This window comes from Barbus barbus, assembly GCF_936440315.1.
Source record: "Barbus barbus genome assembly, chromosome: 14".
NCBI classification, from domain to species: domain Eukaryota; kingdom Metazoa; phylum Chordata; class Actinopteri; order Cypriniformes; family Cyprinidae; genus Barbus; species Barbus barbus.
Genome location: NC_136742.1, coordinates 29,886,656 through 29,958,744, shown reverse-complemented (window position 1 = coordinate 29,958,744; position 72,089 = coordinate 29,886,656). Strand labels below are relative to the sequence as shown.

At 36.4% G+C, this 72,089-nt stretch overlaps 1 protein-coding gene across 1 annotated transcript; it reads right to left on the bottom strand.

Annotated features, from left to right (window-relative positions):
• Positions 1-16,028: 16,028 nt before the first annotated feature.
• Positions 16,029-60,372, bottom strand: LOC306880509 (alpha-(1,6)-fucosyltransferase-like). Its single transcript, XM_079434060.1, has 9 exons — positions 59,867-60,372; positions 45,708-45,823; positions 38,399-38,564; positions 34,087-34,201; positions 29,825-30,062; positions 21,786-22,032; positions 18,074-18,250; positions 17,153-17,303; positions 16,029-16,482 (listed from the first exon to the last, which is right to left on the bottom strand). Exons 1-9 carry the CDS (start codon positions 60,067-60,069, stop codon positions 16,153-16,155), a joined length of 1,743 nt encoding a protein of 580 aa, XP_079290186.1. The 5' UTR covers positions 60,070-60,372; the 3' UTR covers positions 16,029-16,152.
• Between the last annotated feature and the right edge of the window lie 11,717 nt (positions 60,373-72,089).

Sequence of the window (72,089 nt, the reverse complement as noted above, 5' to 3'; positions counted from 1 at the left end):
TTTATTCAATAATTTTATTTTAGTACTTTTTGGATGGGAAAATGCCATACAAGCCATTTGTAAATTTAATGTGTCTTCCGGGGCCATTTTATTTTAATGTATAATCTTAATTATGAAGACACTGGTAAACAGTTTTACCTTTTAACAGTATGTTGTTATTCTTCTCGTTATTTCCTTACAGGAAATACATTCACAGACCACGTTGAAAAATAAGGTGGAGGCCTTTTATAGGCCTATTAGACTTTTGTGGACTTAATTTCCCAGAATGCATTATCTACATTGAATATATTTGAATTGAAATTAGTCATTCAGGTAACCCACTGTCTAGTGCAAATGACTTATTTTCAAAATTGAAATCCCTAATTGCTAGTGTAGCTAGTAAAGTGTCATGCAGAAATGCTCCTCTCTGAGTTTGATCCTCTCCTCATCTATCGTGTGTGTCAGTCTCTCAGTTCGAGGTTGTGCTGTGATTACATTGTTCTTGTGCCGTGCCGCGCCCGGAGCCTTAATCAATGCTGTCGCCCTTCCAGAGCCTCCCAGCACGCTATCAATCCTCCATCTGTGATTGGAGATCGTTTGACGCTTCCTGCCGTTTGTCTGTGCTTGCGGCCGAGGCTCCATTCTCCGGGCCTCTGTCCGGTGGCGGTGCTTGTAATTGAGATTTATTAGACATAAATCAGAAATAATTTCTAATAGGAGATGGGAAGTCTCCCAGCAATCTCTCACAGCTCTGATTTTCCCATCCGCAGTGAGTGATGGTGATGGATCAGAGCATGGTTGATGGATGGATGGGAACAGGCGCTCCAAGGTGTCTGATCTCTGTGACCTGGAGCTCTGTGCTCTAATGCCTCTGACGTGACATCATTAAGGCTGGGAGAAACACTGAAGATTCCTTGGCAGTTCCTTTATAATACAATTTTGAATACGGAAGTTAAACATTTGAAGAATTATGAAGCTTTATTTTTTTAATTACTTGCTCTTTCATGTCAGTTGTAGGCCTGTGATTTTATATAACCGTAATCCATATATCTTCCCTCATGCAACAGACATTTCCTTGACATTTTGCGACTAAACTCATGTTTCTTTAATTTCTTTTAAGGGTTTTTGGAAAACTAATTTTTTTTCAATGCTTTTGATCTTTTAGAATACAAAATGTTTATTTACATTGACTAAATGCTTTATTAAATATAAAGTTTTACATACACTATGCCATTCAAAAGTTTGGGGTTGATAAGTTTTTAAAATGTTTGTAAAAGAAGTTTCTTTTGCTTACTAAGACTGCATTTATTTGATAAAAAATACAGTAAAAATGTGAAATATTATTACAATTGAATATAACTTTTCTATTTGAATAATTTTTTAAATGTAGTTTATTACTGTGATGCAAAGCTGTATTTTCAGCATCATTACTCCAGTCTTCAGTGTCACGTGATCCTTCAGAAATCATTCTAATATACTGATTTACTGCTCAAGAAACATTTCTGATTATCAATGATGAAAACACTGATTGTGCCGCCCAATATTTTTGTGGAAACTGTGACATATTTAGTTTTTCAGAATTCTTTGATGAATAGAAAGTTCAAAAGAAAAGTTTTAAATAGAGATCTTTTGAACATTACAAATATCTTTACTGTCACTTTTGATCAGTTTAATGCTTCCTTCCTATTTAAACTATTAATTTCTTTAAAAAAGCAAATACATAAACTTTTACTTACCCCAAAAGGTGTACATTTGAATAAATGACCAAACACAAAAACTTTTCTGACGTTGTCACTTTTGGTACAACATGCAGATTGTTCATATTTAATAAGAATTGCATATTTTAAAATCTCACGTTTCTCACGTTACACAACAAAGACTCATTTTGGCAGAATGTATTGACCGATGTACTGTTCTGTTTTATCTGTCACTCTCACGTTGATGCTTTTACTCGACCTCATTTTGAGCTCCAATAGCAAGTCATTCTGACTCAATTGGATCTAGAGCGATGAAGCTTTGATCTTCATGTCCACCTGCATCTGTCCTTTAATGTCAGAGGTAAGGAGAAATAATAATGCGATCTGTGATGTACTTCCTCCATAAATAGTGAGCGGCCAGAGCGTTTTATTTGCACTCAGTTTTGAGCTTGAGATTAGACTTTCTTCTGAGCATTATAACTCCATTCATCCTTCCTCACATGCTTCTCATTTTCAGTAGACCTCATCAGAACTTACAAAGTTACGAAACTCACGAAGACAATCCTGTCTGAAAATAATGCAACTCCATCCCAAATCCCTTCACGAGGAACTTAAAGATTATGTGCAAAACATTCTGAGCTTGGATCAAAAATTCACATCTTTTTTCAGCCTTTTGTTTCTGGCGGTCTGTTTCAGAAAAGAGGACAGCAGCGTACTGTCGAGTGATGATTCTTCAGGGCTGAATGTCTAAACTATGTCTTTATCCAGTTTGCGTACTTCTACTATTCACTCGATGCATGTACTTCACTGGGAAAGTTATACTTTTAAAGAACAAACAAAAATTGACTTGTTAACATAGCCATGCATCATATTTCCTGAATTAAATACTTGTTTCTTATTAACTACGGGCTGCTGATTCCAAAATTATTGCCTGTTTTGCTCAAGCATGTCATACTTTCTCATAAAATAAGATGGATTTTTTTTTTTTAGCATTTTGCTTTTAAACCATTTGTAAAGTGAAGAAGTCTTGTAATCTTTCTTAGTCAGCTTTAATGCAGTCAAATGTCAGAAGTTTAGGTTTTAAAATAGAATTAAATCGTTTTTCATATTTTGTGAAAAAACTGTACATGATGGAAAGTTTTTATTGCATAATCAAATTAGGTAATCTTAGAAGAAAAATCAGAGAAAAAAAAAGCAAGGCTGTGATATTATTTAACTTGTATGCAGCTGTGGCAATTTCTGTATAACTGAAAAGTTGGAAGCATGGAAGCTCATTTCTGCCACAGGATTAAAAAAAATCTGTTCTGACTTTTCCTCTCAGAACTGCACATTTATATCTTGCAATTCAAAATTTTATATATCATAATTCAGCCTTTTTGTCCTCAGTTCTGGGAAGAAAAGTAAAACTTCGCAATTAAAAAAAAATATATAAATAATAGAATTGCAAGAAAATAGTCCTGATCGTAAGATAAAAGGTAGCAATTACTTTTTCTTTTACCCTATGGTGGAAACAAGCGTTCACATGAAAGAGAGCTAATTGCTAATTAGTCACTGATGTTCATAGATATTCAAGGTTTGTTGCCCTTTCAGTTAATTTTAATGTACTTAGCAGCAAATAAGTAGATATCCAGGAGCAGAACTCTATATATTCCTAAATAATCAGTACTTTACTATTTTACCCAATGCTAAATGGCACATGAAAACTAAACAAACTGTGGATAGTCAAATAATTATAAAAAACAAAAAAAGCATTCCCTGTAAGTGTGTTATAGGATCAGGGTTACAAGAGTACATTTATAAAGTATTAAGGCTGACTAGTGAGTATGTGAGTTTACCTCTTTGTCGTGATGTTTAATTTCACAACAACCTCTGTAGTTCAACTTATTAGCAAGTAAAAAAATCGCAATGAGGTATTACTGATGTTTTTTTATGTTGTAGAATAAACCAAAAACCCATTCAAAACCGCTTTGACTTCTGGGCAATGGAAGTGAATTGCTAAAATGCAACTAATTTCTGGGTTTTGGCCAACAAAATTAAGTCATCCCTGAAGTGACTTGGCTCAAAAGTCTATTGTTTTACTGCCATGAAGGCCAAAATATGTTCAACATCTGTTCTTCCTTCAGCCAGAAGACCTCTAGATATCATTGTGCTTTCTTTCATGTGCATGGGCTCATTTGATAGTCAAGTCTGTTTGAGACACACATACGGCTGGATCTCTCACACACACCAGACACCAGTGGGATTGAGGAAACTCAGTAAAGTCAGCAGTTCACATAAGAGGAAGGCCTGTATCAGCACTTAAAGACACTCCGCCAGCTCAGCAGATATGAGCGTGACAGTAAAAACCTGATAAAATAAAAGAGCTAAAGAATGGGAGAGAGATTGGGCGAGCGAGCAGAGAGATATACAGGGAGAGAGAGGAACAAACAGTAAGATATATTCCGACAACTTCAGTAGGTTTTGTAAAGTGACAGATGGAGGCACATATGTTGGGAATGTTTTTCTATTGCTTCAAAAGAAATACTTGTTTGAGTCGTGAGTGCATGGAGCAGTCTAGCAGTCATTATTAAACAAACCCCAAACCCTAATCATCTTCACCTGGCAAACGATAAAACAAGCCAGAAAATCACTTACACTGAAGGAGCTGAGAAACTGAACAGACTTGCTCTGCATCTAAATACGCCTACTTACCTACTTTATAGTATGCCAAACAATATGTTAAATAGTACACTGTAAAAATTTCACATTTCTATGGAAGCCTTTTTCCACCACAGAAAAAAATAAAGGTAATTGTGACTTTTTATCTCATAATTCTATCTTTTTTCCCTCATGATTCTGAATTATGAGATATAAACTTGTAATTGCCAGAAAAAAATTACAGAACTGTTAGATATAAACTCGTAACTGCCAGAAAAAAGTCACAATTACCTTTTTTTATTTTTTATTCACAATTCTGTTTTCTGGAATACAAAACAAACAAAAAAAATCAAAACAAAACAAACCAAACCAAAACAAAACAAACCAAAACAAACCAAAGCAAAGCAAAACAAAACAAAACAAAACAAAACAAAACAAAACAAAACAAAACAAAACAAAACAAAACAAAACAAAACAAAACAAAACAAAACAAAACAAAACAAAACAAAACGATAGCAAGATATAAACTCAGAATTCTCAGAAGGAAAGTCAGAATTGCAAGAAGTAAATTCGGAATTACCAGAAAATTGAAGAAAAATAATCGCAACAATTTGGTGTAGAAACAATTTTTGCTCCGATATTACTTGTAAAATTCATCAATATTTACAAAGATGCAACACTTTGAATTAAACTCGAAATTTTGAAGTAGAAAGACTGAAAAAGTATCATCTTATAAAACATTTGTGTAATTTGAGCATTAGTTTGATTGTATAAATGCTTGTTATGTAATCATTGTCATGAGGAGGTTCAGTTTAACTTCAACAGGAATATTTACAGACAATCACTCACAAATTGCAACAGTATGCTACATACTTTAAATGATAATTCAAAATATTTCTCCCATTTTATTAAAAAGTCACTTTTTGGAGTGGCGCTGAGTCTAATGCAACTCAACAGTGAAACATCTCTCAAGTCTCTTTTAGGACACTCTAAATAATTCAAGGTGCATCCATGCGGTTATCTCCAGGGGAACATCTCTATTCCTGACTGTCTCTCTCTCTCACTCTCACACACACTCGCATGCACGCACAAACACACACACACACACACACACACACACACACACACACACACACACACACAGATGTCCATGTAGATAATCTGTCTTTGTTGCATCTCTTTAAAGGTTCAATGAGTCTTCAGAGGAATATTAATCAAGACGGTCCCCATCAGCCTGCATGTCTCTCTGCATCTGGACCGCAGACTCCTGGGACCCTCGCAGGGTTCGCGAAACACGTTGTTATGACATTTTTTACCTTGAACAGGTTGCAAAGAATAACCAGGGACCAGACGGTATATCAAATCTAATGACTAATGCTACCGAGAGACCCTTTCAAGGTGAATCTAAAGAGACATGTCCAGGTCATAAACCCTAATCTACAAAAAGCTCTAAAAATGAAAAAAAAAAAATCCACTTTGCATGGAAAATTTGTAAAACCGTAAGAAAATGAAAACAAAAAAACATTACTTGAAATAAAATATGAAAAGAGCGAGGTATGTAGTTTAACTTGAAATAAGAAAATATCTAAAACTAATAATAAACAACACATAATAAATTAGATGTATTTAAAAAAAAACAGCAATCACACTAAAACAAAATTACTTAATGTTAAAGTTAACTTAAGTTAACATTTAAGTTATAGAAAATATAAACAATCTCATTTAAAATATTAATAAAAAGATCATAATATATGACTGATTTAAGTTTGGCTTTAGTTTTATTTTATACTTAATTGTTCTAACACACACACACACACACACACACACACACACACACAATCTATATCTGCAACTATAAATCTTAACAGTCACTGTGAATCTGTCATTCAGAGCCCATGGATGCAGGCATTAATTAAACACAAGGCTTTATTTCTGAATGGACCATTTACAGTTTCAAAATGTCCAATTTAGCAACATGACCTATAAAAATGAGCTGTGAAATGTAAATTTCATTGGAAAATTGGATTTTTCTATTAGTATCCAATTGCAAGATTCAAGATTCAAGATTCAAGATTCAAGATTCAAGAGTTTTATTTGTCACATACACAATTATACAGAGTATAACCAGCAGTGAAATGTAGGTCAGGTCCGCTCCAAGGACAGTGCAATTATAAAGTATACAAATATTAAGAAGAAGTACAAACATAAAATAAAATATAAAATAAGATAAGATAGGATAAAAAATATAAATATAAATGTGCAGGTCAGTATGTTGTTGACAAATAGTAATGAGAGGAATGTGCAAAAAATAATGTGCAAAAAGTTGTACAGGGTATTAGAATAGCAGCAATATGAGGTAGAGAAAAATTATGAATAGCTTATTGATATATGATATTTACATGGAGAAAAAATTATGAATGAATAACTTGTTGATATGGTGATATTACATGGAGTCAAGTGATATTATGACACAGAGCTAGAGTTTAGGAGCCTGATGGCCTGGGGGAAGAAGCTCCTCCTAAGTCTCTCAGTTTTTGCCATCAGGCTACGGAAGCGCTTACCAGATGGAAGCAAAGTGAATAGTCGGTTACCAGGGTGATTTGAGTCCTTGAAGATTTTAACAGCTCTATTTTTGCAGCGTTTGAGGTAGATGTCCTGCAGAGAGGGGAGAGCAGACCCTGAGATGCGCTCAGCTAAGCGCACAACTCTCTGTAGTGCTTTGCAGTCCTGATTGGAGCTGTTTCCATACCACACTGAGATGCACTGAGTCAATACACTCTGTATGGTCCCTGAATAGAAAGTTTTCAGGATTGCTGGTGAGACCCTGAATTTCCTCAGCTGTCGCAGATGGTACAGTCTTTGCCTGGCTTTCTTAACCTGTGATTGGATGTGTGTAGTCCAAGTCAGGTTCTCGGAGATGTTTACACCGAGGTACTTGAAGCTACTCACCCTCTCCACAGGGGTCCCACTGATCATAAGAGGAGTGTAGGGCTGCTGCTGTCTCTTCCTAAAGTCCATGATCAGTTCTTTAGTTTTCCCCACATTCAGTGAGAGACAGTTGTCCTGGCACCATGATGTGAGTCTCTCTACCTCATCCAAGTATGCGGTCTCATCGTTGTTGGAGATGAGGCCCAGAACCACAGTATCATCAGCGAATTTAACAATGGATGTGGAGCTGTGAGAGGACACGCAGTCATACGTGTAGAGAGAGTAGAGCAGGGGACTCAGGACACAGCCCTGTGGGGCTCCTATGTTCAGAGTGATGGAGTTTGAGGTGAACTGGCCAACTTTCACCACTTGAGGTCTGCCGGTGAGGAAGTCTTGAATCCAGTCACAGAGTGAGGAGTTTAGGCCGAGGTCAGTGAGTTTAGATGCCAGCTTAATGGGGACTATAGTGTTGAAAGCTGAGCTATTCCAAGAACACTTCAATAGAAGCAAATCAATCACATTTTGACTAATAATAGAGCATTTTTGCCATTACCTAGAATGAACGGAAACTGACAGGCCATTTCATATGAAGCAAACTAATATAAATAAAAACCTCTATTAATCAACTGAAAGCTTATGAGAATCAAACTCAAACTTTTTTCTCTTCTCATCATCTCATAATGAACCCAAAGTACTTTGCTGTTTCAGTTCTCTGTAAATTGCACAGTGTATTTTAACTAGCGCAATATGTTATTACTACTGTAGGTGGAAAGTTTTACAGGCCTCCATTTCTGCTAGTTAATGGCAGGCTTTTCTATTCACACTTCCAGTTCTTGGCTTTGTTCTCTCAGTTTTGTTAGTTTGCACATTGAGAACATGAAAGGAGTTTTAAAGCTTGGTCAAATTAAAGCACATTTAAAATTGACCCTGCCAAGAGTTTGTGCTGGATACAAAACAATCAAAATAAACCTACAAGATGCAGAAAATAATGAAGACTGAAGAGACGGCAGTGCTTTGGATTCATTCTGCACATACAGTGCTTTAAGTAGAGTCATTTTCACAATGATCTGTTCATTCGGTTTGATTGAGACGAATTAAACCTCAATGAATTACAGAACGGAACAGAGGATAGTGATCAAGATGTTCCTCATTCAATACTAAAACAATGATGCACCTTTTGAAGTTGCATGATGAAGTTCCATACTGAGCAGAACTGAAATCTAGATAAAGAAAAACAATGTTTTGGTCAAAAATATCATATTTGAACGTTTTCATGACTTATAATAAAATAAAATAAAATAATAAAATAAAATTACTATGAATATAGAAAATAGTAAAATAGTAAATAGTAAAATATTTTTTTTTTGTCTAAACCTATAATAATAATAATAATAATAATAATAAAAGGCTGAAAAAAGGTTCCAAAAAGTTTAGATTTGTATTTTATTTTTTTATTTATTATTTATTTTTATTTAAGCATTGATTATACCAACCCGGTCTCATCCCAAGTCGTCACATATTGACGCTTTGGATTTGGCGTCGCTTTTTGACGCTCAAGGTACCCCTTTAGCGTCATTTTTCGACGTGAAGGGAAGCGTAATTTTTCGGCGTCGATATGCTAACGCGCTATTGGGAATTTTATCGTCATAATAAGGTTGCCATTATTGCATATATGTAGAGGTGTGATTTTTGAATGTAAACAGTCAAAATAATGACTTACCCAACCCTGCCCCTAAACCTACCATCAGTGAAGAAAACGCAAGATATAGGAGGCAGATGCAAGTACTGGCAGAATTTTTTTTTTAATTATTAATATACGCTAAGTGTTTCCTATTTAAAAAAATCACCTTCCCTTCACGTCGAAAAGTGACGCGAAAGGGGTACCTTGAGCGTCAAAAAGCGACGCAAAAACCAAGCGTCAATATGTGACGAGTTGGGATGAGACTGTGTTAATTATACAGTATAAAAGAACCATATTGGCTTCCTCGAAGAACCTTTCAGTTAGAGAAACCTTTTTTGAAGAACATTTTAATGATCTAAATAATCTTTTTCAAATTCAAAAGAACCTTTTTTATTTAATTTTTTTTTTTTTTAAGTGGAAAGATTCTGTGGATGTTAAAGGTTCTGCATGGAACCTTTATTTTTATGCGTGTATCACAGTAAAAGTCAGATTGTTGCTGGAATGATTTTTGTAGTTCTGCAGTGGGAACGTCTGCACCCCTTTAACTCTTCACAAAGCTATTAAGCTGTCAAACAACAACAGTGTGATTACGTGCTGATGAAAACAAAGCCAGAGTCTGAAGCACTCTGGGTCGTCTGGGGACAGTGCTGTTTGACATCCGCACTTTCTGTGTGTGTGCATGAGTAAAGACCAAACTTTTTATAGCTTGAAGACCTCCATTAACTTTCAAGTTTGCTGTTGCAGCATTTTTTGAAAGATGTTACAGCTCAAGTTTACTGCCTGACAGACTCTTTCAGATTGTACAACAAGTTCTGCAAAATAGCTCTTTACATTTTCTGAAGTAGCCTATAGTCATACATGGAAGCCCGTTTCCACCACGGAATATAAAAGTAAATGCAACACTTTATTTGAACTCCTGACTCAGAATTGCAAAATGTAAACTCTGGATTCCCATAAAGTCATATTTCTTTTGAGTTTATATCTTACATTTCTTCTTCTTTTTTCCTAGCAAATTCTAAGTTACAATTTGGACTTTGTTTCTTGCAATTCTGAGAGTTTTTAATCTCACTTCCTTTTTGGCGAATTCTTGCATTAAATCTCTCAAGTCTGAATTTATATCATATTTATACATTTAATTCTGAGAATTTGAGAAAAAAGTCTGAATTGTGAAATAAAAAGTCGCAATTACCTTTTGAGTCTTTATCCCGTGGCGGGAACAAGCTTCCACAGGTTTGAAACGACAATGATGACGACTTCTAGTCCTGTAATGCTGATCTAGGACATTAAACGCACTTAAAACCTGATTTTCACGTGCTGTGAAACAATCTAATGGGATTCCAACCTGTTTTTAGTAAACAGACATCTGGAAAGCGCAAATATAAATATGCGGCGTGAACATGCACACGCCTGCAGTTTTATAAAAGGTTGAGGACGGAGACAGATGGCTTACAGCGAGTGAGAGAGAGCTCTAAATCACTGGTTATCTCGTGCGGGCCGCAGCTGCCTGCTAATGGTCATCACAGCAGGCTCACGGCGAGCTGACAGCAAACGCTGGAACACACTCCTGGGAGAAGAAACGGACAGAGAACCAGAGATTTCACAAATCCATACAAACAGTTTAGGCTCAAGTAATCACACAATTACTGGCAAATCACAGGGTGGTAAAGATCTCAGACTGAGTAAAGATCTGAGTAACTAGCTTCATTTCAAATGTACAATTTAGTCAAAGACACACAACAGCTATTTGTGTTTATTTACCAAAAATGAAATGTCATCATTTATTCACCTTCATGTCATTACAAACTGCATGAATTCTGTTCCATTGAACACAAAAGTAAATTTTTCCTTCAGATCTCATTAAAGCTGTGCTTTTATAAGGTGTTTTAACACAGTTGTGTGACCGCAGTGTGTGAAAACAACCAGCCTATAATGTTAAAAATCCACCAACTCATTTTTTTTATAAAACCAATAAATCATGAACAGTCTCTCCAAACGAGCTGTTTCAGATTCTCCCTCTGTTCACGTCACCGAGGGGAAAAAGTCCCGCCCATTTGTGACGCTCTCTATCCTATTAGCATAAACACAGCCCTGAGTGTAAAGCTGTGGTCCGCCATTACTGGAGATATATATAATGTCAGCGCCAAAGAGGCTTTACAAGTGTTTTGGGATGCACTAATGAACATAGGAGTCGCCATAATCTCCTCCCATCTGAGCCGAGGACATTCAAATTTCATTTTCGAAGGAAACGTCCCCTAAATGTTTAGGAATCAATACCAACACTTTGTGCACGAACGTCAGCTCCAGACAAAGTAAGCATCATGACCCGCCCTGAAGCTTAAGCAATATGCACAGTACTATACACAAAGTAGAGTAACGCTGTACTGTGGATAATACTGAACTTTCGAGAAACATGAGCAGGATTGGTGATATATCTCCAGTTAAGTCATCATGGACCACTATGAGGAGGAAATGGGGATGGAGGAGGGTAAGCGCATGTCTGTGCGACAGACAATGGCAAGTGTGAGTATGGATGATCTTATATATCTTATTAATTGTAGTGGGAGGAATTACAATCAGCTGAGCATCAGCTGATGCTGCAGTCACGCCTTGGTCTGCCTGAACTACGCTTGAGCTCCATTCGTCGCTCAAACTAGATATGAATGACTTTGAAACCGAGTACGTTTTCTGTAAAGATAACAGGCTTGTACTAATAAGGGAATGTTTATTTGCAAAGGCTAGCACTGTCTGCTAATGTGGAGCTGGAGCTCTTGAAGCTCCGCCCTCTTCGCCGGGAGCAACAGCTCATTTGCATTAAAGCAACATACTCAAAATCAGCGCATTTGGGCTCATACACTAAAAGTGGCAATTTTAACAAGCTATAAAAATTTATCTGTGGGGTATATTGAGCTAAAACTTCACATATACGCACTGGGGACATCAGAGACTTATTTTACATCTTGTAAAATGGGGCATAATTCAAAACTCTGATTCAATGCTTTGTATAGCTTAATTCACTCAGAAATGTCCATTGTGTGGCATTATTTGTTAAAATGGCTTAGTAAAACATATTTAGATAAATATTGCTGTTTATTAATATGTATTTTCATGCCAATGCATATAAATGAAAAATAAAATTTAATAAATCAATATCAATTGCATTGATTTAGTGAATTATGGTAAAAAAAAAAAAAAAACATGCTTTGATAATTTTTTAAAATCTAGATTTTTTTTTTTGTTTGAATTATGGTTCCTCTGGAAAAAAAAAGAAAAAGAAAACATTTTGACCCATATTTCAGAGAAAATATATAAATGTAATGGATATTGCCAAAAGGTTGATAAAAAAGTGATACACATTCACTGAATGGAAAACATCTGAATGAATATCAGTGTAAGAAGGAAAGTCATATGGACTTGGAATATGAGATTTAGTAAATGATGACAGAATTATTGCATGCACTTTTCCTGTAATACTGTAAAAAGTATCTGTCAGCTCTGGACTCTGATCAGCTCTGATTCTCTGGACTGACTCTCTCATAATGCTGAAACAGCTCAGGCTCTAAATAAACGGAAGAAGCGAAACAGATAAAAATAAATCTGAACACCAGACACTAGGGACTGGTGGCCAGTGTTGGGGAAAGTTACTTAAAGTAATGCATTACAATATTGCGTTACTCCCTAAAAAGTAACTAATTACATTACTTTTAAGTCATTTTTGCTTATTATTATGGTTGAACTGGATCATCAAAGGTCAGCAGCAAAGACATTGGTTAATAATAAAAATTATAGTCTAGAACTACAGTAACAGCATGTTCACAGTAACTCAAGATATTTTCTTGTAAATTAAAAAGTAATGCGTTACTTTACTAGTTACTTGAAAAAAGTAATATTATTACGTAACTCGAGTTACTTGTAACGCGTTACCCCAACACTGCTGGTGGCCAATTAACAGAATAATTATCCAAACTAAGATCCATTCAGAAAAGAAGGTCACAGGGCAGCACACTCACGTTAAGTGGCTTATAATTGAAGTGCCCTCAGATAACAGAGAAAAACATGATGGTTTATTACTCCTTTAATCACTGCATGAGTGCTTTTTGAAGGATTTTTTCCAGGTTCAATACAAGTTCAGCTCTGTGGACAGCATCTGTGATGAGCATAAAATCAAATCAAATAAAAAATGCAGAAAAGTACATGCATGGAAGTCTGTGGAACTGTTTGAAAATATAACATGAGACTGCTGTGACAGAAACACTTACCAACTCTGTGCAAAGTCATAATCCATGAGCAAGTAAACCTAGGATGAATTAAGACAATGTGACCTAGATACAAGGCTTTGGAAATGAAAAATGTATTAGTGGAATAGTTCACCCAAAAATGAAAATTTGCTGAAACTTTACTCACCCTCCGGTCATCCAAGCTATAGATGAGTTTGTTTCTTCATCAGAACAGATTTGGCAAAATGTAACATTACATCACTTGCTCACCAATGGATGCTCTGCAGTGAATGGGTGCCGTCAGAATGAGAGTCCAAAGAGTTGATAAAAACATCACAATAATCCACACCACTCCTGTCCATCAGTTAATGTCTTGTGAAGCGAAAAGCAGCATGATTCTAAGAAACTGTCTTAACTTTAAACTGTTTTGGTTTGTAAAAGGAGCTTGATCTGTGCAGATTTCTCTCCTGATTCAGAACAGATGACTTTTCACTGAAGATAGCGTTATGGATTATTTTAATGATGGATTTGTTTCTTTTAAACACACAGCTTTTGTCTTCTCAAGATGTTAACCGATGGACTGGAGAGGTGTGGATTACTTGTGGATTATTGTGATGTTTTTATTATCTGTTTGGACTCTCATTCTGACGGCACCCATTCACTGCAGATGATCCATTGGTGAGCAAGTGATGCAATGCTACATTTTGCCAAATCTGCTCCCATGAAGAAACTGTTGTCTGGCCTGAGCACAGGATGCATGGAAGATGCATGGAAGTTTCACAATTAAACAACCAGGTTGCAAAAGAGTTACCTGCTAGAGGTCAATCACAAAGCACTGGTCTGAGGGATTCATGTCATGCAGGCGCATTAAACCTGAACTTTGATGAAAGGAACCATTGATCAGTGCAGTGAAAAGCCTGCAGACCCACAACCGTCTGAAGGAACACAAAAACCAATCAGATTTCTCCACTTTAATCAATCAGTGGATTTATATAAGACAAAACCCTAAAACAAAACAAGTGAAAAACATCTTGCAGACAAAGTGAACATTGTTTGTCTTCATTACAAAAGAAAGTTAAACTCCGAGTTCATTTCAGAGTCGAAAGCAGCAAATATACAGACAAATCATGTCAATAAAATTAAAGAAACAATGAAAGCTGAAATAACCGTTGGGGTTGCCTTCAGCTTCATTTGGAAACATTTCTAAATCATCAGTTTGAAATCGCAGCAACGGTAGCCATTAATGTTTCTAACACAACAACAAACGCTTTAAACCTACAGTGACATTTCAATCACATCCATTTCTCCATATGTTGCAAAAACAATTAATTTCTGGGGGTTATAGTCTCATTATTAAAGAAAAGATGCTTAATGAACATTAAACCAAAAATGATTCGGTTAATTCCACTTTGCAACCTTTTAAATCTAGAATGATCTCATCAGTTTTCAGAAGTATTTGTATGTAAAGTACATTTGCTATTTTTAACTTTGAACTAAAATTATATTTATATTAAATTGATATTCTATCCAAAGCAACTTGCATTGCATTATGTGCACATCATATCAGTTCATGCATGAAAACATTTAAGTGCAATGTTGAAATGTATTTATCTGTGCAATTGAAATTTTTTTTAAAATTTGTACTAGTCACTTTACATAACAATACGTATGAATTTCCAATGAGATCATGTTTATAAATCATAACATCTAATGTTTGACTATAAATCTAATACTTTAAAGTATTTTTTTTTTTTTTTATTAATTTGGAAAATGTCCAAATGCTTCTGTGTTCACTAACAATGAGTAATTTGATGATGGTAAACTGTGAAGTTCCACCTATTTAATAATTCATTTTTTTAATATATATATATATATATATTAAAGTTCTGCAATGCTTTTTCCTTTAATTTCAGGCACCGCTGTGGATGCACAGTAAATAATCGCACAAACAATCTTTGTAAACACACACATAACACACACATACGGACTGAAGACAGATAAAGAACTTAAGAGCACAGCGTGAAGCGTGAAGTCGGACAGGTGCGAATCAGATTACACCAATAAATCAAAAGAATCAAATATAGAAATTACATTTTGCATGAAGAGCACAAGGCCTGTTTTAGGACCACTAATTGTTATTTTAGGACCATTAACATTATTTTAATAAGTAAGCTAATTTTCTCTGCAATTTACATTACTGCAATGTGCATGAACATTACATTTTTTAATTTATATCAGCAAAAATTACTACCATAATGTAAAATTATATTACATAATTATTAAATTTATAGACAATTAAAAATAACTAAATACTAAATAAATAAATAATTACATTTTGCATTAATGTTTTATTGAGTTTGTAATAGGTTTTTTAAAAATCAGCAAGGAAAAGGCAGTATTAAAAACAATGAAGAATATTTGTCTTAATATAATCATATATTATAGACCCAACATAAATGTAATAATAAATAAATTATGAATAAATATATTCAAAATAAATTACAAAATAAAAATAAACAAATAGGATGAAAATAATTGCATGAAAATAAGATGAAACATTTGCATTAGATTTAATTCCCTGCTTTAAATTAATAAATACTCATTTAGAGTGCAGACTTTTTTTGTACTTCATGAAAATAAATTTCAATGCAAAATATTCAAATAGGCTTCATTTTCCTAGAGCAAAATATAATTTCTTACTTTTTCTGTTGATTTTGTGGGTGAAATGTAACCTGAATGTGACCTCTGTGAGATTCACTCCAGTTTCAGGACAGAGAAAGTGACAAAAAAAGCAAGATAATATTTAAAAAATGTTTTTATCATTTGCATCTGCTGATCTGAGTGCTGTTTGGAAGGCTCTTGATGTCCACAGCAGTTTATGAGATCCTTTTTCAATTTATACAAACCTAAAATGTGCGTCCATCCTATAAATACACACACGCACATGTCTTTGACTGTCTGTTATCCAGTGCATGGTAAGTTCAGCCGTCCATGCGTTAATTATTAATGTGTTGTTCTATAAGCTCAGCAGCTTGTCTGCTTCGGGGTAAGTGGGATATTTCACCGTCTCGATCTTCTCCTTGACTTTATAGGATGGATAGAGGCCGGTGCGTCCCAGTTTGCGGTTGACCCCTTTAGAGTAGCCGTCCCAGTGGTTTCCGGCCACTCCGATGATGTCTCCGGGCTCCAGCGGGATGTCCTCCGCCGTGCGAGCCTGATGCGGGTAGATGGCGATTTGGTTGTGTGCATTCTGTCCACCGAAGTAGTAGATGTCGTCCAAAGAGCGGAAGAAAGCCGAGGCGTCCGGATGAAGAGTCTGCATGATCTCATACGCCACACGACACACCTGATAGAACCAGAAGAACAAAGTCAGAAATCTGTTGGGCGGGAGAAACTAAAAGTGACAAAGTAAAATGGCAACTCTTTACAATAAGGTTAACGTTAGTTAATGCATTAGCTAATATGTATGGAGCATATAATATAATATAATATGTAAATAATTTATTGAAATAAAATAAAAGTAAACCGAAATTAAATAAAAATCGAGTCTCGGGCCGGCAGGGATTGTAGGTGGGGGGAGTGAATGTCCAGCACTCTCTCCACCCTCAATACCACGACTGAGGTGCCCTTGAGCAAGGCACCGAACCCCCAACTGCTCCCCGGGTGCCGCAGCATAAATGGCTGCCCACTGCTCCGGGTGTGTGTTCACGATGTGTGTGTGTGTTCACTGCTGTGTGTGTGCACTTTGGATGGGTTAAATGCAGAGCACGAATTCCGAGTATGGGTCACCATACTTGGCCGTATGTCACGTCACTTTCATTTTTATGTTTAATAGATTAATTATTGACAGAGGGAGAAAAACAAAGTCAGAAAACCATTAGATTAACATTTAAATGCTGTAGAAATAGTGTTTACTGTTTGTTCATGTTTACTAGCGTACTTAATGTTAACTTAATGTTATAATGAATTCTCATTGTGTAAAATGTTACTGATAAAATAAACAATAATCGATGTACCTGTGAGGAGAAGGTGCAAACCAGGAAGTCAGTCTGGGACAGGAAGTGGATGTCCAGGATGACGCCTCTGAGTGAATTCTCTGTGTAACGGTTATGTAAACTCGCTGACCAAGAAATGGAGTTATCACTGATGAACTCATAGTCTGTGTACCTGAAAAACACAAAATACTGGATTTAATTTTTACAATTTTAGATCTAATATTACATTTGATATATTAAAAGAGGCCAATTTAATCTTGAAACACAAAACTTTCACATCATAGAATTCACAACATAGATGACAGCATCTGTAATTTAAATGGTAGCAGAAAAATGGTAAATTTTGAGTCCCCCCCCCCACTTTTTTGGCTTCCAGGTTTAAAATCTTCATTGCGTCTTTGATGTTGACGATGACGATTTTTAGCCTGGAAGATGAAAACTGTGCAAAATACATTTAGTAAATAAATGCCTTATCAGATACATGTGTTTTATCATTACATTATTTTTATAAAATGTAACAATTGCAATTATACATTTTAATTTAAAATCAAAATCAATTTCAAACAAATGCATAACAAATAAATTAGAAACTATAAATACATTTTATTTTTCATGACAATCTTAAAAATAAATTGCACATTATAATTTAATTTAATTTTTCATGAAATTTGTGTGACTGCTGTGCACTGGATATATGTGTATTTGTGTAATGTTGTGTGAGATATCATTTATTTGTTCAATTTGCTGAAAGCAGCAGTGAATTGCAGAACACATTTGAGGAAAGCTTTGATGCTCTTGACTGAGAGCAAAACAAAACCTACTGGATCAGTAGCCGTTCTATGTAGTTGGTCTCCCATCTTTCCCTGAACTTTTTTCTGTTTTTACTGCGGTAACATTTTTCAAAACTGTTGTTTCATGACCCTTTAAGGACTCATAACTCACTTGGTTTTTGCCTCCTGTAACAGTGAGGGGTCATCGGTGGCCAAATACACTCGTTTTTTATCCACGTGACCGTGTTGAGCCATGTACTGGAACTGTTCCTCCACATGGACCATGTACTCCTCTATGGGGTGAAACGCGGCCTCTGTCCCAACTTTATCTGTCCGTCTGACGTGGACGCTGTAAGAAAAACTAACTGTAAGAAAAACTGGATTTATCTGCTTCTGTTTATAGAAACCATTGGGATTTTCCCCTCATTGGTTATCTGACAGGTCAGTAAGGTACGTTTTCTTCAATGCAGTTTGTAGTAGCGATGTTGATTTGCTCAGTTGAGTAAAGTGTGAAGGACAGTGTACAGAGTTTCTATTTGGAAACCCTACATTGAACTGTAATGCAAACATTAGAGCACAATGGTAGCAATGCCAATGTCATGGCTTCGATTCCTAGGAAATGCATGAACTGATGAAATGTGTACCTTGAATGCGATGCAGGTCATTTTGGATAAAAGCATCTGCCAAATGCATTGACTTATACATTTATGCACTTATGCATTCCGTATTTAAGCACTTATCAAACCCAAACCTAAGTGGGGAATTTGATCAGTTCATGCATTATCCTGGGAAACAAACCCCTGACCTTGGCGTTACTAGTGCCATACTCCATGAAAATATGCAAATTAAAGGCATTTTTAATGATTCATATCACATATCTTTTGCATCGTGCATTTTCCAAGGCTGGCATTCTAACCTTTTTAATCATAACATGACATGACTTAGCTGGTGACAAATACACACACAAAAAAAAGTGTCCCTGCTGCCATTTCCATACAGTGAAAAGTGATGGATGCTGACAATCTCCAAAAGTGCATTAAAAGTAAAAAAAAAAAAAAAAAAAAAAAAATATATATATATATATATATATATATATATATATATATATATATATATATATATATATATATATATATATATATATATATATATATATATATATATATATATATATATATATATATATATATATATATATATATATATATACATACATACATATATATACATATATACACACACACAGTCAGGTCCATAAATATTGGGACATCGACAAAATTCTAACATTTTTGGCTCTATAAACCACCACAATGGATTTCAAATGAAACGAACAAGATGTGCTTTAACTGCAGACTGTCAGCTTTAATTTGAGGGTATTCACATCCAAATCAGGTGAACGGTGTAGGAATTACAACAGTTTGCATATGTGCCTCCCACTTGTTAAGGGACCAAAAGTAATGGGACAATTGGCTTCTCAGCTGTTCCATGGCCAGGTGTGTGTTATTCCCTCATTATCCCAATTACACTGAGCAGATAAAAGATCCAGAGTTCATTTCAAGTGTGCTATTTGCATTTGGAATCTGTTGCTGTCAACTGTCAAGATGAGATCCAAAGAGCTGTCACTATCAGTGAAGCAAGCCATCATTAGGCTGAAAAAACAAAACAAACCCATCAGAGAGATAGCAAAAACATTAGGCGTGGCCAAAACAACTGTTTGGAACATTCTTAAAAAGAAGGAATGCATCGGTGAGCTCAGCAACACCAAAAGACCCAGAAGACCACGGAAAACAACTGTGGTGGATGACCGAAGAATTCTTTCCCTGGTGAAGAAAACACCCTTCACAACAGTTGGCCAGATCAAGAACACTCGCCAGGAGGTAGGTGTATGTGTGTCAAAGTCAACAATCAAGAGAAGACTTCACCAGAGTGAATACAGAGGGTTCACCACAAGATGTAAAGATGTAAAGCCTCAAAAACAGGAAGGCCAGATTAGAGTTTGCCAAACGACATCTAAAAAAGCCTTCACAGTTCTGGAACAACATCCTATGGACAGATGAGACCAAGATCAACTTGTACCAGAGAGATGGGAAGAGAAGAGTATGGAGAAGGAAAGGAACTGCTCATGATCCTAAGCATACCACCTCATCAGTGAATCATGGTGGTGGTAGTGTCATGGCGTGGGCATGTATGGCTGGCAGTGGAACTGGTTCTCTTGTATTTATTGATGATGTGACTGCTGACAAAAGCAGCAGGATGAATTCTGAAGTGTTTCGGGCAATACTATCTGCTCATATTCAGCCAAATGCTTCAGAACTCACTGGACGGCGTTTCACAGTGCAGATGGACAATGACCCAAAGCATACTGCAAAAGCAACCAAAGAGTTTTTGAAGGGAAAGAAGTGGACTGTTATGCAATGGCCAAGTCAGTCACCTGACCTGAATCCGATTGAGCATGCATTTCACTTGCTGAAGACAAAACTGAAGGGAAAATGCCCCAAGAACAAGCAGGAACTGAAGACGGTTGCAGTAGAGGCCTGGCAGAGCATCACCAGGGATGAAACCCAGCGTCTGGTGATGTCTATGCGTTCCAGACTTCAGGCTGTAATTGACTGCAAAGGATTTGCAACCAAGTATTAAAAAGTGAAAGTTTGATTTATGATTATTATTCTGTCCCATTACTTTTGGTCCCTTAACAAGTGGGAGGCACATATGCAAACTGTTGTAATTCCTACACCGTTCACCTGATTTGGATGTAAATATCCTCAAACTAAAGCTGACAGTCTGCAGTTAAAGCACATCTTGTTCGTTTCATTTGAAATCCATTGTGGTGGTGTATAGAGCCAAAAATGTTAGAATTGTGTCGATGTCCCAATATTCATGGACCTGACTGTATGTATATATATATATATATATATATATATATATATATATATATGAATGAATGAATGAATGAATGAATGAATGACCTGGACCACAAAAGCAGTCATAAGTGTCAATTTATCGAACATCACCTGAAAGCTGTGTAAATAATCTTTCCATTGATGTATGGTTTGTTATGATAGGACAATATATGACTGAGATACAACTATCTGAAAATCTGGAATCCGAGGGTGCAAAAAAAAAAAAAAAAGTTTAAAGTTGTCCAAATGAACTTCTTAGTAATGCATATTACTGATATAAAATTAAGTTTTGATACATTTACGGTAGGAAATTTACAAAATATCTTCATGGAACATGATTTTTACCTAAAATCCTAATGATTTTCGGCATAAAAGTTAAATGGATGATTTTGACCCAAACAATGTATTTTTGGCTATTGCTACAAATATACCCCAGCGACTTAAGACTGGTTTTGTGCTCCAGGGTCAATATATTATTTATTTATGTTAATTACATTTAGGCTTCAAAATAGAAGTTGTGTTTGTGGAAATTATGATGATCAACTTTTCTCGGTCTCAGAGCTTATTTTTTTTCACCAATCCAAAATCCAGCGTTTCAGAAACAGGAGCAAAAACAGCAGAAATCAAGTACTTATTCACCAAACACATCAGTAATTGTCCATCTCTCTCTTTTCAGCTGATCTCTATGCTTCACTATAGATTTACTCTATTATATTATTTGGGTTATTACATTTCACGGTGCTGTCAAGAGACAATGGTGCTTCCTATGGGGCCGCAATCATTTCATTCTCATTTATTCTCATTAATTTCATCGTGATTGTGAGTCATGTTCACTCTTGTTATCTTGTGCCATCTTTATCTCGCAGTGTTTTATCAGCGAAACACCCACCTAGACACATCTGCCACGGGCGCAGATAAACACACACACACGCTGACAGACGGAAAGAAATGTGAGAAGAAAAATAAGACGAGAGAAACACCCACCCAATGATGGGGTGTTTAAAGCCCAGTTTGACACAGGCCTCTTGGATCTCCTTCTCCAGCCAGGCCTGAGGACGGACCAGGTATTTGACGAACTGAGACACCCACCAGACAGACGGGTCGCCATGGAGACGCTGCAGTCGGGGAGCGAGGTCTTCTGGGATAGCGAGCGGGAGGTACGGAGGTCTGGGGTGAAGACTGTCCACGATGGGCAGCTCCACCACCTGAACATCCTGGTCGTGAGCCTCACCTGTAGAGAAACACATCAGAGCAACATTTTGATAGTTAATTCACTTATGCAACATGTTGTTCCAAACCTTTTTTACTGCTTCTAGCATCCTAACCAACACACAAATACATACACTGATGGTTAAAACGTCTTTTCTTCAGACATCATTCTAATATGCTGATTTGCTGCTCAGTTATTATTAATAATGATTCTTAGTATTATCAATAGTTTTGGCTGCTATAATGTTTTATTTTTTTTGTGTAAATAGTGATACGTTTATTTTCATTATTCTTTGATGAGTCCAAAGTTCAAAAGAACAGCATTTATTTGAAACAGAAATCTAATGTAATATTATAAATGTCTTTACTGTCACTTTTGATCAGTTTATCATTGCAGCTTTTTAAAATGTTTATTTAAACTTTTGAATGGTAGTGCATCAAAGTTTCCACAAAAATATTAAGCAACAAAAATTATATATTTTTTTCTTGAGCATCAAATCAACATATTAGAATGAGTTTAAATAATAATAATAAAAATAATCAAACTTCAAAAAAAACAAAACAAAGTTCCTCAAATAAAATTAAGATACGACTTAAAAAGACTTGACAATCAACTTTTATGGTGCTTTTTGTCATTTTTAGTTTTACTTAACAGATAGTCTCATGTACTTTCACTGCAAAATGCATAAGATATAAAAAAAATATATGTATTTATATTTTTCAGTCTACAGGCTTTAGAATATTTCTTTTCTATATTCTTCTGAAGCCATACGATAGCATTTGTGTGATGAACAAACCCAAAAGTCATTATTTTCAGCTCTCAAATCTTATTTACATTTGTGCACAACTCATATAAATGAAGCTCCTCATTTTACAGAAAATAGCAAACATATCAAAGTTTGAAAAGGCTTGTCCATGCAACGCAGAAATTGCCTTCAATGCACTTCCATGAAACTTTTGTGGTGTTTTTATTATTATTATTTTAATTTTTTGGACCTGTCAACTTTCACTTCCATTTTAGTTTATATCTTTCAATTCTCACAAAAAAAAAAAAAAAAAAAAAGCAAGATAAATGTAGAATTTTGACCTTTCCCCTCTCACAATTCATCCCACAATTTAGCTTTTTTCTACCCACCACAAAATAAAAAAAGATAATTGTGACTTTATCTCACAATTCTGAGAAAAGCTGCTCAAAATCGCAAAATATAAACTCAAAATTACCCTTTTATATTTCTCACGGCAGAAACAGGCTTCCATAAGTGATGGCATCATTTTCATTTTGCTAGCAGTGAAATAGCAGTGAAGTAAAAACAAAGAAAATGTCCAATTTGCATGAGAAAACTCATGTTTTTTAACAAGAAGGTAGCAGCCGCACCTGATGACAATCGCTTACTCTTATCAGCATCTGTCTGTGTGCACCTGTGTGCTCAAAACAACACCAACACTGCTGCTCCTGCTGCTAAATGATGAAAAATACAGTCACACATATGCTTTTGTGCTGAATTCTTCATCATGTGATATAGTTTATAAGCTAGTAACTGCTACTATTAGCTAGTAGCTGTTTATGGTAGACGAATGTAAAAACCTGGAGCATTTTATTAAAATATAAAACAGTTCACTGCACAAAATTATATTATTATTTAATGTTTTCCAGTACAAATATCTAAATATTCTTAAATCAACATTCATTTATCAAGGCCAAGCAAGTTCTTGCTTAAAACATGGAAAAATGTTTTTGGAAGATATTTTTTTCTATATTTTTGTTTTAATCATAAACACGCTTTATTTATTTAGTTTTAATCACACTGACAGATATTTTTCTTGTTTAAAGCATAAAGCCATTAAATCTTGGTATATATTTTTCAGAAAACAAGGCATAAAAATTAAGAGACATAATAGTAATTTTATTTCTTAAGTAAAAGTATCTTGATTTAAGAATAAGATATTAAACAAGAAATAATAATAATAATAATAATAATAATAAAACAAGAAAAAATCTGCCAAAAAAATAGAAAAATATCATATATATTCAATAATTTTGTCTTGTTTTTCAGTAGAAATATCTAACTTAAATACATAATAAATAAAATATTAAGTCATGTTTTCTTAAAAAGATATCAAAATTAAGCCAGTTTTTGCTTAAACCAAGTAAAAAAAATTTGTCAGTGGGTGAGAGAAATAATCCTGATTTACCACCGAATTCAATATTTAATTTATTTTATTATTTTATTTTACCACACTAAGAGATATGTTTTCTTATTTTAACCCTAAAAGAGGCGCTACCATAAAGAGACATCAGAAAATTAATTTATTGCTATTTTCCATCTTATTGGGACTCAAATAATATAATTTCATGATTTTTTTTTTTCAAAACTTGACTTTTATTTTTTATTTTAATGTTTGTATCCCCCAGGATACGTCTCTCCTTTGGGGGTATAAATTCACTGAAAACAAAACACTTGTCTATCAATGCTTTTTACAACATGGTAGTAATTCCTAAACGCTTTGGAATACAGTCCTAAGGTGGTCTCTTTTTAAAGAAGACACATAGCAGATTATTCCTGAAGTGAAAGCATTTCCAAAAAAGAAAGTATAAAAAATTATAGAAGTTTAAATTTGCAGTAAAGATAATGTAGTATACTATTTTATTTTATATCAAATAAATACTTTATAAAATAAGTTAGCACTTTAAATTTATGCTATACAATTAAAGCCATATGTCTAACCAAGTTATGTTCATAATTTGATGTTGATATCACAAAAATTGTGGTTTCTGTGAGAATTAGTTTGGGCACTATACCAAAAATAACCATTAGGTTACACCTAAACTCTATTGAATTCTTTTGATGCAGTTTTCTGTCACAAATCAATAATTTTCCGTCACAATATAACTTCTATTACAAAACAGTTACCAAATATGTAACCTTGACTGTCAGACCTTTCCAACGATGTGTTTTGTCAAGATTACTAAAAGATTTGATTATCTAAAACACAAGCCACAAAATCACAGAGTATATACACTCACCTAAAGGCTTATTAGGAACACCATACTAATACTGTGTTTGACCCCCTTTCGCCTTCAGAACTGCCTTAATTCTACGTGGCATTGATTCAACAATTGATTCTTTAGAAATGTTGGCCCATATTGATAGGATAGCATCTTGCAGTTGATGGAGATTTGTGGGATGCACATCCAGGGCACGAAGCTCCCGTTCCACCACATCCCATAGATGCTCTATTGGGTTGAGATCTGGTGACTGTGGGGGCCATTTTAGTACAGTGAACTCATTGTCATGTTCAAGAAACCAATTTGAAATGATTCGAGCTTTGTGACATGGTGCATTATCCTGCTGGAAGTAGCCATCAGAGGATGGGTACATGGTGGTCATAAAGGGATGGAGATGGTCAGAAACAATGCTCAGGTAGGCTGTGGCATTTAAACGATGCCCAATTGGTACTAAGGGGCGTAAAGTGTGCCAAGAAAACATCCCCCACACCATTACACCACCACCACCAGCCTGCACAGTGGTAACAAGGCATGATGGATCCATGTTCTCATTCTGTTTACGCCAAATTCTGACTCTACCATCTGAATGTCTCAACAGAAATCGAGACTCATCAGACCAGGCAACATTTTTCCAGTCTTCAACCGTCCAATTTTGGTGAGCTCGTGCAAATTGTAGCCTCTTTTTCTCTTTTGTAGTGGAGATGAGTGGTACCCGGTGGGGTCTTCTGCTGTTGTAGCCCATCCGCCTCAAGGTTGTGCGTGTTGTGGCTTCACAAATGCTTTGCTGCATACCTCGGTTTGAACGAGTGGTTATTTCAGTCAAAGTTGCTCTTCTATCAGCTTGAATCAGTCGGCCCATTCTCCTCTGACCTCTAGCATCAACAAGGCATTTTCGCCTACAGGACTGCCGCATACTGGATGTTTTTCCCTTTTCACACCATTCTTTGTAAACCCTAGAAATGGTTGTGCGTGAAAATCCCAGTAACTGAGCAGATTGTGAAATACTCAGACCGGCCCGTCTGGCACCAACAACCATGCCACGCTCAAAATTGCTTAAATCACCTTTCTTTCCCATTCTGACATTCAGTTTGGAGTTCAGGAGGTTGTCTTGACCAGGACCACACCCCTAAATGCATTGAAGCAACTGCCATGTGATTGGTTGATTAGATAATTGCATTAATGAGAAATTGAACAGGTGTTCCTAATAATCCTGAGTGTGAGTGTATATATATATGTATTTTTATTTCTTGATTTGTACCTAAAAGGGTGACGTATCCCCAGGGATACAAATATTTAGAGACGGATTACAAAAAATGTAAGCATTTAATTAACAAAATTTCAATATAAACCTTATAAGCTAATGCTGAACAACAGCTTTTTAAACCGGTAAGTCCCCTCCAACATGTGTAAATATGTGAACTAGATCAAGTTTTATCAGAGGGTGTGTAGATTTCCCACTATAGGTGGCCATGCAGTTTTAAATGCTTCCTGTGAGCTAAACAAAGAATGTATGAACAAAGTCACTATATCTAAATATTCACAACAAACACCCTTTCTGCACTACACTCCCTGCCTCCCCACAGCCTCTCAAATGTTTGTATCCCCCAGGATACGTTGCCCATTTTAAGGTTAAACAAACTCATTTAATTATTGCAGATTTACCAAAAAAAAGTCAATTTATTTAATTTAATTTAGTTATTTTAGACATTTTTTTTACAGCAAAACAAGACAAAAGTACACATTTTTGATTACAACAAGAAAACATATCTGCCAAAGGGGTCAGAAAAATAATCTGGTTTCCACTTTGAATTAAGTTTATTTTTCTGACCTGATTGCCGGATATTTTTCTTGTTTTAATAATAAACTCACTTAATTTTGATACATTTTTGGAAACAAGACTTACCTTATATAGCAATTTAGCAGCAATTAAAATGTATGTATCAAGTAAATGTATCTTGCTTTGATTGTTTAGATATTTGTACTGGAAAGAAGACCAAGTAAGATTTAATTTTTTATTTTCCTCAGCTTGAGTTTACTGCATCTCAGTGGATTTTCATGCACTAACCATGAAACAAATGCTTGACCTGCCACAGGTTTCTCATAAATGTCTGATGCAGATGTCTCGTGTAGCGTTTAACTGCATTAAAGTGTGGCACGCTTTATGTGTGATGATACAAAGTCACCCCTGAGAAATAAAGCCTGATTAGATGTAATTGTGCCGTTTGCGTTACGCGGGGCAGAGGAAGGACGACAGCGTGAGAGGACGACGGCGAGAGGAAACCAGAGAGACTTTGATCTGCAGAAATATTCCCAAAGTGCTCCGCAGGCGAGTTTCTTCATAAGTCGCAGGGTTTCGTGTGCCAAGGTGACCCATTTCAGCGCTCGCACGCAAAACAAACCGGCTCTCCCTGGTGCTGGAATGACTGGCTCTGGTCTCAGGGCAGACGTCTGGACACGTCAGATTAAACAGGTCACTTACCCGCAGTCCTTTCACAAACACCCTCCAGAGAAACACAGAGGGACAAAAACACACAGGCCAAGAGAAAGAGCTGCCGATGTTTATTTGGCAGATAAACAGTTTCTAAAGGGAGAGCTCACAAAAATACAAATCATTCACTCACCCTCAGGCTGCAGTTATTATGAATTTAGAATCACTTATAGTCACTTATAGAGCTGAAAACAGCACAAAAATCACTTTTATGGTGCATTTTTTGTACTTAATCTGTCCACTATCACTTTCATTTGTAAGAAAATAGCAGTATGAAAGTTGTTAAACATCTCTTTTTGTGTTACGCAGAATAAATAAAGTTTGAAACAACATGAGAGTGAGTAAATGACACCAAGTTAATGTTTGGCTGAACTTTCCTCTCACTTTTTTCTGTCACACCTTTATTAGAGGAATAAAATAGTTCTGATTAACCTATGAGAACTCGAACTGAGTTAAGAAAACACACAAATTAACCCCGTCTGAAAGTGTTGCAAAGAAACAGCAGCTTTGTTTTAATCGTTTGTTAAAAAACAAGTTACGGCAGGTCTGCTAATTATGAGCGTTAAAGCAGCAGAACGTTCTCGACCGCAAACCAACTGACAAGCAGCTCATTAAAACTCTCCCTAACAGTTACCACACAACAACAGCGGCTGCTTTACGGCCTCTCCACCAGCAAGTGCACATGTGATCGGAGTATGCTGGAAATTTTAATTAGCTAAAGCATGAAATATTTAAGAAAAAACTCCCAAGCCGTTCCCAGGATTATGTAAGAGCACTCGCAGCTCTTCTTCACGCTTTTTGTTTCTGCCGGCTGGAATGGGTTTTGATGATGAATACTCAGATAATTTATTCCCTCAACAGATCCTCGACTGTAATAATTAGGACACAAAGAAGAGAGGAAATTTTCACATGTCTTCATTACGCTTAAATATCCGTCTTGTACTAGAGCTTCACACTTTGTCTATTAAGCATTAAGAACATTAGAGAAGTGGACTCTAGTTCACATGACAGTTTTACAGTAGAAAATACAGGCCTGAATTAACTTATATATAATGCATTTCATACACAGTGGTGCTTAATTGGCATGAAAAAGAATAAAGATTACAATCAGTTCACAAGTTAATTTAAAAAAGGACTGAAATGAGAGTTATGTTCATTTAAAAACACATTCAAATGAATTCGAAGGAAAGCGAAAAACAATTAAATCAACGCAATCAGAGAACGCAAGTAAACATGTATTTTAATTAAGGAGACCTGCAAACATCAATACATTTAGATGTATTTCCAGCAATGATGTTACGTTGGGTTTGCTGGAAATTCAAGAAAAATCGTTTCTATATTGTTCTTTAGATTATAAATTTAAAGCAAATAAAAAATGAAATGCACTACTGTTCAAAAGATTATTTGAACAAGATTCTTTGAAATAAATTAATGCAACAAGGATGCATTACCAAAAAGGACATTATCTACATTTATAATGTTACATTAGATTTCTATTTCAAATAAATGTTGTCCTTTTGAACTTTCTATTCATCTGTGAATCCTGAAAAAATGTGGTTTCCACAAAAATATGAAGCAGAACAACAATCAGAAATGTTTTTTGAGCAGTAAATCAGTATATTAGAATGATTTCTGAAGATCATGTGACACTGAAGACTGGAGTAATGATGCTGAAAATACAGCTTTGATCACAGGAATATATTGCATTTTACAATATATTACAAACAGCTATTTCAAATTGCAATATTACTGTATTTTTAATCAAATAAATGCAGCTTTGGTGAGCAAAAGAGACTTTTGAATGGCAGTTTTATATTTTAAGTCATTTGATTATTATTCAGTTTTTTATTAAATTAAAAACAGTGAAACTAACATTAAAAGCACTATAACTTTGAATGTCTAAAGCGGTGGTAAATAGACACTTTCACCATAACAGAGTTATTACAGCTAACCAAAACAAAAAAACCCCACTTTTGTTGCTAAAAATTATACTTATTTAATATCAGCTAGCTGTCAAAGCAACATTCACATTTTCATTTAATTTAGTGTAAGTATTAAAACAAACAAACAAAAAAATTCTAAAACTAAATAAACAAAATAATAATAAAAATGAATAAAAACTGTATATAAATATAAAAAAAGAATGCCAAAAACACTTTAAAAGTAAAAACAAAACAAAAATCTAATTTAAAATATTAACAAAAACTAATAGTACAGTGTCTATCATAGTAACTGTAACAGTAACTTTAATAGTTTAGTATCAGTGATAGTAAGACAATGACATAAGAAAGAAAGAAGTCAGACTTAAGATCTGCTCACCTGACCAGTGTCCGGTCGTGGCTCCGGATCGATCCATGCAGGTGTCGCTGACGGGCCGGAAGACCGTCTCCCAGCCTTTGGGAGCGTAACGCCAGTTGTGGGACTCGAGGATCAGGACTCTCTGCGTGCCGTAAGCGATCATGAAGCAGTAAACCACGTGATGGAGCTGACAGCCGTATCCACAGCCCTTATTGATGTTACACACCAGCTTACGAGCTTTACTGCAGTCCTGTGGGTTCTGAGCCACAAATCACATACGCAATTATAGTTAGTTAGTACTGCATTTAGATTACATGAATATGTATCAATATAGCATGTGTACATAAAATAAAATAAAATCTAGATGAAGAAGAGAAATGACATACTGCATGCAATTACAATTTTTAGATTATTTAAGATTAAATTTAAGATTAAGAATTACATTTTAGATTAAATAAATTTGTACCAATGTAGCATGTGTAAATGAAAAAAAAAAAAATAGAAAAAGAAGAGAAATTACACAAAATAAAATAAAATAATAAATACAGACGAAGACGAGAAATGAGATATGCAATTAAAATTATGACTGCATTTTAGATTAAAGAAATTTGCATGTGCATGAGCACATACAATAAAATAAAATATAATAAAACAAAACTAATATATAAAACGAAACAAATATATAAAGAAGAGAAATGATGCATGTAATTAAAATTAAGGCTGCATTTGTCCTAATATAGAAAATAAAATAAAATATTAGGACTGCATTTTGGATTTAATGAATTTGTACATACTGAAATACTCTGAAATGAATGCTAAACTTCAGAAGACTGTTTTCCCACAATCCCTTCACCAGGATGCAATGATTGTTTCCAGTGCAAGCTTTCAGGTTTTATGCAACGATCTCTGATGAGTTCATAGTCTCCAGTGAGAGCTGTCTGACTTCATTATTAAATCACACTCACTGCATGTAAGCAGGATCTCAAAGAGACAAGAGAGAAGCACAGACAGAGAACGAGAGACAGACAGCCCTTTGGAGATTCATATAGTGAGATTTTAACAGTCCCATCTGATGTCAGAAAGACTTTCATTATGTATTAGATCAACTATTTCATTCAATATTTTTTGTCCACAGGGAAAGACTGAAGGTGAAGAAGGTGCTACAGCCATGCAAAAGCAGGGTTAAATAAATAAATAAATAAAATAAAATAAAATAGTAAAATAAAAATAAAAGTTTGGGGTCAGTAATAATAATAATAAAAACATTTGTTATTATTATTTTTTTATTATTTATTTTAAGAAATATTTTTGAGCAGCAAATCAGCATATTAGAATAATTTCTTTAAGGATTATGTGACACCGAAGACTGGAGTCATAATGCTGAAAATTCAGCTTTACATCAAAGGAATAAATTGCATTTTACAATATATTCACATACAAAACACTTATTTTAAAGTGTAATAATATTTCACAATTTTACTGTTTTTACTGTATATTTAATTATATAAATACTACGGTGGCCGAGAGAGCTCAACGCGCTGCAACTTCAGAAAACACATGCAAATAGAAAAAGCACCAGCAACTCAAGAAAACATCTTCATCAATTTGACAGCAGGTGGTGTAAATGCTCACAACACAAACAAATAATGAAACACACTGCAAATGCTCACAATACAACCAAATAATGAAACACACTGCAAATGCTCACAACACAAACAAATAATGAAACACACTGCAAATGCTCACAACACAAACAAATAATGAAACACACTGCAAATGCTTACAATACAACCAAATAATGAAACACACTGCAAATGCTCACAATACAACCAAATAATGAAACGCACTGCAAATGCTCACAACACAAACAAATAATGAAACACACTGCAAATGCTTACAATACAACCAAATAATGAAACACACTGCAAATGCTTACAATACAACCAAATAATGAAACACACTGCAAATGCTCACAATACAACCAAATAATGAAACGCACTGCAAATGCTCACAACACAAACAAATAATGAAACACACTGCAAATGCTTACAATACAACCAAATAATGAAACACACTGCAAATGCTCACAATACAACCAAATACATTTTATTTGCAGTGCGTTTCTTTGTTTGGTTGTATTGTGAGCATTTGCAGCGTGTGTGTTATCAAATTGACGAAAGTTGTTTTCTTAATCTGCAGGCGTTTTTTTCTATTTGCAGTGCGTTTCTTTGTTTGGTTGAGTTGTGAGCATTTGCAGCGTGTGCGTTGTAAAATTGAGGAAGTTGTTTTCTTAATTTGCAGGTGTTTTTTCTATTTGCAGCGCGTTGAGCTCTCTCGGCCACCGTAAAATACAGCCTTGGTGACAAAAGAAGCCTTTAAAAAACATTAAAAAAACTTACAGACCTCAAACTTTTGAATGAATAAATAAATAAATGGTTGCTTGAAGGAGATCTCATATTAATTATAATATTACAGTACTAATAACTGCAGTTATTTGGACAGTAATTATGATTACCATGTTACATATTTGCAAGAGATAAAGTGATTCTGTGTGTCCAGCAGGGGAAGTAAACTTTTAGCTGTCTATATTTCTCTTTAGAAACACTTTTTCATTTTTATTGTGCCATTAGAGGAAAGGAGTTACGATAATCGAATTGTCTGGCGGCTCTTTCACGTTAGTGTCTTTTTCTGGGGATTTTTTTCGAGTGAAGGCTATATAGATTTTACTCTTAATCCAAATTCAATAGTGTTGGCACAGAGTTTGCTATGGCAGCAGATGAAGCACTCTCATCTGAAAAAGCCTCAAAGTGCTGCCTGAGCATAAAACTGGAGCAGCATACGCTTGCAAAAATATACTATGGTACAGTGATGATATGGAAATCAGCCATCAGAGAGTGTTTGATACATACCATGGTACTGAATGATAACCAGATTTATGAAAATAATATTATATAAATATTTAAATCAAATAAATTCCATGAATTCAGATTTTACTGAAATTGTTACTATGTTACAGTGATATATACAATGGCACTGAATGATAAAAAAATCTATAAATTAAAATAAAATTAAAAATAAAATAAAATAAAAAGTAGCAGGAAAGACGTATTGTGTTACTGAAGACTTTTATGTCAAATAAATTGCTGCTAACAAAAAAAAAAAAAAAACGTGGCTCATGGCTTACCATCTAAACCAACTGAAAACCAGTTTAAACGAGATACAAGACCAGCTTAAACTGGCTAGTTACACCACAGGTACCATCTGTAATGAGCAGCTTTATGTTCTCTTAAATAAGGTGAGATCTTCGATGATTCTTTTTGGATTGACTTGACAATCTTCTTGCTTCATTGCAGAAAACTAATTATGTATGATCGAGATATACGAGTCGAGATTCAAAAGATCCCGCAATATAACTTTGAAAATATACATGAAAATGTTTAAATAAATTAATAAAAGACAGACTTCAGTTGATCTTACACTTTGATTTTCATTAGCAGTGGTTTATAAAGAAAATCAAACTCACAAACGGCATCAATATTTCCTTTTACCGGGCTTTTAGTGCGATTAGACTGACATGAAGTCATGGATCTCAGTATAAAGAGAACGGAGGGAAAAAAGAAACGGGACAACGGTACAGAGGGAATCATATCAGAAAAGATATTTAATTAGTGTTGTTCCCTGAGACAAACATCTTTATTGCTTCTGCACATGATTCAGCTCTAAAGCCTAAATCGATTGGTTTGTGTTCCAGACAAGAACGATTTCTCAAATCATGTCTTGGTGAGGAGAGTGTGCTGTTACTAAGTGATTACACTTAGCGTAATGGACAATTATTTAAAATTAAATTACGATTAATTTTTTTTTTATTAATTCAACTTTTTATCTCATAATTATGACTTAAGTATGTCATAATTTCAACTTTTTAAGGCATTATTTTTTTTTTACACGACAGAAATGGGCTTCCATATGTTTTAACCATATTTTGAATTACACATTGCATTGTGTTTTAAAGGAAATGTCCAAAAATTTATCATTAATGAATGTTTTCCATTAATATTAAGCATAATATTACGATTAATAATTGAGCACCAAATAAATGAGCAGCAAATCAGCATATTATAATGATTTCTGGAGGATTATGCGACAGTGAAGACTAGAATGATGATGCTGAAAATTCAGCTTTGCTATTACAATAGAAAACAGTTATTTTAAATTGTAATAATATTTCACAATTTCCCTGTATTTTAGGAAGACTAACAGCAGGAGGAAGGGTGGTTCTGTACCTGCAGGAAGGAGATCCGGTTCTGCACCAGCGTGGAAAGATCTCTGGCCTCCTTCTCTCTCCAGTCTCCTGCTCCGTCTGCCTGACTGAGATCATGCAGGTCTGTCATGATGGTTCTGACAGAAACACACAGGAGATGCGTCAAACATCCTCCTCTATCAGCTGACAATGCACTGATTACCAGCGCTGGGTTGTAACATTAGCGCACACACACACACACACACACACAATTAGTGATTATTCATTGATGTTTTTTTCTAAAAGAGAAATCTAAAAGTAGTCATATTACATTACGTAATATATTTTTGTCATGCAATTTGTATTCAGTAATGGACTATAATTTATAAATAATCACCCCAGCACTGCTGATTATTTGTAGTACAATACTTGACCTATTTTAACCATATTTTGATCCCATTTCTACCTCAACTCTTCCTCCGGTTACATTTGGGTTTGAGGCATCGTTTTGAACAGAACTATGAAATCAAATTAATCCAATCCTGTCAAACCAAACTGAATAACTGATATACTCATGAAATCATAAAAGAGCAGCATGAATATTCAGCCCGACATCTCCTTTTGTGCTCCACAGAAGAAATAAAGTAATACAGGTCTGAAACATGTAAATGATGATCCTTTTTATTTATTGCATGAATTACTCCTTTAATAAATCAAATAATATCTCAAAAAGCTCCCAACAGAATTGAGTTTTAGACACTAGAAATGAATTCTGTTAAAGCGTCACTTGCTAACTCAAACAGATGAGCATATGCTGAGTTTATGAGGAGTTTAATTATTACTTCATCAATGAGAGACTCCTCAGGGAGCCGTCCGCTGGAAAACAGCACTGTGTTAAATGTGTATCGAACGCTTCTCTTTGTCAAAACGGAAAAACAGGTGTGAATGTGCTGATGGAGCGTCTGAGAGACACCGAGATAATGAGATATTGACAGCGTCTCTGTCCGTAATTAGTCTAGCGGGTGATAACTCAATATTAAGTGCTGCTATATTTCTATTACAGCACTATTAGTGTCTGGACCCGTTTCATAATAATGAAACTAGAAACGCGCATCAATTCTTCATCATCCAACTCACCAAAAACAATCCTGAATGTTATTAAAGCCATCAAGAACATTCACAACTCACCCCAAAAACAGAAGAATACATAAATAAACTATGTTTTGCTTTAGGAACATAAAGATTTTTTGCATTTGACAATTAATTATATGTATTTCCACAAAAATATAAAGCAGAAATAAAAATAAAAGAAATTATATTTTTAAATATAAAACTGTTTTCAACATTGATAATAATCAGAAATGTTTCTTGAGCATCATATCAGTATATTAGAATGATTTCTGAAGATCATGTGACACTGAAGACTGGAGTAATGATGCTGCTGAAAACTCAGCTGCTTATCACAGGAATAAATTACATTTTACAATATATTCAAAAATAAAACAGCTAATTTAAATTTTAACAATATTTTGCAATGTTACAATATCTTGATTTTTTTTCGATCAGGTAGGAGTACAAGTGATTTCAAAACATTTCAGCTGGTTTATATATATGGTGTATATTATTTATCTCGTAGGGCCTATAAGATGCATTTGGTGGAGTTGCGCTGTAGTAAAGCACTTCATTATTGCACTACGGTAATTATCTCTTCAGGGCGCAGTGCGAGCAGGACAAACAACAATGCAGAATATTAATAACTATGACTGGGACTGTCATATACATAACATTATAATGAGAACACTATTATAATAAAACGCTGTGAATTTTTAGAGTTTGGTTGCCACAAAAGGAGCTCATTCAGAGCCGTGCAGATACGTTCAAGTGCATTCGGGCATTTTGTGCAGATAGTCGTAATATTAATGTTATGTTGTATAAATAACGAAACGTATATGAGATAAATGGGTTAAATCCCATTGATTAATGCTTCATTCTACTGGTCATCTTCAGTGCGCGCAGCTCAAAACAGAAATGTAGAACTGTCTTATAGGCTACAATATAATGAGATATAATGATTAATGTTAACTATCTTTTAATCAAAATATAAAACATTATTTTCCCCCGTTTGTAGAGTCCGTTACACATTTTTCCTATGCATTAATGTCAGTAATTATGACTGTCGAATGTCTGACTTGAACCTTGGTCATGTATTTTGCCCCGCCCCCAAACATATGATTTGACTATCGGCAATATTCAAAAATTCCGATTCGACTATGAAAATCCTTAGTCAGGGACACCCCTAATATATATATATATATATATATATATATATATATATATATATATGACACTTTGCTACAATGTAAAGCAGTGAGTGTACAGCTTGTATAACAGTGTAAATTTGCTGTCCCCTCAAAATAACTCCACACACAACCATTAATGTCTAAACCGCTGGCCAAAAAAAATTAGTGAGTACACCCCTAAGTGAAAATGTCCAAATTGGGCCCAATTAGCCATTTTCTCTCCCCGGTGTCATGTGACTCGTTAGTGTTACAAGGTCTCAGGTGTGAATGGGGAGCAGGTGTGTTAAATTTGGTGTTATCGCTCTCACTCTCTCATACTGGTCACTGGAAGTTCAACACGGCACCTCATGGCAAAGAACTCTCTGAGGATCTGAAAAAAATTTTTTTTGCTCTACATAAAGATGGCATAGGCTATAGGAAGATTGCCAAGACCCTGAAACTGAGATGCAGCACGGTGGCCAAGACCATACAGCGGTTTAACAGTACAGGTTCCACTCAGAACAGGCCTCGCCATGGTCGACCAAAGAAGTTGAGTGCACGTGCTCAGCGTCATATCCAGAGGTTGTGTTTGGGAAATAGATGTATGAGTGCTGCCAGCATTGCTGCAGAGGTTGAAGGTGTGGGGGGGTTAGCCTGTCAGTGCTCAGACCATATGCCGCACACTGCATCAAATTGTTCTGTATGGCTGTCGTCCCAGAAGGAAGCCTCTTCTAAAGATGAAGCACAAGAAAGCCCTCAAACAGTTTGCTGAGGACAAGCAGACTAAGGACATGGATTACTGATGAGACCAACTTAAACTTATTTGATTTAAGCGTGTGTGGCGGCAACCAGGTGAGGAGTACACAGACAAGTGTGTCTTGCCTACACTCAAGCATGGGGGTGGGAGTGTCATGGTCTGGGGCTGCATGACTGCTGCCGGCACTGGGGAGCTACAGTTCATTGAGGGAACCATGAATTTCAACATGTACTGTGACATACTGAAGCAGAGATTGGGCCGCAGGGTAGAATTCCAACATGATAACGACCCCAAACACACCTCCAAGATGACCACTGCCTTGCTAAAGAAGCTGAGGGTAAAGGTGATGGACTGGCCAAGCATGTCTCCAGACCTAAACCCTATTGAGCATCTGTGGGGCATCCTCAAACGGAAGGAGGAGGAGCGCAAGGTCTCTAACATCCACCAGCTCCGTGATGTCATCATGGAGGAGTGGAAGAGGACTCCAGTGGCAACCTGTGAAGCTCCGGGGAACTCCATGCCCAAGAGTGCTGGAAAATAATGGTGGCCACACAAAATATTGACACTTTGCGCCCAATTTGGACATTTTCACTGAGGGGTGTACTCACTTTTGTGGCCAGCGGTTTAGACATTAACATTAACATACACTCACTACTTTACATTGTAGCAAAGTGTCATTTCTTCAGTGTTGTCACATGAAAAGTTATAATAAAATATTTACAAAAATGTGAGGGGTGTACTCACTTCTGTGAGTATATATATATGTATGTGTGTGTGTGTGTGTGTGTGTATATATATATATATATATATATATATATATATATATATATATAATTTTTTCAAGTATAGTAAAAATGCCATAATATATTTTTTTATTTAAAGACAATACAATAAATACTCATGTAGTTCATTAATTCTTTATGATTTCAATAAAACATTTTTTTATTTTCACATAAAATTGTTACATTAAAAAGAATTCAGAGGCTAAATGCGCTATTGTCACAATGCAATAAATCTTAATATTTTGAAAAATAGGCTTCGTGTTCTTCATACAAATTGTAGTCTTCATTATTTTTATTACTATGTCAAAATATGACCTAAATATGCTTTGAGAGAGAGATAAATTGTTTCTCCCAGATAATAATAAGGTTAAATGAGAGCAAGTGAAGTCTCCTAGTTCTCAGCATGTCTCATTTGTGTCTTTTTTAATTTCTCCTAAAGAATTAAAGACAAAACTTGAACGAAACCTCAACCAGCCTCCCCTGAGGAACAAAAGAGTATCAGTGAGCAACAGTGTGATCATACTGTACGTATCTGACCTCTGTTGATGACCGAGGTCCTGCAGCAGCGTCTCAGTGTGTTTCTGTCTGTCTGACGGCTCCACGTGACTCAGCTTCTGTATCTCGCTGCGAATAAAATACCACAGCTCTTTCACTCCGTTCTCCACCTTCCTCCGCAGTTCTTCCTGTTCTCGACCCGGACCAACTGACAAAGAGAAGAGAGATTCAAAAGTGCTTTAATTAAGCAATAATGTCTGAAAGGCTGTGAAGATAATTACAGCTAACCGGCCTCAGTACACAATGTATCTAGTTGATTTACCAGCTATTACTGTTGACACGTGTGTTTTATATAAAAAGATGGCAAGTAGATCTTTAGTCTGTGAATTCTTGAAGAAAATGTGAAAGGTTGCAATTGCTGTCGATCTTTCCTACAGATTTTGACTGTCCTCTTTTTGATTCTGCTTTCACTCTTCTCTCGCTCTACACTTCTCTGCCTACTTCTTTTGCTTTTATGTAACAAGTCCATTTCAGTGCTTTTCAAGAAACCCCTGGGTATAATCTCTCCGGGACGGATGACCCTGAATGAAGGCTCTGTTCCAAATCCTAGTGAGCTGCCCTGCTCATTCTGTATACACGGGCAGCATCCTAACTGAGATGGAACCTCAAAAGTGACTCATTTAGATGCTCTGCATACAGTATGATTCACAATTGTTGTGTTACCAAGCTAACAATGTGATACTATACTAAGCATAAAAATATTGAAATATTGGGTTAGATTATTTTGCAATATATACATTTTAAAAATGTTTCCGTGTTGAATGAACTATTATATTTGTAGTTTTATAATTTAGACTTATAAAGACTAGTTTATTTATTTATGCAAAATATATTATATATTTACTTTAAATATCAGTGGTGTCACTGAAATATACAGTGCTGCTCACTAATATTGGCACCCTTGGTAAACATGAGCAAATGCGGCTGTGAAAATAAATGTGCATCACTTATCTTTTTGATCTTTCATTCAAAAAAATCCACAAAATTCTAAACTTTCATAGAACTAAAACAATTGAAAGTGGGGGGAAACTCACATTATGAAAAAAAATTTTTTCTTCAATGCATGTTGGCTACCATTATTGGCACCCCCAGAAATTAATATGAGAAAAATATATCTGAAGTATATTCCTATTCGTATTTACATTTTGTTGTTGCACACCAGGGTGACTAGGAGCATGTAATTGTCCAGCCATGACTTCCTGTTCCACAGGATTATAAATATGAGGAACACAAAGGCCAAATTCCCTTAATCATCCATCACAAGGAGTAAAACCAAAGAATATAGTTCTGATGTGCAGAACAAGATTGCTCAACTTCACAAAATAGAAAGTGGCTGTAAGAAAAGAGCTAAAGCATTGAAAAATCTCAATTTCCACAAACAGGGCAATAATTAAGAGGTTTCAATCAACTAAAGTTGTTAAAAATCTGCCTGGAAGAGGATGTGTGTCTATATCGTCTTAATGCACAGTGAGGAGGAGAGTTTGAGTGACCAAAGACTCTCCAAGGACCACAGCTGGAGAATTGTAGAGATTAGTTGAGTCTTGTGGTCAGAAAGCTTAAAAATATATATATCAAACATCCCCTACATCACCACATGTTGTTCAAATGGGTTTCAAGAAAAAAACTCCTTGCGCATCCAAAAACAAACACCAGCATATTCAGTTATCAGACACAACTGAAATTTCAAATGGCACTGACTTCTATGGTCAGATGAAACATAAAAAAGAGCTTTTAGGCAGCAAACCCACCAGATGAGTTTGGTGCAAACAGAGATAAAAAGTACTCCATGTCCACGGTTAAATATGCTGCTGGATGTTTAATGTTTTGGGCCTATTTTTCTGTCAGAGGTCCTGGACATCTTGTTTAGATACATGGCATCATGGATTCTATCAAATACCAACAGATAAAAAATCTAAACCTGACTGCCTCTGTTAGAAATCTTATAATGGGCCATGTTTGGATCTTCCATCAAGACAGTGATCCAAAACAAACATCAAAATCAACACAAAAACGTGTCACTGAACACAAAATTAAGCTTATGCCATATCCATCCCAGTCCTCTGACCTGAACCCTGTAGAAAATGAGTGAGGTGAAATGAAGAGAAGTAGTACTAACATGGAGTTGTGAATCTGAAGGATCTGGAGATATTCTGTATGAAGGAATGGCCTCTGATCTCTTGTCAGGTGTTCTCCAAACTCTTCAGCATTATAGGAGAAAACTCAGAGCTGTTATCTAGGGAAAAGTGCGTTGCCATAATTGGGTGCCAATAACCGTGGCTAACGTGAACTAGAGGAAAACATTTCTTTCATAAAGGGAATTTCCTCCTACTTTCCATTGATTTACTTCAATGATAGGTTAGAATTTAGTACATTTTTAAAATGAAAGATCAAAAGGATAAACAATGCAGATTTATTTTCACAGCCGCCTTTGCTCATATTTACCAAGGGTGCCAATATTAGTGAGCAGCACTGTATATTCACAGGAACTCTGTTTTTTATTTTAATCAAATGCAAATTCATGTCCCAGTCACATTTTCTTGGCTAAACATTTCTTACACTATCAGAAGAAGAGAAAAAGCAAAACAAATTGATTGACAATGTAATCAATATTCTGTTTATTAAAGCCAAGTATGAAACTCATCAAGTTAGTGTTTTTAAGCATTTTACATTTATTCCATCATAATAACTCAAGGCAGTAACAATTTAAACAATATATTTTATTTTGTGAACATTTCTTTTTAATAGTTAACTTTCAACTATTTTTGAATTTTTCGGATCATCAGTCATCAAAGCTTGCTAAATATGTTTTCAGGCCATTTCAAGTCTTCTCAAGTCTTAGTGGTTATATCTAGGTGTGTGAGTTGTTTACTTACTTTTTAAAATTAGTCTTCTCATTAACGCCATTACATTGTTAATTCAGACTGATTCGAGGAACGAGGAACGCATTCTCCGGAGACTCCGGAGACGAGGAACGCAAGAGGCGGATTTCTATCTTATTCTATCTAACCAAAAACATGTGTATTTGATACATTTCAAATATTTTAATTTGACTTATTTACCCTTACTTGGTTTTAATAATAATAATAATAATAATAATAATAATAAACTTTATTTTATATAGCTCCTTTAAAAGTAGCATCTTAAAACGCTTTACATACATATACAAATTTGAAGTAAAAAAGATACACACAAAAGTACAGGCAGTAAAAAACAAATAAAACAATACAAGGCCAATATAATAAAACAAAAAGTAATCACATAAAAGCTACCCTAAAAAAGTTTTATGGGATGATTTAAAAACACTAAGGGATTCTGCATTTCTAATCTTAGAGGGTAGGGAATTCCACAATTTAGGAGCCAATGAAGAGAAAGCCCGATCACCCATAGTTTTAAGCCGAGTTGATTGAACAGTTAAAAGACCAGCTTCAGAAGAGCGTAGAACACGTGTAGGTGTGTAGTGGGTTAAAAGCTCCGACAAATATTGAGGAGCCAAATTATTCAAGGCCTTATAAGCATGATAATTTTAAAATCAATACGAAAACTAACAGAAAGCCAGTGCTATTTTTCCAAGACAGGTGTGATGTGCTCCCTTGCACTGGTCCTAGTCAGTATTCTGGCAGCTGAATTTTGTACCAACTGTAATTTACTTAGGGTAGCTTTTGAAACTCCAGCCAGCAAAGCATTACAATAATCAATCCCCGAAAACACAAAAGTGTTGATTAACTTTTCAGCCACAGAAAAAATTCAACATGGGACGTAATTTGGCAATGTTTCCGAGATGAAAAAAAGATGCTTTGACTCTATTACGAACATGCAGATCAAATGTTAAGTTGGTGTCAAATATCAAATATCAAATATACCCCCAGATTTTTTAGTTTAGTTTGAAACTGTAAAGCAGAGCCATCCAGACCTAAAGTTGCGGACTCTGCTTTGTGCAACTGGTGAGGGGAACCAATAAGCATCACTTCAGTCTTATCACTGTTTAGAAAGAGCAAATTTTCAGACATCCATTTTTTCAGTAAGAAAAGACACAGGCATATTGACATATTGTATGTATGTAGATCTGAGTGTCATCGGCATAAAAGTGAAAGTTAAGACCAAGTGTTCTTAAAAGTTGGCCAAGAGGAAAAATGTAAATACTAAAAAGTAAAGGGCCCAAAACTGATCCCTGGGGAACACCAGAGTGCACCACACCGACCATTTTAGTATCATTGTAGTATCAAATGAAATAGTATATTTGCCGTTTAATAGTTTCAAAATATTCCAAACAAATCTCTAAATCCCAGAAAGATATTGTAAATATATTCCTTTGTACATTTAGAAATTTGTTAAAATGATAAAACTACAAATCAGGGTTTTATTAAATAAAACCATAAGAAACATTTTTTCGAAATGAAATAAATGTTAACTGAAACAAACAAAAATAAAAATGAGTAAAAACTGTATACACTTTTTAAAAATAATAAAAATGATTACATACTTTACATACATACTGTAGATACAAGTACAATATAACTAATGCAAATGCTGTTCTAATCTAGTGAAGAATCATTCAAATAAGTACTCTGACTGTGGCTGTGAGGTTTAGGTGAGCAGCTTCCTCCTCTAATCCTGCTCTCATTACAACAGAGGTGACCTGAGAGAGACACACAGCAAGAGTGACTTCTATAGGGGTCAGAACAAGACGTGAAGCAGCGCCAGAGAGACAGGCTCTTTAAGGATGATTCTTATACATCTGTGACCTGTGCTCTTCTGGCCCGGGGTGACGATGCTACTGCTGCTGCTGCTGATGTTGGTAGTTATTTCTGGCAGATCCTGCAGCAAGGAGATTTCCCCGACCCTGACCCATTTGCTAGCCATGATTATGCATGTAAAGACTTGAATACACACACAAACATGTGCAAACATTCAAACTCTACCTACACAATGACTCATGCTGTTGTGCTTCTGTTAGACCTACATGGACGTCAATCTGCAAGTCTAAATCAGAATATAAACAACTATTTTTTATGTTAAAATGCATTATTGTATCCCAGTATCATTTGTAACTGTAAGTAAGACATAGGTTTATTTCCTTGGAAAATGTCATATTCTCGCCAACGCTCAAGTCTTAATTTTACACCCTGGGTGGAACTGCAGGGGTCTGGAGAACAGTTTATGCATTTTGAGATTTATATTTGAATGAAAGCAATCCAACCTAATTTGAGGAAACAAACTGCTACTGATGATGCATAGTTTGTTATATCTGTCACAAAATACTCCCTTGCTGGTTAACAAAGGAAATTAAATTCTTGTTAGAAATGTGGGCAGAAAAAAACCCAAAAACAAAACTCACTCGATTAAAAGGCTTAAGCTGTTATGATTGTACAGTAGGAAGCATACTTATAGACAGAAAGCATGAATAATTGTGTTAATTTATTAAAATTGTGTCCAACTGCTTTACATTAAAATAGAACTGACAGCCATTACACATTTAAAATTCAGAATTTTAATAAATAAATAATATACACTCACCTAAAGGATTATTAGGAACACCTGTTCAATTTCTCATTAATGCAATTATCTAATCAACCAATCACATGGCCGTTGCTTCAATGCATTTAGGGGTGTGGTCCTGGTCAAGACAATCTCCTGAACTCCAAACTGAATGTCAGAATGGGAAAGAAAGGTGATTTAAGCAATTTTGAGCGTGGCATGGTTGTTGGTGCCAGACGGGCCGGTCTGAGTATTTCACAATCTGCTCAGTTACTGGGATTTTCACGCACAACCATTTCTAGGGTTTACAAAGAATGGTGTGAAAAGGGAAAAACATCCAGTATGCGGCAGTCCTGTGGGCGAAAATGCCTTGTTGATGCTAGAGGTCAGAGGAGAATGAGCCGACTGATTCAAGCTGATAGAAGAGCAACTTTGACTGAAATAACAACTCGTTACAACCGAGGTATGCAGCAAAGCATTTGTGAAGCCACAACACGCACAACCTTGAGGCGGATGGGCTACAACAGCAGAAGACCCCACCGGGTACCACTCATCTCCACTACAAATAGGAAAAAGAGGCTACAATTTGCACGAGCTCACCAAAATTGGACGGTTGAAGACTGGAAAAATGTTGCCTGGTCTGATGAGTCTCAATTTCTGTTGAGACATTCAGATGGTAGAGTCAGAATTTGGCGTTAACAGAATGAGAACATGGATCCATCATGCCTTGTTACCACTGTGCAGGCTGGTGGTGGTGGTGTAATGGTGTGGGGGATGTTTTCTTGGCACACTTTAGGCCCCTTAGTGCCAATTGGGCATCGTTTAAATGCCACGGCCTACCTGAGCATTGTTTCTGACCATGTCCATCCCTTTATGACCACCATGTACCCATCCTCTGACGGCTACTTCCAGCAGGATAATGCACCATGTCACAAAGCTCGAATCATTTCAAATTGGTTTCTTGAACATGACAATGAGTTCACTGTACTAAAATGGCCCCCACAGTCACCAGATCTCAACCCAATAGAGCATATTTGGAGCTTCGTGCCCTGGATGTGCATCCCACAAATCTCCATCAACTGCAAGATGCTATCCTATCAATATGGGCCAACATTTCTAAACAATGCTTTCAGCACCTTGTTGAATCAATGCCACGTGGAATTAAGGCAGTTCTGAAGGCGAAAGGGGGTCAAACACAGTATTAGTATGGTGTTCCTAATAATCCTTTAGGTGAGTGTATATATATAATAAAAAAAAAATCATGAATGCATTTGGTCTTATTGCATGTTGGAGTGACTTCTGAAGGATCATGTGACAGTGAAGATTGGAGTAATGATGCTGAAAATTCAGGTTTGATCACAGGAATAAATTGCATTTTACAATATATTCAAATAGAAAACAGTTGTAATAATATTTCACATTATTTTTGACTTTACTATATTTTTTTAAGCATAAGATACTAAAAACATTAAAACAATTAAATTTTTTTGCCAACCCCAAACTTTTGAACTATAAAAGTGTAAATTATACAAATGTAAAAGTTACTTAGAGTTAATTTTGTAGATTCTACTGAGAATGTAAGTGTATTTATATCTTACCGAACTGACAGATACTCCATTTGTTTTAAAACTTTTACTTAAAATGCGTTAAAATAAAAACACATTCAAGATTCATTCATATTAAAGATGCATTGTCTAAACAAAAATCTCTTAAAATCTTCTGTTTAGGAAGACTATGAGTGTTTGGGTTATGTGTATAGAAAGGTTTTGTTAGGGTTCAGAAATAGAGACTCACTCCTGATGATCTCCTCTCTTACCGTCTCCAGACAATCTCTGAAAGCTGTGGATCTTCTGTTTGGCTCGGCTTAGCTGTTCCTCAAGAGACCGCAGTCTTCCTGATGATATTGGCCCATCCGACTGTCCTTCTGGAATCCTGCAAAACAAAACACACATGGTTTGTTAGCGAACTCCTTCCGCAGCTTAAAGTGTTTGCAAACTCGCAGCATTCACGAAGAAAGCAATCAGTCCACCAACGCTGTGTAAACAAATGCAAAACTACAAGCTCCAAATGTTGATTCACTGGAGTCTGATTACCAATTTTATGAATAAAATAATCATAAATGTCTGCTGTGATGTTCAATAGCGTTTAGTGCGCTGCATAAATTTGCTGCTTACATTCGTCTAAAGCATAATTGCTAATTACAGTTTGACTGTTCGTTTCTATTCAGCTGATTTAGATGAAATCACCCCTTAACTAATGAGCCTTTGGGAAACTCTGCATGACACCAACAACTGCTCATTTAACATCGTATATTATCATATTGGCCTTATTTTATTTCTGAATGTTTCCTGAATATTTCCATTTGTTTTCCATGCGACAGTAAACGGGTCAATATCCGTCCAAGTGCTGAAACCACTGAGTAGATCGTTTAATATGGTAATCATGCATTAATATTAATACCGCTGCTGCATGCATATGCATGAGGGTCTATATGCAAAGGAACAAAGATTAGCGTGGAGAAATCAATAGAGCATGTTAGCACAATTTTCAAGAGTGGAGGAGGGAATACTAATTGATTCAAAAGATGCAAAAAGGCTTTAATTTTAAAGCAAATAACAAAAACAACCGTGAGTGCTGAGAAAACTTTTTTTTTTTAAAGAAATTAGCACTTTTATTAACCAAGGATGCATTAAATTGATCAAATGTGACCGTACATACATTTATAGTGTTTGCACAAGATTTCTATTTCAAATAAATACAGTTTTTTTAAACTTTCTATTCATCAGATAACCCTGAAATAAGAAATGTATCATGATTTTCACAGAAATATTACCTGTTTCCAACACTGATAATAATCAGAAATGTTTATTGAGCGGCAAATCAGCATGTTACTGTAGAATGATTTCTAAAGGACCATGACACTGAAGACTGGAGTAATAATGCTGAAAATTTAGGAATAAATGACATTTTAACATTTCACAATATTACTGTTTTTACTGTATTTTTTTTGGTTAGTGAAAGTGTGAAATACACAACATTTTGAAAGTATACAGGTACATCTCAATTTGAATATCGTGAAAAAGTAAATTTTTTCTTGTAACATTTAAAAAAGTGAAACTCATATATTTTAGATTCATTACATGTAAAGTAAAACATTTCAAAAGTTTTTTTGTTTTAATTTTGATAATTAGAGCTTACAGCTCATGGAATTCAAAAATCAGTATCTCAAAATATTAGAATATTTACATCAGAATCAGAATGAGCTTTATTGGACAAGTATGTTTACACATACTTGTTGTAGTGACAGAAGCTCCACAGTGCAACAGAAAGACAGCAACAGGACAGGACACAGATAATAAAAGAATAATATACAAATGACCAAATAGGCAATGTACAAAGCAGAAAAAACACAATATATAATATAGACAACTATGTAAATACAGGTCAAGTATGTGCAAATTAGAAATGAGAAAATAAAAATAAAATAAGTGAGTGTGGTGAATGGATAATGTATTATAGTTGTGTGTTCCACATTTATTGTTCAGTGTTCATGAGATGGACTGCCTGAGGGAAGAAACTGTTCCTATGTCTGGTCGTTCTGGTGCTCAGAGCTCTGTAACGTCGACCAGACGTAACAGTTCAAAGAGGGAGTGTGCTGGGTGTGAGGGGTCCAGAGTGATTTTACCAGCTCTTTTGCTCACTCTGGATGAGTACAGTTCTTGGAGAGTGGGGAGGATTGTACCAATGATTCGCTCAGCAGTCCGGACTACCCTCCATAGTCTTCTGAGGTCAGATTTGGTAGCTGAGCTGAACCGGACAGTTATTGATGTGCAGAGGATGGATTCAATGATGGCGGAGTAGAACTGTTTCAGTAAGTCCTGTGGCAGGTTGAACTTCCTCAGCTGGTGAAGAAACTACAACCTCTGCTGGGCCTTTCTGACAATGGAGTCTATATGAATATCGCACTTCAGGTCCTGGGAGATGGTGGTGCCGAGGAATCTGAATGACTCCACTGCAGTCACAGTGCTGTTCATGATGGTGAGTTGGAGGAGAGCAGGGGGGTTTCTCCTGAAGTCAACAATCAGCTCCACAGTTTTGAGCGTGTTAAGCTCCAGGTTATTAAGACTGCACCATACAGCCAGCTCCTTAACCTCCTGTCTGTAAGCAGACTCGTCACCGTCCTGGATGAGGCCGATCAGTGTGGTGTCGTCTGCAAACTTCAGGAGCTTGACAGAGGGGTCTTTAGATGTGCAGTCGTTGGTGTAGAGGAAGAAGAGTAGTAGGGAGAATACGCAGCCCTGAGGAGTTCCAGTGCTGATGGTTCGAGTGCTGGATGTGAATTTACCAAGCTTTATTAACTGGTGTCTGTCTGTCAGGAAGCTGTTGATCCAATGACAGACGGAGGTGGGGACGGAGAGCTGGGTTAGTTTATTCTGAAGGGTGTCTGGGATGATGGTGTTAAAAGCGGAGCCTAAGTCCACAAACAGGATCCTCACATAAGTCCCTGGTCTGTCCAGATGCTGCAGGGTGAAGTGCAGTCCCATGTTGACTGCATCATCCACAGACCTGTTTGCTCTGTAGGCAAACTGCAGGGGGTCCAGTGATGTCCTTCAGATAAGCCAAAAGCCAAAACCTTTCAAATGATTTCATGGCTACAGACGTTAGAGCCACAGGTCTGTAGTCATTAAGTACAGTAATTTTGGATTTCTTTGGGACGGGGATGATGGTGGAGCGTTTGAAGCATGAGGGGACTTCACACAGCTCAAGTGATCTGTTGAAGATCTGTGTGAAGATGGGGGCCAGGTGATCAGCACAGGATTTCAGACAGGCTGGTGACACACCGTCTGGGCCTGGTGCTTTCCTTCTTTTGTTCTTCCTGAAGGCCTGGCACACATCTTCTTCGCTGGTTTGAATTGTAGGTGTGGGGGAGAGGAGGGTTGCTGGAGGTGTTAATGGTTGTGTGGAGAGGTGTTCAGAGCGGGTGTGGGGTGATTTTTCAAAATGACAATAAAACTCGTTCAGGTCGTCTGCCAGGTGTTTATTCTCCACAGTACTGGGGGATGGTGTCTTGTAACTGGTGATATCCTTCAATCCTCTCCACACTGAAGCAGGATCACTGGAAGAGATTTTTTTCCTGAGCTTGTCAGAATAATTCTTCTTTGCCACTCTGATCTCCTTTTCCAGTGTGTATTTGACCTGTTTGTACAATACTTTATCCCCTTTTCTGTAAGCATCTTCTTTGGCCTGACGGAGCTGTCTGAGTTTTGCAGTGAACCATGGTTTGTCATTGTTGTAGATCAGACGAGTCCTGTTAGGAATGCACATATCCTCACAGAAACTGATATATGATGTTACAGTCTCTGTGAGCTCGTCCAGATCGGTGGCAGTGGCTTCAAAAACAGTCCAATCAGTAAGGTCGAAACAGGCTTGTAAGTCCTGCTCTGTTTCATTAGTCCATCTTTTAACAGATCTTAATACAGGCTTTGCAGACTTAAGTTTCTGCCTGTAGGACGGAATAAGATGAACCAAACAGTGATCAGAGAGTCCTAAAGCTGCTCGTGGAACCGAGTGATATGCGTCCTGAATGTTGAGAGGATCCTGAGAGCAATGCACAATAGCTGCCATCAGCGGCGCCATCTTGGATTATATCATTATACATTTGAGTTTCAATTAATGACCATCCCTACAGTATAAATTCCGGGTATCTCTTGTTCTTTGAAACCACAATAATGGGGAAGACTGCTGACTTGGCAATGATCCAGAAGACAAACATTGAAGCCCTCCACAAAGAGGGTACGTCACAGAGGGTCATTACTGAAAGGTGTGGCTGTTTACAGAGTGCTGTATCAAAGCATTTTAAATGCAAAGTTGATTGGAAGGAAGAATTTGGTTAGGAAAAGGTGCACAAGCAACAGGGATGACCGCAAGCTTGAGAATACTATCAAGCAAAGCTGATTCAAACACTTGGGAGAGCTTCTCAAGGAGTGGACTGAAGCTGGAGTCAGTGCATCAAGAGTCACCACGCTCAGACGTCTTCAGGAAAAGGGCTACCAAGCCACTTCTGAACCAGAGACAACATCAGAAGCGTCTTACCTGGGCTGTGAAGAAAAATAACTGGACTGTTGCTCAGTGGTCCAAAGTCCTCGTTTCAGATTAAAGTAAATTTTGCATTTCATTTGGAAATCAAGGTCCCAGAATCTGGAGGAAGAGTGGAGAGGCACAGATTCCATGTTGCTTGAAGTCCAGTGTGAAGTTTCCACAGTCAGTGATGATTTGGGCTGCCATGTCATCTGCTGGTGTTGGTCCACTGTGTTTTCTGAAGTCCACGGTCAACGCAGCCATCTACCAGGAAATTTTAGAGCACTTCATGCTTCCTTCTGCTGACAAGCTTTATGGAGATGCTGATTTCATCTTTCCAGCAGGACTTAGCACCTGCCCACACTGCCAAAGGTACCGAAAGCTGGTTCAGTGACCATGATGTTACTGTGCTTGATTGGCCAGCAAACTCGCCTGACCTGAACCCCATAGAGAATCTATGGGCTATTGTCAAGAGGAAGATGAGAGACCAGACCCAACAATGCAGATGACCGGAAGGCCGCTATCAAAGCAACCTGGGCTTCCATACCACCTGAGCAGTGCTGATTGCCTCCATGCCACGCCGCATTGATGCAGTAATTCATGCAAAAGGAGGCCCAACCAAGTATTGAGTGCATAGAAATGATTTCTGTTTAAAATATCCTTTTTTATTGATCTTATGTAATATTCAAATTTTCTGAGACACTTGAATAAAGGCTTGAAATATTTCACTCTATGTGTAATGAATCTATATAATATATGGGTTTCACTTTCTGAAATGAGTGAAAAAATATTTACCTTTTTCCCGATATTCAAATTTTTTGAGAAGTACCTGTAGCCTTAGTTATTGAGACTTTTGAGAAACTCCCTTGATCTGAAAAAAAAAAATTATGTTGCATGAAATACAATCTGTGAAGAAAGCTATAATGAATAATTAGATTAAGGTTTCTCGAGGCTGCAGCAATATTATCCCAAACAACCTTCCAATTAGATTCAGATTACAAAAGTTCCAGGTCTTTAATGCAATAAACATCCAATTAAGATTTAATAGGAACATTCTAATATTATATCATATAATTCGGATGCCTCAGACTTCATGAAGGCAAATTGAGAGCCGTTTTGCTTTAAGCGAAACACATAACTGTAAAGTAAAAAAAAAAAAAAACACCCTGGCAGATTGAATTGGTCTTTCATTTCCTGAAATGAACGAATAGACCCACATTCCATAACATCTGAATTATGCCTCTCTAACTGCAGTTTGTAAAAGAAGTAGGTCGGCCCGCTGTAAACAGCTTTGCATCATGATAAAGAGCTATAGAATCCAGTTCATTCTATAAACACCTGCGGATACTAATGAGGTCATGCTAGTCATTTACATTATGACTGAAAGTATAGAGACAGTTAAAACGATAGTTCACCCCCCCCCCCCAAAAAAAAAGAAAATAATTTATTCACCTACAAGTTGTTCCAAACCTGTATGAATTTCCTCTGTTGAATGCAAAAGAAGATATTTTGAAGAATGTGGGTAACTGGACAGTTGATGAACTCCATTGACTTCCATAGTATTTTTTTTTTCCCCATACAATGGAAGTCAATGGGTACCATCAACTCTTCGGTTATCCACATTCTTCAAAATATGTTTTGTAGAATGGATGAAGTTCTTTCTTCAGTTGAACAAAAATAAGATATTTTGAAGAACCGAGCAGTTGGTGATTCCCATTGACTTACATAGTTTTTTTTTCCATACTATGGAAGTAAATGGCTCCCATCAACTTTTCAGTTTCCAACATTCTTTAAAGTATATTCTTTTGTGTTCAACAGAAGAAACAAACTCACACAAGTTTGGAACTTGAGGGTGAGAAAATGATGACAATATTAATTTTTGGGTGCACTATCCCTTTAAAGGTCTCAAGGTCTCCCAATCTCATGTTAATCTTGAGTACCTATAGAGTAGTACTACATCCTTCATATCTCCAAAAAGTCTTTAGTTTGATCACATTTATAAAAGAAAGATACAGCTTTACAATTCTCTCCGGAAAAAGCCAAGCTCTTGGAGGCGCACCGTGTGGGCGGAGCTTAAGAGTGATGAGCACTTGCTCCGATCGCCAACAAAACAGGGACATTTGAAGCCGTTTCACTTACCATATGCAGTTCTGAATCATGACCGGGATCTTTTATAGCGTGGACCGCTCCATCTTTCAGTATCAAACGATGTGCAAATCCAGCGTCGAACTGGGCCTTGTTTATAAAACGTTCGTCAACAAACGCACTTGAGAAACTCCGTTGCTGCCCTAAATAAACAAACTGCATCCACTGTTCCACGCTGTGTTCTGTTGGGAAGCTGAACAAGGTTATCTTTCCCTTACAACCAAAAACACACTTCTTTAGAGACATTCTTCCTGAGCGAGTCCCGTGCAGTGCAGCCGAATGAAGCGTGTTGACGGGCGCGCTCTCACTCTCGCTCTGGTCGATGCGTGCACGAGCACGTTCTTCTGGGAGAAATGCCCATATAAGGAGTTCCACCGTCGTTTACGTCAGTAAGAGCCATGATTGAAAAAAAAACTTTCCGAAACTTGTACGAACCCGGAAGGAAGATTTTTGCCACAAAAATACTCAGTCATACTTCCAAATCGTTTTTTGAAACTTTGGCCATGCTTAGCATGATAATCCAACTCTTTAACAGTGTAAATAACATGCATTGTACCCCCCATTTAAATATTTAGGAAGCCAGCCGAGACTAAATTATTCGGACTACACAGCAAGAGCGGAAAAAGAGAGAGAAATCGGGAAGCTTGTGGCCCTCAGGTGTTTGCAGTGAAGCTCTTTTCCCTTCGGCCCCTGAACGTTCCTCTACACAAGGCCCCTATCAGCTCCCGTCTGGTAACGACTGCTAGATACTCGAAACCAACTTCAAAGAGCGCAGATGGTTCAGCGTTCAAGGCTGCAAATATATATCTGCAATATATGCAAATGGGAACTATATATATATATATAAATGTATGCAAATGAATAGTGCCTGAGGACTATTGAATTTAAGTATAAATGAAACATGTTATTAGAGAGCAGAAAAGCTCAGTTCAATTCCATCTAACGAGTGCGAGACACGAGCATCAGAGGGGCAGAACTTCAGAACTGCTGATGGAGAGCAAAACAGAGTCTGATACAGGAGGGAATGGTGGCCAAATGACATTACAGTGAGTGAATTACTGTCAGTCACTGCTGCATGCAGTGCTCCGAGAGGAAATTACAAGGGTCGCGAGATTAGTCACAAGATGATGATGGAGGCCGAAGCCTGAAGATCACACAGATACAGTGATGAAAACGAGGTAAGAAGATCTGAATACTGCGAAATGATTAGCGAATACGAACAAACCTCTAATCCTATGGTAAGTGTGCTGTTACTTTTTAAAGCAATCAGACTGAAGGTTTTCACCTGCTGGATGATGAAATAGTTGGAAAAATCCCACAGACTTACACTGAAAGAGGAACCCGAGCCATATCTACAAACCAGAATACCACAGAGACCTGAGGAGGAACTCTGTTCAATGGCACCAGTAAGAAAACACTCTGAATACCATATTAACTGCATATCAACATGTTCAAATCATCCAGAACACCCAAGCAACTGTGTACCAATGAGTAACAACCATCCAGAACACCCTAGCGACTGCATAGCAACATTACGATCAACCAGAACAACTATCTAACAACTATATAACAATGCTACAACAATCCAGAACATACAAGCAACAGCATAGCAACATGTAACAACCATCCAACACCCTAGCAACTGTAAAGCAAGGTTACAACCCAAACATCCAAGAAACTGCATAGCAACATTACAACAATCCAGAATACACAAGTAACTGCATAGCAACATGTTACAATCATCCAGAACACCCTAGCAACTGTAAAGCAGGTGTTGTAGAACAGAGCGGGTCCTTAAGAGCAACTCCGTATTCAGGGTGAGATACAGTGAGAGAGAGAGAGCGAGAGAGCGAGAGAGAGAGAGAGAGGGGAGCGCGAGTACAGCGAAAAGATGCAGAATGGATATGTAGAGACTGGACGTGTTGTTACGACCAGGGCACAGTTACAGCTGTAACGTTAATCACCGTGCAACTACTGTTAACTTACTTCGTCCCAAGTCTCCCCTGTTATCTCCGACCACGGTCAGGGACAGAGCAGGAAGGGTTAACACAGGGTTACAACCCAAACATCCAAGAAACTGCGTAGCAACATTGCAACAATCCAGAACACACAAGCAACTGCATAGCAACATCCAGAACACTCTTAGAAACAGTGTATCAATGAGTAACAACCATCCAGAACACCCGAGTAACTGCATAATAACATTACGATCATCCAGAACACCCTAGCAACTGTATAGCAATGCTACAGCCATCCAGAGCATCCTTGCAACTGTATAGCAATGCTACAGCCATCCAGAGCATCCTTGCAACTGAATAGTAACATTACAACCATCCAGAACACCTATAACTATAACATACACCTATAACAAGCCCCCTATAACATCCTAGAAACCACACAGTAATGTGTTAAAAGCACTAGAACACACTAGCAACCGTATGACAATGCCCTGGCAATCATCTCAAATGTCGTGTCAACACAAAACTAAATATGCTGCAATGTGGGTGAACTTTTCTGCTAATAGTCAAAATCTGGCTGTGCATACTAAGTGCAGCAGACGATATTCTTAATCATAAGAGACCTTTTAGTGAAGAGAAGCTATTTCATTTTCTGTGTTTGTTTTGTGTGTTTTTGGCAAATGCCACTATGAAGAATGTCTGTGGCTGAATATTTTCCAGAGCTCGGTGGCAATTTTAATTGGACATATAATGCTATTGATAGAAAGCACACATATCTTCAGCCAGCCTGAGGGTGTGAGCGCTGAGTCTCTGTGAAACAAATCAACGTTATGATGTGTGGAGAAAGCTTCATAAAAATGCACCCCCCCCCACACACACACACACATAGGCCGTTGTTAAAGACCATTCCATTTCACATCAGCACAGGCTGCAAATATTTTATTGCTTAGAGCATCAATTCCCATGTTAATGTATCTATCCAGTAGGTTTTTAGCATCACTTTATGATAGTATGTGCATGAATAAATGACACAAAACACTAAAAGCGCCTTCAGGCATTTGAACTGCTTTGTTGAAGATATTCATTTAAGAAATGTTTTGTTATTTTTAGGAGAAATGAGAGGTTCTTTCAATATGGGTGCAGTAATGTAGACTTTACATTTGTATATCATTGTTTTCCAAAATAAATAAAAATATAAAAACATATTGACATAACAGAAAATATAAATTATCATAATAAAATACCTTGGGCATAGGTTTGATTTTGACATTGGTGGGAACCTAACAGCATAAACAAAAGTACATCAAACTGTATCTCTATATCAGGGGTGCCCGACCCTGTTCCTGGTGATCGACTGTCTGGCAAAGTTCAGCTCCAACTCTAATCAAACACACCTGAAGCAACTAATTAAGATCTTCAGGATCGTGTGAAAATTAAAGGCAGGTGTGTTTGATTAGAGTTGGAGCTAAACTTTGCAGGACAGTCGATCGCCAGGAACAGGGTTGGGCACCCCTGCTCTACAGTTATCCATCTTATGTTTCCTCTTAAGGTGTAACTTTATTATTATTATTTTATTTTTTTTGTTAACCTGGCAACACATCCCCTCCAAAAATTAACCCTGGTTTCATTATTTTTTTTTAAATCACCATGGTTACAATAGTTAAACCATGGTAACCACAAATCAACCATGATTTTGCTACACTAACCATAGTTTAACCTGGGTACAAACTGTGGTTATACAAATGGTACAATATGTGAAAAAATTTGATTTGCATCTGTGTATACTTTTTGTTTTCATAACTGTACTGCACTTTAATGGTTTGATGTTTTGTAGGCTGCTGTTTAATTAAAAAAGAAAGAATCAGTAAAAAAAGATTTGCAATACACGCCCTGAAGTTTTTATTTGAATCAAATGATTTGTGAACCCGCTCTGAAGTCATAATCTAAGTCAAAAGGTTCACGATATGCGCTCAATCTAGATAATGATTCACAAACCTGCTCCGAAGTTCCAATCTAAATGAAATGATTTGCGATTCACGCTTTGAAGTCTCGATCTGACAACCCAATGGTTTAACTGATTAAGAGTTTGGAAAAGCTCAGTTTCAAGGACGTACTTTTCTAGCGTATCTACTTTAACTTCTCAGGTAATATCAATGGGTTACATATATTTAATTATTGCTAGGGACAATTTAGTTGGCTAGTCGCTGCATATTGGTAGGGACAAGTCCCTAGCGGGTGTCTGAGTAATATGATTTATTTTATTTATGTTCTCGTGATATTATACATTATGTTTTTATATTTTTATTGTCTATTTATTTGTGTAAATTTGTATAAATCATATCAATATCAATAATATAAATACAATCTTATCAGTACAAAACTCATGAATATTATAAATTACAATCAAATCACACATACACACACACACATGTTGGTTTTTGTGGTTTATGGGGACTCTCCATAGGCGTAATGGTTTTTATACTGAACAAACTGTGTGTGCTATTGCCCTACACCAACCCTACACCTAAACTTAGCCTCAGGAGACTTTGTGCATTTTTACATTTTCAAAAAAACACCATTTAGTATGTTTTTAAGCCTTTTGAATTACGGGGACATAGGCAGTGTCCTCATAAACCACCTTCATATTGTAATACCTCTGTCATACCCATGTCATTATACAAATTTGTGTCCTCATAAACCACATAAACATGCACACACACATATACTGTATATATAGTCAAAAGCACATATGCAGTATGAGTATGCCTGTATGAGCTAAAAACAGCTGTTTCATAATCAATATTCCTCCAGTTCCATAAGCCAAGGATGCTGCTGGATCTATCATAGATCTGGGATTGATATGGTGGACCTCCAGGTTTAGAGCAGATCAATGGGAGACTGAGACACGATTGAGGCTGAAAGACACACAAGAGCCACGATTGACGATCTGGAATTAAAGCACAGAAGACATTGATCAGATCAAGATTTATATCTGAAATAGGCAGCCCTCCTTCAGCCCGACAAAGACAAATGACCAGAGTAGCTCTATTCACTGCTTATGGGCTCTAGATTGGCTTTTTGGATCCATAGATGAGCTGTTTTTGAGGAACTACATGCTTGTGTGCTACAATTTCAAGCACACTTCCCTTACAAAACAGCACTGCGCTGTAATCAACACTTCCCAATTAGTTAATTGTGGCAGCTGTAATCTGTAATTATTTCTTCAATTAATTTTGCAGTCCTACATCACTGATGATGATCTTGTTAAGAACAGCACTTTCTCCAGGTCCTCTTCAAAAACACTTTTTCTTGAACATATTGCACAATCCTCTGATTTTTGCTGTACAGCGTCAAAAGTCACCCAATGAAACCATGACAGCACCAAATTTCCTTCAGTCTTCTCTCCTCAGTATAAGCTCTTTATAAATCGTGACTTTCTCCACCAGAACTTTAGAAAACCTCCCTCATGTCTCTCCAGAACATCCTGCAAAACTCCTCACGCTCCGTCCCGCTCCAGTCGAGCTCTGAGTCACGCGTCACAAATCTGCTCAACATCTACACTGCATGCAAGAACTCTGTGTGCCTCAATAAAAACAAGTTACTGAGGGGAAAGGGAATATGAGTTCAGTTTACAATGAGATTTATTTTAGCATTTCAGTTAGTAAATTAAAATGAAAAAATAAATATTAAAACAGGCACATTTAAAAATTAATATTGTATTTATGCATTTACATGTATCCAAACTGACTTACAAAAGTATGAATATTAAATATTATCAGTAACAATCAGTATTGAGAGGAAAAGAAATATGATTTCAGTTTACATAGTGATTGTTTTAGCATTTTAATTAAGTTAAATTAAATATTTATTAATTAAAACATTCACAATTTATTATTAATATTACACTTATGCATTTCTCTGATGCTTTTACCAAAAGTGAGTTGCAAAAAACTATTAATATTAAGATTATAAAAGTTAAAATATTTAAACATGTTTTTTCTACTATAATTAATTAATAATATTAAAACAACAATCCATTAATATTCATATACATGTTTTTAAAATGTTCCTACAAGTATAATATGTTGTCACATTTTATAGCATATTATTCTTATTAACAAATAAATATAAAACAAAAATTTAAAACATTACAATGCAAGGACTCTATGTGCTTTAATAAAATAACTAAAATTATTGAGGGGGAAGAAATATGATTTCGGTTTTAAGTTAGGTAATTAAAAATAAATGTTAATTAAAACATTCACATTTTAATATTAATATTATACTGGCATTTATGCATTTAGCAGATTATGGGATTTTATGTCTACAGAATTCATATGTTTCCATTTCTCTTGGGAGCACAAGGGTACTGAACTCATATCAGACAGAATCAGGTCAAACGCTGCACGTTAGAAAGACTCTTCAGTGGCAGAACTCACAGCCTTGACACCATAAACCAAACTGTGCCTCAAATATAATATTCACAAACAATTTAATCTATAATACACAATGCATCTTCAAGCCAAACACTTTTGCTAAGCCTGTTAATTGATTTAAAAAAATTAAATTCCTGCATACATCAATATTTAAAAAAATAAGGGGAAAAAGAAGGTAATTCGACAACACAATTACAGCAGACAAAAGCAGTGAATATGATGCTGGGTCAAATTAAAAATAGCTCAACTTCTGTGTTTTGTTCAATTCTGTCAATCTGCTTTTAAACACAAAAACATGTCAAACTCATAGCAAATAAACACTAAAATATTCCTAATAAGCATCAAAATGGACAATACCTGCAACAAAAGCGTTAAACCAACACTAACCATCTGCATAAATTAACCTAGAAAATGGTCTTAGCCTTGTCTCAGCTGGTCTATCTAGCATAGACGGCAAAATTAAAGGAATAATTTAGCCAAAAATGAAAATCCTGGTATTATTTTCTCATCCTCATGTTGTTCCATGGTGAGAATGTTTGGCTGAACTATTCCTTTAACAGAAACAGTAATAATGGATAATGGCACTTATTACAAAGCCAAAGCAAAAAAGGCCTAATATTACCTCATTTGATGATGCTGACTTCAAAAATATATATAAAAAATTTGCTATATAAAGTTTTCACTAAATAAGACTGAAGACGTTTGAAATTATATGTATGTATCAGCTTTAAATATATCAAGTAGAACTTATCAAGATAAAGCAGTCAAATGCCAAATTATTCAAAATGTATCATATTGATCATATTTATCATCATTAACTTACATGCTGCAAAGGAGTGGAACAACTGGAAATCAGGATTATGCATAAAATAACTTTATCAGAATCATTCATACATGTGAAAATCTAATAAATAGTTGTAATCTGGCTCAGAGGAAGAATCATATATTTGTGGCAGTCTGCTGATTAATGGAGAATACAAGACTTCACAGGCAAAAATTTACAGACCTCCCAACTTAAAATTTTCTAGTGACTGATTACATCTATATTTTTCCATTGCAATTTCTGCTATCAATTGTGGCAACAGTCTGTTAACATTGGCTCAATGAGAAATAATATGTTGAGCCAATGGAAAAATTAAAAATTTGAGGTTGGGAGGTCTGAAATTTTTCACAGTGTTCTTCACCTTACAAATGGCTGTTGAAAGCAAAAATAGTATGAAATGCACGTATTTTGTGAGAATCTGTGACATGCTAGAGCAAAACACACACTATTTCTGGAATCAGCGCCCCAAAATAAGTAAGAAATAAGTTTATCCTTCAGCTAATTAGATGCAAAGTGGTGTTATTTGCTGGTTTACCGTAGTGACTGAGCCATGCGCCGCAGGTCTTCATTCTGCTGTTTCAGTCGCTCCAGCTTGGTGAGGATCTTCGCCAGCTCACGGCTGGAGCGTGGCACATGTTCGCTGTCTCTCACCAGATGTCCCCCGATATAAAAGAGCAACGTCCCCCAGGCCAGCAGGACCAGCGCTATCCAGCGCCAGGAGCCCGCCCATGGACGCATGCTGCCGCCAAACTCCAGTCACAACCGATGGACACCGGGCATGTTGTGTCTGCCGGTTAAAGTAGAGCTCTTAAAGTGGGGTGTCCAAATATGGAAAGTCAACAGAAGCGGTTGTGTTTATGTAGGTACATCAATACACCGTGGATATTTTTTGCATCATGACTCATCAAGAAGGCAGATCTTCCATTCTGTATCTACAGTAGATGATTGTGGCATTTCTAGCTTTCTAAGTTTCACTGGCGTCTCATTGGCTTTGACGTCTTTTGGAGTCCAAAAGCTGGCTTCTCTGAATGCATTACGGCTCTGGAGAAACAAAGAGAGAAAGATGTTACAGAAAAGTGCTTTTCAACGGTCGGTTGGTTAGCAGACAGCAGAGAATAAACAATGCCGACTGCAAGCACCATATAATCATAGATAGCGAAAATAAAAAGAAGAAAAAATGTATTATCAATCATCTGTCATTGATGTCAAAGGTTAAAAGTCATCAAACATAATATGTCTCATTCACTGACAATCGTGTACATTTTCTTACTTGTGTGCACCGAAAAGATTTCGATTTCTGCAAGGCTCACAACAGGTGCAAAAATATATGGATATGTAACAGGTGCACACTATACAGTATATGTAAATGTTTGTTCTAACATTGACAAATCTGAAAGGTTATATAAATATTTTGGCTTAAAACATTCCATGTTTCTAAGGCCAACAGGAGCTTGTGATTCCATGTTGCTTGAGTACTTTTTAGGCTTTTTGTTTAATTTTGTATGATAAACACTGCAAGTGAGAAATGCAACAAAACTAACTTGTCATTGCGACTCTGCAAGCAAAGTAGAACTCTCCTTAAATAATAAATGAAGTTGTCTACACTGCAAATGCATGACCCAGCAAAATGTGTAGTGCAAGAGTCAGAACATTTCGGTTTAAAATCAACAAAACTGACTACACGGCAAGTGAGAAATGCAACACAAGCACGCAACCATGCAACACTCCAAGTGAACCCAACACAACTAGAATATTCCCATTTGAATCATTGACGTTGCCAGCACTGCAACTGTTATGCATCACTGCAAGGGTGCAATGCAGCAAAACTAGAACACTGCCAGTGTGTGATCCTGCATCACTGCAAGTGAGAAATGCAACATTACTAGTGCTCCTGTTAGAATCAGCAAAGCTGTATACACTGCAAGCATGCAACGCTGCAAGAAAAAACAGCTTAGATGTTGCAGTTTCTAATTTAACTCACAGCAAGTGCATGTCTTTGCAACACTGCAAGCAACTAAAATGTTCCTTTTATAATTAATGAAGCTGTTTACATTGCAATTGCTTAACTATGCTACACTGCAAGTGTGCCATGCAGCAGAACTAGAAAATTCCTGTAATAATCAACAAAGCTGTCTATACTGCATGCATGCAGCATCGCAAGAAAATACAACTAGAATGTTTCGGTTATAATCAATTAAACTCACTGCATGTGCATGTTATTGCAACACTGCAAGCAGAGAGACAAAACTAGAATATTCCTTTTATAATCAATGAAGTCGTCTAGACTGCAGATGCATGACACTGCAAGTGTGGAATTATTATATAAACATTTCAGCTTAACACTGCATATTCCTATGGCCATGAGGATTTTAATAATTCATTGGTTTAAATAATACTGAACAAAATTTGATTTCAATGCTCTGTTTACTTCTGTATGATAAACTGTGTTTCTTTGTTGAGACACTACTTCAAATCCAGAGTGAAATCTGAGCCGTCTACAGAGAACACAACGTGCCAATGAAAATGAACTGAAAACATCCAAATACAACTAAAACACACAAAAAGTTCCTCAAACGCCTGCCTAAGCACCCGTCTCACCACCGTACAATCTCATGACAGATGTGAGGAGACTCTTAAAACTCCTGGACTCGCTGTTTGTTTGGGAAGCACTACTGCTTCTCACCGCGTACATCTGTCCTGCCCTCATCTTCATGTCTGAACTCTTTCATTCTCACTGATTCAGACCCTGGCAGCTAAATCCCCCAGACTTAGCTAGTTCCCCCAGACAAGTCCCACAGATGTTGACACATGTTTTGTGACCGACCGCCATGCTGTCAAACTGACGTGATGAGCGCACTGGAACGACCCTAGAACACCCAGCATCATCAGTTCCCCTCCAGGAATGAGTGAGACATTGTGTCTACGCTGTAAGCGAGTGACATGCTGACAGCGATTTGCTGCGATATTAGCATCGGCATCCACAGGCGATGCAATGCTGCTGAGGAGAGTTTAGCTTTATGCAAATTAACAGCGAGTGATGTGGCGGCCACCAGTGGGAATAAGAGCATAAACAAATCTGTTCGAGATGCAAAATAACTAGAACACTCATTATAATGAATAAAGCTGTCTTCTCTGCAACACTGCAAATCAACAATGCAACAAAACTAGAATGATCCCTTTATAATCAATGAGGATAATAATAAAGATATAATGTTGTTGTTTTATCATAGAAGCCACTGTCTGTAAACGGTGCAGTGCAACAAAAATAGAACATTCCTGTTTTAAATGAACAAAGCAGACTATATTGTAAGTGAGAAATGCAACAAAACTAAAATTTTCCAGTTATAATCAAAAACCTTGTCTACACTGCAAGCATGAAACAATGTAAAGAAACACATGGAATGTTCTATGGCAAGCCTTTTGACTTTTGTTCCTTCACAATTTTCACTAGTTAAAATGCTAATTCTTGATATCAAGAATTAAATTGTTTATATCTGTAATTGTATTTTCACTAGTTAAATGTCACCATAGGCTGCCATTCAGAATCAATTGTTGATATTTGCAATGATCCTCAAAGCAGTTTCTACACTACAAGTATGCAACTCTGCAACCAAACACAACTAAAATGTTATAATCAATGACATTCACTGCAAATGCATGTCATTACAAACACTGCGACAGAACTACAGCAAATGTATGACCCTACAACACACTAAGTGTGCAATGCAACAAAAAGTTTAACAGAAACACAATGCAACAGAACTTTTAAATCACAGCTGACTACACTGCATACATGAAACAATGCAAAGAAACAAAGCTAATATGTTCCTGTTATAATCAGAACTAGAACACCGCTTTAAATGAAGCTGTCTATACTGCAAATGCATGACCCTGCAACACTGCAAGCATGCTAAATTGTTTGTTATAATCAACAAAGTTGTCTACACTGCAATCACACATCATGCAATGCAGCAAAACTAGAATGATCCTGTTTTAATCAATTAAGTTTTTACACTGCAAGCATGCAACTGTGCAACACTGCCTGCAAACACAACTAGAATGTTTCTCTTATAATCTGCAAACTCGCTGCAAGTGCATGCTATTGCAAGCATTGCGACAACTAAAATACTCCTTTTATAATCACCGATGCTGTCTATAAACACGACACTGCTACAAAGTGTGCAATGCAACAGAACTAGAATGTTCCTGTTATAACCAAAGTTGCCTATACTGCATGCATGTAAACACTTCAAGTGCACACAACAAAACTAGAATGTTCCCAATTTAATGAAGTTGCATGCAATGCAACACTGCAAGTGCAATGCAACAAAACTAGAATAATCTAAAATGTACTTTTTTTTTTACAAGCATCACTGCAAGCAATGCAACAAAACAACAGTGTTCCTGTTAAATCAACATATGTCTACATTGCAAGCATGCAAATGCAATGCTGTAAACATATGATACAACAAAACTATTTACTGTTATGATCAACAGCACTGCAAGAGAGTGATGCAAAAAACTACTAGAATGCCACTTTTTAGAGCAAAGCTCTCTACACTACAAGCAGAATACCATGTTCGTATTGTAGACAGTTCTGTTGATCGTAAAGGAATCATTCTAGTTTTGAAGGATCTCTCTCTCAGTGCAAACGGAGCATTAAAGAGAAATATGACAGAACAGCTTTTAATGCATCTTCACTGAACATTAACAGGACATCAGTTTTCATTAATAGAGAAAGAGAGAATCCAGTGTGTGGGCACTGAGGGATGATATGTCTGCAAAGAGTGAAGTTAAAGGAAGAAGCTATTGTCATCATTTTATCTTCTAATTCCCCTGTAGAAACATCACGGTTGAGTAATTGTGTTCAGTTACATGATCATACATGTAGCATTTGGACCAAACAGACACACATTTATTCATTATATTTAATGAATAATCCAGCAAACCCTCTCATTCAACAAACAATCTGTGAGGGTCTATGGACCCTTCTCCCCGAAAGAGCACCCTAAATGGCTCAGTTACCAGGGCAACCATCTGATAAGACTGTTTTATTGCTCAAAAGTATGTGAGAACGGACCCTTCTAAAACCCACGCAATGCCCATACAAACAAAACTTTCCTTGTCACTCATAGACAAACCTTTCTACAGATAAACATGCATCCCAGGACATTGTGTGTATGATTTTAACTATCTTGTATAGTCTTTGTTGCATTGTATTTTGTTTTATGCATGCTTTATGAGTGAAGTACTAGTTAATGTAACCCAACCTATATCGTGTCTCCTATTAAATGAATGCTCATTTGATGACGCACACTTTGGTGTACACCACCTCCTCATAGAATGCCAGGTGTGTGTGTAATTTAATCTAAGTATAGACTGCCCGAGCCTTTCAAACCATGCTCTCAAAGGGTCATAAACCCCCCCAATATTACTAGCCTCCCGCTTGGAAATTCAGCCTTTCTCAGTGGTCAAGCTCATCCTGAAAGGTGTGACTCTTCCCTGACTTTAAAGGGCTCACGCACAGGTCCGCCTTTCTCTTCTGCTAAATCTTCCGATTGCTGTCTGTGTGGTTGGACTCATGGAGCGACTGAGCCGGTGCGGGCGCTGCCGGCAGGCCCCAACATAGAGCCATGTGCGGTCTCCCCAGCCTGGGTAGATGGCTCCTGACCACTGGAGTTTAATTCCACTGGAGTTCATCTTCACTCATCCCTGGAATTCACTATCATAGAAAGGCCCTCGCTCAGACATTTCGCTCTCCCCGCTCCCGGTAGTCTCTGCAACTTCATCTATGGATTGCGGCCTGCAGTTCCACTTTGGCCCACAGGGCCAACAGGCCCCACTTTACACCCAGCCATGTAGTACTGTAGTAGTACTGTAGCTTAAAAAAGGGTATTTCTCTTACTCTGGAAATTAAGATTTATTTGAATTCATAAATAATCAATACTGAAAGTTCACTAGACGGCCTGGTCAATTGATTGTACTGTAAATTCTGCTTTATCAAGCTAATTCTATTAACTTATCCAAATATTATAATTAATTATAAAGAGTTATGATTAATTAATAATATTCCCCCTTGAGCTAAGATTACCACAGATCTTTCAGCCACACTGTGCACCAATGGCGTGCACAAGGGGGGTGGCCGGGGGGGCTAGAGCTTTGAGGAAGAGCTTATATCTCACAGTTTTTACTTTTTTCAGAACTGCAAGAAAAAAGTCTGAACTGTGAGAAAAAAAGTCACAATTACAATTTATTTATATATATATATATATATATATATATATATATATATATATATATAAAAAAAAAAAAACTTTTAGCTCTAAAATGACTACTTTGCTGACATAAAATGAACCATATCATAGCTAAACCAATCAAATCCTTTTAGTCAAAATCAACGCTTGATCCCACTAAATAATCTGTTTACTCTGAAATGCATCACGCTATGGAATTTAAATATGTTGCAAACAGCATTTTGTGCCATTTACACCAAAAACTCACCAAATAGAGCTTCAAAAACACTTCCTCTAGTCTAGAGTGAACATCATCCTGTACTCAGGATCGACTGTCTCAGGGTTTTGACAGGAGGAAATGGCACAGCAGACTTCAGGGGCTCGAGATGCGCTGAGCTGTGCTTCAGAGCCAATCTGTCAAGCGATCATCATCTACATATTCAGTATCAGGTCTGCAGGTTTATGTAGTCTGATGGGGTTTTTATGATTCCTCAGTAAAAAGAGGCTAATGAGGACAGAAGATCAACAACGGAAACACTTCTCCCTCCAGCTCTGCCAGGTTTGTCAACAACAGAGCTTCTTGTTTACAGGGCCTTGCGATGAGCATAGCATGCTTTAACATACAAATCATTTAAGATTATGATGCATTTATGATAAAAAAAGTTTTATAACACTTATCAGATAAGCCAAGCACAGCTACAGTATACTGTTCTGTGAGGAAAATCATCAGCCAAATTACGGTGAGGAAAAACAGCACAAAAAGAAGTTATTAGACACTTTCTATGAAAGAAAAACAGCAATAGCTTGGTGTGTGTACTGAAAATGTAATATTCCCCACCACTGTACATGTGATGCTGCAGGTTTTATAAGCTTTATAAACTGTTTTGCGCTCAGTCAGTACATTGTTTTTTAATGCTTTTGAAAGAAGTCTCTTCTGCTCACAAAGGCTGCATTTATTTGATCAAAAATACAGTAAGAACAGTAATATTGTGAAATAATTTTACAATTTAAAATAAACTATTTTCTGGTAATGTATTGTAAAATGTAATTGATTTCTGTGATCAAAGCTGAATTTTCAGAGTCTTCAGAGTCACATGATGATTTGCCGCTCAAGAAACATCTTATAAATAAATAAATCTTACAAAACATTTTATAAATGTTGAAATCAGTTTCAAATTTTTATGGAAACTTTGATTTCAGGATTCTTTGATGAATTGGAAGTTCAAAAGAACAGCATTTATTTGAAATAGAAATCTTTTGTAGCATTGTAAATGTCTTAACTGTCACTTTTGATCAATTGAATGCATCCTTGCTGAATAAAAGTCTTCATTTTCCTTTAATAATAAAAACCCTTTTAAAAAACTCATGCGATCTGTGATGTTCTTTAACATGAAAAGACATTGAAACATTAAAGTGTAATCCACTCATACTTAAATTAAATATTAAAACCCTATCAGCTCGTGAAGCTTCAGAAGCCTGCAGGTCATGAGATGCTAGAGAAGCTCCTGATCAGTGGACCCTGAGCGTTCCGCCCTCTGTTCCCATCATGCTTTGCTTCCCCAGTAACGCCTCCTCTGACCTTTCAGACTCAAAGCTTCATCATCTTTATGGCGCTGCACAACTGTCGTTTACCTGTCAATCACTCATAAGAAAGGTCAACCCAAATGACCCGCTCGAACCACAACGACGTACGGCTCCCACTGCTGCGGCCCAGAACCCAGACAGAGGGTCGTTCATCGCACAGCGGTACCTGCCCTGTACCTAAGCACTGAATGATGCATGCGTAACCTCACCATGAATTATACTTAAGGTCAAAGTTTTGACGGATTACAACAGGAGCCTTGCAGTGCATCTCTTTGATGTACAGTGTAACTGTGTGTGTGTGTGGGCTACAACGGTCCAGCAAAGGGGAATGACAATCTAGGACAGGATTCATCTGGGAAATGCTGGACGCTGTGTATCAAACCAGGACACGGGCACAGGGATCTGCCAGAGCCACATCAAAACAAGAACACAAACTCTGCAATCATCCATTAGCAAATGTGTGCTTTTCCTCAAAAACTGGGATAGACTGTAACATAAAAGCTTCTACTGTATCGTGAGATCAAGACGGGATATTAACCAGAGAATAAAGACCATCAACTCCAGCTAAATGCAGCCAAACTCTACACTTTTGTTGCACGGTTTCTAATTATAATGATGGTGTTTAATTAATATATTTATTATATGTAATTATTCAATTATAATGTAATTTGAACAGTGAATTATCAACAATGATAATACTTTGGCTAACATTATAATTTACTACTACTACTACTAATAATAATAATAATAACAATTATGTATAATGAAAAAAAAAAATCACACATTTGAATTGACATGTATTTATTGAATAATAATAAAAATAATCATAACTATAATAATAATATAACTATAATAAATGATACATACTATAATAATACACTGACTGTTTATTTTTTTTAATTATTTAATAATACTAATAACAATAACAACTACAGTTAAGTATAACAATTTAAATTTTTTTAACTGATATGTGTCTGATATAAAATTATTGTTACTGAAAAGCATGAATATCAGTAAAAAATGTGACACATTGATGAAATAGAAGAAGCGAAATAGAGATTTGGAAGTTACAACAAAAACAACAACAACAAGACGATTTTCAGTGAATTTATTCAAAGCAAATAATAATTTAATTATATATAAAAAACCTTTAAAATAAAAGCATTCAAAAAAGCATTTCTGACACAGATTTCATAAGCCAAGACAAAAAAGAGAAAAGCAGAATTCTTCACATTTTCAACAGATTTTCATTTCCTTTTATAATGATATAAAGACTGAAAACTATTCTTGGAGTAAAATCTTTACTGTTATTATATTTATGATCATGCTCACACTGACTGCTTTTCCATGTCTTGGGAAACAAGACACAAAGTCTTCTTCTGAAATCATTGATAAGAGAGGAACACACATCAGACGAGATCTCCAGATGTATGATCACACAATCTTCAAAAGATTACAGGATTAAACTCCAGCCTCGTAATCTTAAAGTGAAGGAAGCGCTGATTCTTGTGGAGAATAAGAACTTGAGCCCTGAATCTCCATCATGTCCTTGAGCGAGACGCTTAACATTCGCTCCAGGGGAAACGTCCCTGTCAGTCATGTTAGAAAAGACACCATCAGCTGAACGTCAGAATAACTCGTGTGTGACACATACATCTATAAACTCACTGTCCAGAACAGTTTGCTGACTCTCAATATTGCGGTAATGTGACGTGGACACAAAACACCAGGGTTTACATCATTTAAATATGAACTGAGAGTGACTTTGAACATGAAGCAGAATTGCAATTCAAAATTGAATGCAAGGAAGTAGAATTAAAATGAACTGAAAGTTAAAAGTAAAAAGAAACTCTGAATAGTGGTTTCATAAAATATTTGATAAAAGTATAAAATGTTTGAAAGTTTATAGACCTTATGGACAGAAAGAACAAGATAGAATGCTAGATAGAACAATAGAATGATAGATTAACAGATAAACATTGAATGATAGACTGGAATGCTAAAACTTTAGACAGAACAACGGATTAAACAAATGAGCTATAGATTGAACAATCAAACAAAAGATTGAACGATAAGATGGCAGACAGAATGACAGATTGAACAATAAAACAGTGGAACACTAGATTGAACGATAAAACAATAGACAGACCGATAGATGGAAAGAAAACGACAGAACCATAGCATGAACAATCGAACAACAGACTGAACGATTATACGGTAGATTGAATGATAAAAATACTAAATGAACGATGGATTAAATGATAGAACGACAGAACAACAGACAGACAGAAACACACTCTCTCTCTATCTGTTGCTCTGCTCTTCTCTAGTGTTGGGAATATGTTGTTTAAGTGTTTTGCAAACAAGGTTTTAATTAGGACACCAGAGCCAATAATGAGCAGTCAGACGTCTCGTATCATCTCGTCTTTCATGTCTCACTGTCTCTCGTTCATTACCGTCGTCCAAACATTAGGAGCGCGAGGTGCAGCTCCACCTGCTGAGGCCAGATGGGCCCTGCAGAACAATGCAGTCAAGGTCAGAGAGCCCAGCATCTATCGATCCTGCTCTCAGAGCACTCAAGCGCGGGTTCAGACGGGTCGCACCGCCAGACCATCTGCTTTCATCCGCACTCTGAGCTGAAGGGATTTACACTTACAGGGGCTGGGTTTAAAAAAAAAACCCAAAAAAAATTTAAAAATCCAATAGGACAGAAAAGTCACAAAAGGAATCACTTTACTATCAGAGTTATTTCTTCAACACAGAAATGAGATGAAACACAGATCCAAAGGAGCTTTCAGAAGAGATCTCAACAATGACTCAAACTGTACTCAAATTTGGCAAGACAAGTCTGCAATCAAAAGAGAGGTCTCAATATGAACTCAAAAATATGAAAAAAAAGATAAAAAATATATATATATGTATATTATATATACACACACACACATCTCATTATTAAGTTATTCCTTCAGTGAAGAGCTACTCGATATTTAAAAAACGTAAATATTATTATTTAAATATATTATGTATTATTATTAAATATAGTGTTATATATATTATCTAAATTGAAATATTTAGTATTTACATTTAAATATTATAATGATTATACATGCATTTCATTTACATTATTTATATAAATTACAGAGGTGACCAAAATTATTAGTATTTGCAGCAGGAAAAAATGGTTTTAAGTAAGTTATTTCTATCTTTTGCTCTAGTGTGTCAGTAGAAACTATCAATTTACATTTCCAAACATTCATTTTGCCATTAATTGTAATAATCCAGTGAGATTTTTGTCTGACAACAGCCAGTGCTCCACACAGAAATCTGATCATCATCCAGTCTGTCTGGAATGACATGAAGAAACAGAACAAACTGAGACAGACTAAATCCAGAAGATCGTATAATGTATAAATATATTAGGCAACGTTTTTCCAATCTTCTATTGTCCAATTTTGGTGAGCCTGTGCGAATTGTAGCCTCTGTTTCCTGTTCTTAGCTGCGTTCAGAGATGGTATTCTGCATACCTTGGTTGTAACGAGTGGTTATTTGAGTAACTGACCTTTTTATCATCTCTAAGGCCGTGTTCACACTTGGCGTCTTTTTCGAAGCTGCCGGCGTCTGTTTTACATTATAATCCTATGGAGTAAACCGTGTTTTCAAAAAAGTCCTGAGCGCTTTTTAAAACGCCACCGCCGGCGTCTTTTTCTGCAGCTCAGAGCGTTTTTTCGAGTTGAAAAAATTTCTACTTTTCTGAAAAAAACGCCCTACTTCAAGCGCCTTTTTGACAGTTGACCAATGACAAGCGAGTAGCGAGATCTGTCGTTTCCATAACAACAAGAAGAAAAATGGAGAAGGTGCCGGTAGATAGACTGCTCGTACTAGTTTCGGAGCACAAGGAGCTGTATGATATGAACACAAAACTCTATCATAATATTGTTTCCTTCCCCGTATAATGTCGTGCACCCACAAACGTCGTTGTGAATCGACATTTTCTTTCCCGTTAACTTCAAAAGCCAACGCAAGAGCCAACTTTTTACTCTTTCTTGACATTTCTGCAGTACACAGCGCTAGGCTACTGTTACAGCTGTTGCTATGACAACAAAAGACGCTCTCAGCTGCTATTTGTAACAGACGCTGCCAGCTTTGTTTTTCATTAAAAAAACGCTCTTGTCAACTTTTTCTAGTCAAAAAAGACGCCAAGTGTGAACACGGCCTAACCATTCTTTCCTCGGGTTTGTTATTTGACCAATCATGGACATATAATACCATATAAGAATGAAAAAAATCTGAATGATTCATCACACCCTTGTTCAAAAGTTGAGCTCATCTGGTTGATTGTTGACTGTTAAAGGATCAAGCCGCTTGATCTGCACTGAACTCAAGAGTCCATCAAACACTCACAGATCTGCAGTGAAAGGTCACCCGTGGAGAGCAGTAATTTGACATGCTGTCTTTTTTTAATTATCAGAAATGGACTGCAGGGGACAAACTTGACCTTTACTACCTGTGGTACGTAACGCACAGCTGCGGCGCCTCTGCTGTAATGAGCCGCGGTGACAGCTGACCTTTAGCGCTCCACAGGCTGCCGTCACAAAACTCCCAGCAGTCATTTAGTTAAAACAACACGCCGGAATGTATTTATGTAGCTCGAGAAATACATGAGAAAACCTCAAAGCCGGATATTTGTACTGTTCTTCACATCTCTGTCTTCACACTATTACAGCGTCACAGTCAACCACTAGATGCAGGTTGAGAAGTTACCTTATACCATAACTTTATCACAAAATGTAGTGACTTTATCAATCCCAAAATGCATGATTTCAGAGAAAAATTTCTTCCTAAATGGTGGATAAGTTGAGATAAATGGGATTACAAAAAGTATTAATACAAATACTTAATTGGCAAAAGAAATCTAAATAAATAAATACAATAAAAATCTAA

Coding starts and splice junctions, on each gene's coding strand:
- LOC306880509 (XM_079434060.1), bottom strand. CDS start 60,069: ATGCGTCCATGGGCGGGCTCCTGGCGCTGGATAGCGCTGGTCCTGCTG. Junction 22,033..29,824: donor CACGACCGGACACTGGTCAG/GTGAGCAGATCT, acceptor GTTTCTCTACAG/GTGAGGCTCACGACCAGGAT. Junction 17,304..18,073: donor TTACAGGAGGCAAAAACCAA/GTGAGTTATGAG, acceptor TGTGTTTTTCAG/GTACACAGACTATGAGTTCA.